The sequence below is a fragment of the Ammodytes marinus genome (genome assembly GCF_949987685.1).
Source record: "Ammodytes marinus genome assembly, chromosome: 4".
Lineage (NCBI taxonomy): Eukaryota > Metazoa > Chordata > Actinopteri > Uranoscopiformes > Ammodytidae > Ammodytes > Ammodytes marinus.
Genome location: NC_137233.1, coordinates 27880886 through 27952974, shown reverse-complemented (window position 1 = coordinate 27952974; position 72089 = coordinate 27880886). Strand labels below are relative to the sequence as shown.

At 41.6% G+C, this 72089-nt stretch overlaps 4 protein-coding genes across 9 annotated transcripts in view; 1 reads left to right on the top strand and 3 right to left on the bottom strand.

The window, feature by feature from the left end:
• Positions 1-19851, bottom strand: part of LOC307249934 (tensin-2-like) — a 33281-nt gene extending 13430 nt beyond the window's left edge. For both annotated transcript variants that reach the window (XM_080026834.1, XM_080026835.1), the window contains exons 1-3: positions 19441-19851; positions 7228-7336; positions 7003-7040 (exon numbers count right to left, since the gene is read on the bottom strand). In XM_080026834.1, coding sequence (XP_079882960.1) covers positions 7003-7040; positions 7228-7336; positions 19441-19572 — 279 coding nt within the window. In that variant the 5' untranslated portion in view covers positions 19573-19851. The remainder of the gene's footprint in view (positions 1-7002; positions 7041-7227; positions 7337-19440) is intronic.
• Positions 19852-23196: 3345 nt separating this feature from the next.
• On the bottom strand, positions 23197-40295 carry eif4ba (eukaryotic translation initiation factor 4Ba). 4 transcript variants are annotated; one of them, XM_080025696.1, is made up of 15 exons: positions 40250-40295; positions 38157-38300; positions 31442-31632; positions 30690-30806; positions 30403-30457; positions 30121-30279; positions 29332-29445; positions 28926-29135; positions 28379-28676; positions 27427-27518; positions 26850-27102; positions 26627-26664; positions 25026-25155; positions 24444-24516; positions 23197-24149 (listed from the first exon to the last, which is right to left on the bottom strand). In XM_080025696.1, exons 1-15 carry the CDS (start codon positions 40260-40262, stop codon positions 24081-24083), a joined length of 1956 nt encoding a protein of 651 aa, XP_079881822.1. In that variant the 5' UTR covers positions 40263-40295; the 3' UTR covers positions 23197-24080. The 4 variants fall into 4 exon arrangements, with proteins under 4 accessions (XP_079881822.1, XP_079881823.1, XP_079881825.1 ...); XM_080025697.1 differs by lacking the exon at positions 25026-25155; XM_080025699.1 differs by lacking the exons at positions 24444-24516; positions 25026-25155.
• A 1564-nt stretch (positions 40296-41859) lies between these two features.
• Positions 41860-45477, bottom strand: LOC307249020 (keratin, type I cytoskeletal 18-like). 2 transcript variants are annotated; one of them, XM_080025615.1, is made up of 7 exons: positions 44919-45477; positions 43596-43678; positions 43248-43404; positions 42965-43129; positions 42764-42889; positions 42292-42559; positions 41860-42145 (listed from the first exon to the last, which is right to left on the bottom strand). In XM_080025615.1, the coding sequence occupies exons 1-6, from the start codon at positions 45393-45395 to the stop codon at positions 42335-42337; spliced, it is 1233 nt and encodes a 410-aa protein (XP_079881741.1). In that variant the 5' UTR covers positions 45396-45477; the 3' UTR covers positions 41860-42145; positions 42292-42334. The 2 variants fall into 2 exon arrangements, with proteins under 2 accessions (XP_079881741.1, XP_079881740.1); XM_080025614.1 differs by having other exon boundaries at positions 42339-42559.
• Positions 45478-51808: 6331 nt separating this feature from the next.
• Positions 51809-57636, top strand: LOC307249808 (keratin, type II cytoskeletal 8-like). The gene is made up of 10 exons (XM_080026659.1): positions 51809-52350; positions 53961-54169; positions 54525-54585; positions 54710-54805; positions 54969-55133; positions 55401-55526; positions 55686-55906; positions 56010-56050; positions 56666-56695; positions 56880-57636. Exons 1-10 carry the CDS (start codon positions 51886-51888, stop codon positions 57206-57208), a joined length of 1743 nt encoding a protein of 580 aa, XP_079882785.1. The 5' UTR covers positions 51809-51885; the 3' UTR covers positions 57209-57636.
• The last annotated feature ends 14453 nt before the right edge of the window (positions 57637-72089 follow it).

The following is a 72089-nucleotide window of genomic DNA, read 5'->3' as shown; positions in this document are numbered from 1 at the left end:
ACGGAGATTCAGCCATAGGGCGAGCGCTCCTCTCTTAATGGGTTTAATAACGGTGGTTAAGTGGATAAAGTGGTCGGCTCCAGGAAGGAACAGTGGGAGACAGACACAACATACACATGTGTACCCGCTTGAAACATACACACGACACACACGCAACATAAGACAAGGGGATTTGAACTTATAGAGACAGAGAGCACTGACACGCAGCATAAAGACAGAGGAGGAAGACACCAGAGTCCACAGGAAACAATTTGCAACAGGATCTTAGCGTTGGTCAACCTGGGTTCACACACACACACACACACACACACACACATATATGCACAGTGTGTACACGTGTCTTTATTGGCTCTGCCAGCCTCAGGGTCTTCATTAATGCATGTGGACACTGGAGCCACTGGGAACGTTGCCATCTGGTTCAGTTCGTCCTGTTCATCAGCTAGCGTTTACTGAGGTGCCAATGACGGCCCTGGAGCCCACCCCCTGGGACTGAATGTCACTGTCTGGTCTGTGTTTACTGGCTGACTTGTTCATCAACTGGCACTTTTAATTCATTCATCAAACAAGAGCGATGGCCAGTTAGCTTAGCATAAATACTGTAAGCACGGGGGACACAGCTAGCCTGGTGTTGACCTTGTCCGTTAAGCGACTTAAAATCATCAATATATTTTGAATGTAACAATTCATTTATTCTTCAGCTGAGTTCACAGCAAGTTTCAGCTCATTGTTTAGCTGTCCGCTCTCATCTTCGTTTTCACACGCAACAGGCAGTCGATTCCAATGAAAAAGCTGTAAAAACCCACTTTAGCCTACTATACCTGCCATTGCACCAAACAAAGGACAGCCACACTTAGTGCAGACAATAGTGGAGCAATTAGCAGCTAAAGAGACAGATATGTTCCTCATGTGTTGGTAAAAACAAAAACAGAGCTAATATAAAAGAGAGAGAAATATTGGACACAAACACAAGTGAATGTTAATATAATAACTGCTGGATGAGTAAATAGGCAACAGTTTCCACTGTGAACGGGGTGATATGTTTCGTTTGTGTTTACAGTTTGTTTCCACTGCCCCCGAATGGCCACAAAATAATTGCAGGTTTGAAGTTCACTAATTAACACAAGATGGTTTGCCTTCTGAAAGTGCTGGGCTAGCTACTTTGGTTTCCCACTGTGTCCAGTCTTTAAGCTAGGCTAACTAAGCTAAGCGTCTGCTGGCTCAGGAGAGTGGTTTAAATTTTCTTATCTTAGTCTCAGCAACGAAAGCAAAGCAGAAGCAAAATGTCAAAGTGTTTTCTTTAAAACATTTGTTTTTACCAACGAACGGTTCAAAACCCTAAAATAAGCAATCCGAGGGTTTCCGAGGGTGAGATAGATGTCAAGCGTTTGCTAGATGCCAGTTGAGTTAGCTTAGACTGGTAACAAGTAAACAACTAGTTTGACATTGTCAAAAGTTAAACAAATCCTCCTGCCAGTACCTCTACTTGTCTGTTTAAAAACAATGTCTCCAGGCTTAACTATTTTGTGAAGACAAAATCATCTTAGTCTTTGGACCATGCACTAATTCCTGACATTTAAAGCTGATCAACTGACAGTTCGACTGGTTAATCAGCCCTAATCTACATTAAATGGTTGATTTTAACAGTAGAACTTCACATACAGGTTTACTGGCTGATAATCCCCTCCACAACAGAGAGATTGTGGCACAAATCTTAAAACGTTGTCAATGCCACATCTCAATTCATCACTCCTATCCTAGCTCGAGGAAATCCAACAGAGAGAGAGAGAGAGAGAGAGAGAGAGAGAGTGGGAGAAAAAATGTGAGAGTTAGAAAATGTAGCCAGGCGTCAAACAAGTTTCATTCTGACAGTCAACTCAGTGCTGACATCACACTCCGGAGAGGGAGAAGTGAGTAAGCCTTTCCCGTTTGACACAGGAAAAGCAAAATAGCCACAGCTTATTCCAAGTTCCATAGAGTCTCACAAAGAGACTCTCAAGCACAAAGTCCAAAGAAGGCTAAATAAAACTCTGACTGAAAGAGTTGTTAACATATCAGCCAGAGGGACACATTTAGGAGTGGCTGGGATTTAGGAGGCTTCACATGAAAGTATGACCGACCCCCTATCTCTTTCTCCTCTCATTATCGCTCTGCCTTTCTTCTGTTTTCTCTCATCTTTGATCCCTCATCTTTCTGTATCCTACTCCCTGCAGTCAAACACACACACACACACACACACACACACACACACACACACACACACACACACACACACACACACACACTACCTCGCACGCCGCCTCTTTTTCTACTGTCAGTGCCCAGGGACAGGATAGCCACAATCATCCCTGCTGTGAGATACACAAGTATGCACTCCCCCTGAATAAACAGATGGCTATGGACACCTCGATAAGCATCACTCCATAGCTGAGGCAAATCGCTGTGTAACCTGCCCCGGAGAAGAAGGGAACAGGAGGAAGCAGGAATGGAGGGCTTGAAGAAAAAAAGAAAGGAGGATGAAAGGCATCAAGAAGAGGAGAAGCAAACGGAAACACAGACAGAAAGTGAGAGCAAGCGGCTGGATGGGAAGAGAGATGTCAACAGCTGAACATGCTGACCACTGACACAGCGCAGAGAGATTTCACACAGCTATTTTGATAGAGCTCCTTATTTTAGACCATACGGCCCTCTGAACAATTAAAGGCTCATCTTGTCTACTTATATCCATTATAGTCATCCTATCACAACCTCAGCAGTGGTGACATTCACGAGAGATCTGTACAACAACATGTCTATGGCAACACACATTTGTATTTGGTCCTTGGCGCTTTGCCTAACTAACACTATTTAACATCCGATTATTGGAATTAACACATACATTTATCACCACCATAATGTCAATACCGAATCAACACATGGCGATCAAAAGTAATATGTAATAAATGTCATGATGCCTTTTAAGCTCAATTGTTATAAAGACATTGTTATGATCATGGCGAAGAAAATAAGAAATGCAAAATTCATGGAAAATGAAATGAGGCTTGCCACGTATCACTTGGCTTAGGCTCTCAGGAAATGAAAAGCAATGGGTAAATATAAACACTGTGCATGCATCAGACCTTGTGTGTGTGTGTGTGTGTGTTTGCATTGTCCCTGTAATAAATTATCGATAAGACAAGTAAAGCAGTAAAATGAAATTAACCATTATAATTATTTGTACACAGTGTGGAGTGATGGCTATATAGCAACAGGAACGTGACATCAATAAGTCACCACCTCAATCAAGGTACACAGATGTTCATCTGACAGGATTTTCTATCCGCGACATCTCTGTCAACTCCCATCCTGCTGAGTTCTCTCTCTCTCTCTCTCTCTCTCTCTCTATATATATATATCGACTTGGCCACTTCTACAATCCAATCGAAGCACAAGGACACATAGAGCTACCTTAGAACAGCCTGTCCAACCCATCTCCCGTGGTGAGACACAAACAACAGGAGAAGGCCAAATCCATGACACTTGTTGTCATGTTGCTCAATACACATGCTGGATGAGAACCCTAAGAAGCTCACAGCATCTGGACTACAGCTAGACCAGCCAAGTTTAGCATATAGCAGATGTGATAGTCATATACAGTACATGTCAGCAGCAAGATTGCATTGCAGAAGTGCAAAAGTTTGATGTATCACCTTTTCATACAGTCACTTTTTATAATGAACTTTTCTTATCCTGTTCCAGCTCCACTGGCGCTAATGAGGACAAATTGAAACCCCTATTATGTACACTTGAACACTTGTTTATTACACAGGGCATATAGTCCATATAGCGTCATAATTGCTATATCAATCCATAAATCAGCATGACACATTAACGGAACAGCTGGTGGGTATGAGCAGAAACCGTATCCATCTGTATTTCACTACACAACATTAGGATCCATCAGATGATGTTAGGACAGCTGACTGGGTCTGGGATACAGCCGTTTGTCTGTCAGGCAATAGATGGTCATAGATGATAATCTATATACACAATACACAACAAAGACATGTATGCACAGTGTTGACGTAGAGAGATGCAGTGGATGGGCACTGTGGGAAATTACACATGCTACTGCTGCAGCACACAAGTTACATAAATGTCAGAATAAGGTTAAGGTAGATTTTCCATAGCCTGGTAATGTGCACACATAGTGACAACTATCTCATTAAAAAGTAAATCTTGTGAATTCCCTCTCTGGTATTAAACATTTAAATCTCTGTATTATTTTTTTTAGTAGGTCACAGCAGGAGTCTCTGCTTGATTTTTCTGCACTTGCTTTAATCATAGTAAATGAAATCCTCTTTCTGGGCTAAAGCAAGTTGCTCCTCGGCCACAGCTTTGATGAAATAATATGCACAATCACATGCTGCATTATCAGAGCAAACACTGCACAGAGGCTTCAGAAGAGTTCACAATTAAAGGAAAAGAAACGCTCAAAAAGTCAAAACTGATATGCCCGAGTATCTACAGCTGGAAGGCTTTCCTCAATACAGCGCAGAGCGTGTTTTTACCTCTCAACAAGCAGCTTCAGTCTTTCCCTCTGCCTCTGAGTAGTCCCGTCTGTGGAGTGGGATACACAGCCTCCCTCTCTCTGTCTCCCATACGAGCTCTCTCTGCTCACTTCCTCTCACCAGCTCTCTCCCTCCCTCCCTCACCATAACACACACACAGTTCCACTGTGCCAGCATGCGCATGCAATAAAGCTCTCCCTCCCTTTGCTATGCCTGTGTCATACGCACATAGACAGTAAAGCACGTCAACTCTGCAAGCACTTTCCCTTGTGTGTGCACTCTCTATTACACGCACGCTTGCATGCATGCACGCACGCACACATGCACGCACGCACACATGCACGCACACACACACACACACACACACACACACACACACACACACACACACACACACACACACACACACACACACACTGACACTGGCCAGCCCTGCAATAGTCACAGGGTGCTGATGTCAACTGACCTCTCCGGTGGCTTGAGGCACAGGCAGACAGAGGTGGCGAGTGGCAGAAAACGTGGCAGCAGGACAAAGAGGCAGAGTTAGATGGACAGTGCCGTTGATAAGACAGATAGACAGACAGGCAGACAGACAAATACAGTAAAAAGAACATGCTCAAAGGATGCAGGAAAAAAGCTTTACTTATGACTGATATGGAGATGGTACCAAGATGACATGACACACTGATGAAAGCATTTAAGACTTGAATAGAAGGAAAAATTGCAGCAGAGAAGGTGTGAGAAGCTTTAGGTGCAACTGATTAGATTAAAGGCAAAAAAGAAAGATGATGACAGCGAGACGCAAGAGGTGAAAGAAGTAGACAAGAAAAGATGCAATGTCTTTATATAAAAGAGGAACGTAGACGAAACATACAGTGAGAGCATGTAGCGTGACATGAAACAGACAGCAAATATGCAGCCTTGACCCAATGTTCACCCTTTATTTATGAATACCCCCAATTGGGAATGCATACACACACTCGCACTCATACACACAGTCTGCCTCCCCAGCTGCCCCTCACTTATTTGTGTCTCCCCGACAGATCCCTCACTGGCAGGCATCTACGGCATTCTTGTTATTTCCTATATTTACCCCCTCAGACTTCTCCTATCCAGATTGATCATCGTCCCGTGTGACGCTGTCCACTCTGGTCCACGGCGCCGGCCTCTCCTGCAGCCGCCAAAAGTATTTTTTTTTGGTGGGGCTATCACCGTGGTGACCAGGGGGACGGGTAAGACTAAAATAATAATCCTCTTTTAATACCTGCTGCCATGGCACAACAGCTGGTAGTACCAATTCGTACACCATTACATTGTGTATGTGTGTGTGTGTGTGTGTGTGTGTGTGTGTGGGGGGGGGCAGGAAAGCAAACGTTTGCCCCCTTTGACAAATCCTAAAGGATTTATGCGGTGATGGGTCAATCTGTATGACAGTGAGTGAGCGCAAATGTGCTTTAGAAAAATTAAATAATAATAATTCTGTTGCGTGTGCAGTTGGACAGTGAGGGCATAACAGCCTAGTTACAGTAAGGTCATGAACTTGTGCTCTGTGATACTGAGCTGCTGTGATGCTTCTCTCTTACACAGCGTAGTCAGCCATGTCTTCAACAAACGAAAGAATCCCCTCCTGGTCCTAAAAACAACAACAATTAGGCCCCTCACTCAAAACACAATCTTTTGCATTGCGGTCCGATCTGTTCGGGTTACTTTAAGTGGGCATAATGAATTTGGCGCTGTATGATTGTTTAATGGCACCGCAAAGAACGCACGGACGACAAGAAGCAATTCCAGTGTGATACTGTGTAGCCTACAAACAAAAACACCTTATCCCTGCAATTGCAGGATAACAGCGTAATTTGACAGAAATGTGAACTAAAAATAAAGAGCCACGTAGAGAGAAAAAGCCCATGCCTACAGTAACACATCTCAAAACAAACTTCTGTTCAGGTGCCTCTCAAGGTGCCATCTTCCTGAGATGTGCTGCTCTTTGTGCTTTATCCTCCTCTGACCCCCACCAATACACCTCAGGGCACACTGCTGATCAGCCTATTAGAGCACTTCTCAGAGACAACGCTAATGAGTGTCATAGTAATGTGCACAATATAATTTTTTAATAAGCAGCCAATGCTCCATACCAAGCCGTATTACAGAACCACAGTGAGCAACCACTGAGACTCCCCGGGTGCTTGAGGACATTAAGGAGCTCCTGCTATGCCACGACGTTACCACATGACTGGATTACTCATAGCAACCTGGCTGTTTTGCGGTTAATGGGGGGGAGGCCTCCTTCAACCACACATCTAGGTCAGTGCACATGGCTTACTCCACACCGTATTAAAAAAGCCAGAAACCCCCCCGACACAGGAGCACAATTCATACTCAGGAGGACAGGAGGAAGGTAAAGGGGTGTAATCTAAATCTGTGATGAATTTAGTGAGAAAAATGTCCGGCTTACCTTGGCTTCACATGTCTTGTGAACTGCAACCCTGCAATCTGTAAAACAAGTGAGGAGAGAAGAGAGGTAAGGGAGATGATTAACTCTGACAGTCCATCCTCTTGAGAGAGACGGAGAAAGGACAGTTAGAGTGAGCTCATCTATGCCAGGTCTATAGGTGTGTGTATGCATCCACGCTGGTTAGGTTGTGTCTCTGACCGAGTGACTGAGGACTAGTGCACTCACCCTTGCAGACAGCCCCGGGGTTGTCGATGTTCTCCCTGCACACATGGCACACCCTCTTCCTCTTGAAGCTCCTCTCCGTGAAGGCGTGGCTCCCTTTGGCTTTGGCCAGCTGAAGACAAGAAACACAGGGGGGGTGTCAAATCATTTTTCATTTCACAACAAATACATAGACATAATGGAGAGGTGAAAACAATACATTTCTCGCTTCATCATGCAACAATGGGTTAGTTTGACATGACTGAAGCCAATATGAATGCCCTTGTGATAATATGCACTTTCTACTGAGTATGCGGTTATGTGACATGTTCAGTTCATGCAGGTTTTCCTAGTGTCTCAAGGTTTCTCATCTCAGCATGGTTCTATGTGAAGCATTGGACAGTCACGGTCTCCTGTGTGGCTGCTGTCACTACAGATATGCGCTTGTTCAGTGACACGCCAGCATTGGAGCGCTGCTGTATCTTCAGCGACCTCCACAAACAACAAACAAAACAAAAACACAATCATATCACGCTGCATTTAGGGCATCCTGTTGGCTCGTCTTTTAACTCCGTCCCAATTCTGTCTCAGTAAGCGGGCAGACATGAAGACGAAAAAGGCAGCTTTTTGTGCATGTCGGCATCCTCTAATGTGCTGCACAATCACAGTTAAGGTAATGGTGAGTGATGAGATAGACTGAGTGTTCATTGACTTAGTGATGCTATTAGTTTTCCTTAAAGTCCCTTGGTGTGTCAGGTTGTACCTTTGTTGTCTTATAGTCTCTGTCCACACTGGAATGTGTCATTACTCATTCGCCATATTATTGGCTTGAATGGCTTTATAGGTGTCCGTCCATCTGTTGGTCTGTCCACAACTTTGGTCCAGACTAAAATAGCTCAACAACTATAGAAAGACTTGCATGTCCAACAGTGGATGAATAACACTTTGACATCAGGTCAAAATTGGAACGTTTTCTAATACTTTGTGTTAAAGTGACAATGAGGAATATGTCTGGTTAGATTCTAGTTCCCCTTTGGACAAAAGCTGTAGTGTTTTCTTTTACAACATCAGTGCCTGCTGTCATTAAGATCTTTGCTAGTGCGTGTGAAAAAGAGACCGCAGAATGCATCGCAATGAGGTAATGTATTTGTGACTAAAAGATAGATAATGGTAATAATGTTAATATGACGATGCTGAAGCAAAGTAAACTTTGTTTTAGTACCATTCGGGAAACACAGAATGCCTGCTTTGAGTAATTTCATCAAGTTTCAGGGATCTGAGCAAAGGCATTTTTATTAACTACATAATAGTCCCTTAGATATTTAGCAAATGCTAGCATACTAACACAGTAGCACTGCTGAACCTTTTTAAAGTCTACAAGTAGCACATAGCTGTGTTCTCTTGGTCTTGTTAAATTGTGCAGTTTCATTTTTCCTCCACCTTACCATTCAGATTCAGATACTTTAATAGCCATTCGGAAGAACTTTCCACATGGCAATACAATAAATATAGGAAATAGTAAAAAAAGTGATTCATATTACAATTAAGTATGGTCCGTCAATATGGAAATAATATATATAAAAAATAATTAGTCAGCCAACAGCTGATAATATTTTACCATATACTCAGAGGAACTGAACAGTGAAGCAATAATATCATCAAAGATATTGGCCAGATTATGTAAATGTCAGTTGGTGTCATTCTAGTCTCTCAAAGTATGGATGACGTAGTTCTCTTTAAACGACAGGCTTACTACAAGTTTCCTTTCAACGCTGCAAGGTGGTACCACACTGAATCATAAAGGCAGCTGTGTAAACACGAGACATCTGTGGGCAAAGCAAAGAGAAAGACGTAGGTACATCTGGCACTGAACTGGCCCAAATCTCTGCTGATGCTATATAATTGGCTGAAATGCTTGTACTACCTTCAATGAACTCAAGGATAATCAATAATAGTTGTTTGCATGGAATGACAAAGGAGATACAAAAACAAAGCATTAACTTTGAGGAAAAGCCCTAAACATGCCTCTGTTAACATAGGCACACAGCCCCAGTGAGGGTTTGTCCCCTTCAAATAATAAATTATGCCCTGAGTCATAATTCCTGGATTTCTTCTTTTCATAAAGCAACACTCAAGTGTCCCAGTGAAAAGAAATAGGAACATTATTATATAAAGTTATGGTAATGCCCTTTCAAAGCATTGCCTTCTGACAGCATGAAGCACATTAATCCATTAAATCTGTCCTTGAGTAGAGCAGGAGGAGGAGGGGCCTGGAAACATCAGGAGGGCTGTTTGTGTTTGTGTGCATGAGGCAATGGGGGAGATGGAGGGCCACAAACAACGTGGTGTTTCTTTACTTGTTAAATGGCTTGATGCATTTCTCAGGTCTTAAAAAAAACATTTCTAAGCTCTGCCATTTTTTTTTCGTTTACTTTTTTCCGACGCCTGGATTTTTCCAGACAGGAGGGGCATTGAATTTAACTGTGGAAAGTGAAGGTGCACGCACGCAGGTTTGGACTCACTCTCACAAACGCTTACTTATTGACTATACGACGCCAGAGTCTCTCACTTCTTCCACCACCAGCAACCGAGAGTGAAAGGAAACTGTATACAGAATTCTTTAAATTCTTTATGACTAAAAATACATAATTCATGTTTTTATGCAGCCCTACCTTGAGCGTTGTGTGGTTGCATAATGTGAACATAAATGCAAGCCAATTTGCTTCAACTACACTTAAAAGACACCCAACATGAATTGTTTTTATTAACATGCAAAGCACTACTAAATTCAAGAATTTGGTATTTATTTGCAGGTGGTAGGCTACTGGAAGGTTTATCAAGCAAAAACATTTCATTCTTGAAATATATATAGGTATATATAATTTGAAGTACCTCAATAGAAGCCTAATACATGCTTACCACAACTTCATTAACTATACAGTCAGCAAGTAAGCGCTTTAAAGGGAAAGTTTGACATTTTGGGAAACCGATTTCCTGGTCAATTTAAATAAGGTTGACTAACATGAACCCAGAAAAAAGGATGTAAAATGGGCTTTAACCTGCAATAAAATTAATTTTTACTCGAGCACTTGAGGACAGTGGGGAAAAGTGTAACACATAATTGACATATCATCACCTTTTGATATGAAGTTGATATGTCGAACCCGTTAGCAAACAGTTTCTAATTTAGTCATCCAGCAGTTGTGGAGAAACTTTATCATTATTTCAGAGTCAAGTTTGATGTCACAAGATACATTTAAGTCCAGTACTCGTTCAGTTCTGGCTCTATTTTGGTGTGTAACAACTCCTTAGGGAAATATCTGGCACTTCATCTGCTAAATGCTCCGCTATATTCACCAGCTAGTTGCTAACTCCGTCTGACTGCCCTTTGGTGCTGGGCACATGGTGTGCACCGGTTGTTTTGGAGGTTTTTTTTGTTGCTGAAAACAGCTGAGAGTGAACCAAAACTTTTAAATTGCAGGCCAGACATCTAAATGATAGGCTGAAACTGACAAGCTGAGGCAAGGTAAAGATTCAGGTGATAATACCAACAATTTCCTGTAATGGTTTACATTGTCATTTGATACATAAACATGTTGATAATATCCTCTTTAAGTTTTAATGAGGCGCTCGTTTTGTCATTCATGAGCCAGGCTAGCTTTTCCCTGCTAGTCTAACCACTAAGCTAAGCTAACATCAACTTCACCCCTGTATAGAGATTTACAACAGGTGTTTATTTGATGAACATTGCTTTGAGAACAATAGTATACTGTAAATGCTGTGATTTTGAAGTTATGCAGACTAAATCGCTTTTTTATTCTAATGACCGTGTGATGTCCCACTGTCGTGTCCCGGGGTCAAACAGGGTTTTAATCATTGTTGGGTTAGGGTTAGCAATACTCTAGCTCAGCTGGAAAAACAGTTTTCACTTGATGGCTGACCCACATTGATCAGAATCTCACATGCATTGACGGGACACACTCCCATAATGCTGTATGTATTGATCTTGCAATTAGAGCAGCAGTGTACCATTGGATTATTGACATTATGTCCCCAGCTGTTATGATGAATGGAAGTTGCGTGATACGATGGCATCTGCTGAATGTGTTGAATCTGAGTCCCTTGTGTGTGTGTGTGTGTGTGTGTGTGTTTGTTTGTGGGTGGATTTTGTCATGGAGACAATGGACCGGTAGACTTGACATAACTTGTAAATGTCATAGCTTTAATTAATTGACTGATGTAATCACTGAGTTTCATAAATCCGGCCCGAGATGGAAGAGTATGTTTTCAGTAATGGCACTGAGAAGGTAGATGGAACAGACTCACTTCAAAGGAAAGCAACAACATAGCATGAAGCATCACTTTCTTTACATATAAAGAAATAATACGCCGTTTGACATTCCACAATAGACTGAATGCAAAACAAGCTGAATTATCTACAAAAGAAAAGTAATTAATATATACTTTATAAATATATTATTCATTTTGATAGCCTATATATTATTATAACATGGCGATATTGTGGGAGTACTCAAGTCACCACCCTAACCAAGACACAGTAGAGGGGCATGTGACTAATAGATATTGATTGATTTTTCCTTTTTCCATTTGCTCTGGGTCATCCAAATTACAAATGTTTTCCCGTGTAAGTAGGCTATATGGGTTTTGTGGCTGCAGACCTGAGACAACTTGTAGATCAGTTGAATAAAAATCACAACAAGTGAAATGTCACTCAAACACAACAGTACATTTTCATAGGTGCATGGTAGTAGGCAGGGCCGCCCATAAGGGGTAGAAAGTGGGAAGGCTTTCTAGGGCCCAGTGTTAACAGAATTTAATTTGCTTTATTGTATAATATTTTAATGCACAATACATGCTTTCTGGCTGTTGAACTTTGTCCCACTAACCAAAGTGTTTTGCTTCAAGTGTTGTTTAGCCTTGAAGAAGCTAATAAGATTTTGGCCCATACAGAGGTATGACGCATTCATGTGCACAGTAGTTTCACTCCCCATATTCTGTTATCAGACATTGTATGAAGGATAACACCAGCTGAGATGAATTTCTGGGAATATCTGCCAATTAAAATGTTTCTGCTTTCGCCAGCAAAAACAAGGGCTGGACACACCAAACTTAGTATGTGTTTGCGCACACACCAACTTCTCTTGCATATAATCTCTGTACACTGTTCATTCGATGTATTCAACCATGTATCAAGCCAGGTACATTGTTGATTCCCTTGTATGCTGTTTGCAAGTAAATTTCACCTGCTTCCAAGAGGGCCTGATTCAGTTTCAGTTTCGAGTTGCCGGATCCAACATCCTCTTCTCTGGACAAGAAGAGCCTGCACGTGAAGACGGGGGAGTCTGGGACTCTCCACAGAAGACCTCCAGCCCGTTGCTACAGGGAGAGGCCGTCAGCAGACTCGACTTGGATAGAGGGGGGGTGACGGACTCCGGAGCCAAAGCTGAGCGAGTCGAGGCTTTCTTGAAATCAGGTGAATATTAACAGCTGATTTTGTTTTGTTTTGTTTAGAATACATCACATAGGGTGTTCTAGTTTTAAATTGGTGAATTTTGTTAATCAATTGGAGGGAATAGGGGTGTTCACCCTGTTAAATTGATTAGATTTTACATTTAAAAAAAAATTAAATTACTTGTAAGCAACTGCCCCTCTTACATATGATCAAATATCTGACTTTACATTTGATCCAAGCCCCCATCGTGAACAGTAAAGAGAAAGGTGGTGGCCAAAGAGATGAATAAGAGAATGTTGTTGAAAGTGTAAGAGGAAAAAGATTGTTTGGAACTGATTGTTTATGGATGTTATAAAGAAAGAAAAAGTATGTAGGGGAAGGGAGATAGAAGGTTTTGTAAGTGTGCATACAATTGTTATGCTGTTATGATGGGTTATAAAATGCTTGTCTCCTAAAGATGACCAGAGTTCTGACTAAATTGCTAAAAGCTTTAAAGTTTAGAGCTGAATATCTTGCCAATCCAAGCCCCATAGTGAACCTTAAAGATTAAAGGTGTAGTCAATCATTTGAAGTTCCAGCATAAACTTACAAAAAAGCGTCCTTTTGTGTTCTTTTTATGAAAATGTTCACTGAAAAGACTTGTTCAATGCTTTTGATTTGAATTACAAGTTAAAGGGGATTTTTATGCTGAAAATATGATCATAATGTGTATTGTTGATATAAATTGATTCAAAAACTGGTTAACTGTAAAGACACCTATACTTAACCTACATGTTAACTTGTGTTATTTGAAGAACAAACTATAACACCATGTCAGATTTGGAGAAGTAGAGAGCTTCTCAGGAATGTGGTGTGTGTGTGATTCAGTCCCATTCAGAAAAGGGAGGGCCTGACTGCCTGTGTGTGCTTGAATGCTGCCCAAACACAGAAAAAAAAATGTGAACTGAAGGATGATATTTTAGAAACAACCCTGGCAGAATGATGAGCATTTCTTTTGAGAACATGTTACTGCTCAAATTCATTCTGTTTCAGATGCAAGGAGAAGACGAAGCTGACCATTCTTCAATAAGGACAATTGGACACTGAGGAACAGTCTGAATCGGTTATGGTAATATCCTACATAACCATTCCCCCAGTGACTGTGATATGAAGGACACTTTGCGTCAAAATGCCACAAAAAGGACTTGTAGACCATCAAGACGACCTAGGTTCCTGTTCCCTGGCTTCTGCAAAAAACTGTCCTCTCTGAAACTGTACATAGACTGTTGCACCAGTACACAAACTTGCATTTTCACAACTGTGATGTTGATGTACTTGATATTATTCTGCTTGACTGAAATTTATTTACTCATATGCTTTACCTTTTTGCTTTGAAGTGTTACCTGAAAGTTGCATTAAATATTATAAAAAGGGTGGAATGTTAACAGAATTTAATTTGCTTTATTGTATAATATTTTAATGCACAATACATGCTTTCTGGCTGTTGAACTTTGTCCCACTAACCAAAGTGTTTTGCTTCAAGTGTTGTTTAGCCTTGAAGAAGCTAATAAGATTTTGGCCCATACAGAGGTATGACGCATTCATGTGCACAGTAGTTTCACTCCCCATATTCTGTTATCAGACATTGTATGAAGGATAACACCAGCTGAGATGAATTTCTGGGAATATCTGCCAATTAAAATGTTTCTGCTTTCGCCAGCAAAAACAAGGGCTGGACACACCAAACTTAGTATGTGTTTGCGCACACACCAACTTCTCTTGCATATAATCTCTGTACACTGTTCATTCGATGTATTCAACCATGTATCAAGCCAGGTACATTGTTGTTTGACCCTTGTATGCTGTTTGCAAGTAAATTCACCTGCTTCCAAGAAGGCCTGACTCAGTTTCAATTATTCAAACACTTGGGTAGTTTGATGAAATAATTCTAGTAACACCCAGCCACTTGGGGGGGGGGGGGGGGCATGGTCTTTGGAAGCCAAGAACCTAACTAAGCTAAACTTTGTTTTTAGATTTTTAGATATTTATGTCAATATCTATTCAAAGTTGGGTGTTTATACAGAGCCGCGGCTCCGCTTACGGCCATTTAAAAAGCAGTAGAAAAGCAGAAATGTTCAAAATGTTTCAGATTGAGCACAGCGGAGTGTAACTGTTTCAAACATAATCCATCCTATAAACCCTTTGTGTGCCAAATGGTGACAAGATTGGGTTTTGATATTAAACAGTTTTGGCTGGATTATATTTCCTGAGTCGTTCCTGCTCACGGAAAACATATGTACCTGCTACTTGTGTCTGGGTGTGGCTGTGAAAAGTATTTGGACCCCATGAAAAAACAGGTTGGGTACCTTTTGTAGTTCTTCCACATTCTTATAAAGAGGACAGGCTAGTTACTCTGTAATTTTCCTGGGTCTACAAACAGGTTTAAATGATCTCTCCCCATAACGTACATTTTTGTGAAAAAGAATTTCCCTTTGGGAACAATAACTTCTAAAGGCTTTGACATAAGTCTTCAGGATGACCAGGCCAGCCAGGTCTGACCAGTTTTTCACAAACCTGGCCAATTGACCAACCAGACGGGTCCTACCACAATGAAGCTGACGAGCAGCATCAGCCTGTTTTAATGTTTGCCTTAACCACCAAGGTCCTGCTTTCTGTATTGTTTCTAAAAACAAAAATAGACCTAAAAAAGTTCTTTATGCAAAGAAAGACACAAGGCACAAAGAAGTTGGAAATAATTGAAGGAACAGATTTGAGTTCAAAGATTAAGAACTGTTTTTGTAATGATTTCAGTGCTTTTGCAGTGATGAGAGCAGAATGAACTAAGCCTAAATGTTGCAACCAAACATAGGCCAACTTTATAGTTTTGAGGAGGTTGGTTTGGTTATTCTTGTAGAGAACCGCCTTTTTTCATTTGTGTGTGAAGAATGTGTTTTTTTAAGTGTTATTTATTTCAACAATACCATCAAAAGATTTCAAATGATTTAATGTCATGTGCAGGAATACAAAAAAGTGCAATATTTGGTGCAGTCAATTAGTGTAAATGTATCTTACCAGAAACTAGTAGCATAGAAAACGTGCAAATTGTGAAAAAACTGTTTGCTTTAGTGAATACTAAAGAAGAACAATGTCTCTGTGTGAACTGATTATTTTGTAGAGATCTGTTGATCTGTTAAACAATTGTGTGAGTGTAAGAGAATCAAAATAAATTGGTAGGTATGCTGGGCTAAGTCAGAAATGTGCTACTATTTTAAAATAATAATGAGCCCTTGCTCTCCCAACTGTCCCTGCAAGTCCCCGGTTGATAAGATAGTTAGTCTCTCTACAAATACATGTATGTGTTTATTGAGGGATGAGCGCACTCACACTCATTGTTGATAGGAGTAATGGGTAAGGGGGGCCCATTGACTGGAGGTTTTCAGGGGCCCAGCCATTTGTGTGGGCAGGCCTGGTAGTAGGAGAGGAATACGATCTACAATAGCTGATTGAGTTCAGGTTATAGTCACTGGAGACTGGAGTACAGTGTCTTCTCAATCTTGGAGGTCTCACAAGACGACTTTAACATGTAATTTAGGATGAACACCATTTTATATTTTCCATGTTGTAACTTCACCACTATAACCCATCTGTTGATGCCAGTAGTGTGACAGTTTGAAGTTCAAACTCAAAACGCAGCATAGGGCATCGCCTGGTGGACAAATAGCAGTAGTGCATTTAAGGACAGACATTTCTACTATAAAGGCTACTAACCTTTGAAAATTCTATATCAGGACTCAGGAGTGGAAAATACAGGGAGAGCAAAGGGGGACAGGCTGGTTAAAACCCTGAGTAATACAACTTAATCATATTTAGTGAATTATTGCACATACAATTAAATGTGTGTTCTATGCAAATTTAACATTAACTCATATTTATGGTTTACAAATGTTGTTAGATGCATAAGAATGGGATGCTGTTTTTCAAGTGCAAACATCAAGTGTGCTAAAAGGTTGGCAGTCAATCTTTTGTTTCTGTGCACAAGTAAACAAAGCTCTTAAAACCATTGAAAGAAACCGCTTGAACTTATCACAGCATTCTAGCAGAGCTGTTAGCAGTAGTGTTTGTGATTGTGTCTTTTCACATCCTGCCTTGCCCGTACACATTAAGTGTTTAATTTTTGTTATTATGTTAAGCAATTAAGCTCCGTTAAAGTATTTGTTAAGAATGGCTAAATATGGACTGCATTAAACGTTGCAGGTGTTTGTGATATTGTGTCTTCCACACTTGACGTACTTTTGATAGCAGGAGAAAGGAGCTTTGGTTGAGTTTACGTTCAGTCCTTGGAGGCTTCCGTGACTATCAGCAGTGTTGCAGTGTAGAATTAAAGAACCCCGCCCCATTAGGGTTTCTGCAGCCAAAGTCTATGTCATTCTACAAGCATGTCGGACTGCTGCAGAGAGCCCTGGAGCACTTCCACTTCTAATATGGAGATGAGGAGAGGGTCAGGCAGCAACAGAAGCATAATGGCTTTCTTTATGACTGCGGTTGCATGAGCATTTTTTTTTTTTTTTTACTGGGATGGCATCAGCAGCACCATTTTAAGGGTTGCATGCATTCCAAAACAACTCATCTAGACTGACATAGGAAATGTAGAAACGTTCTGCAAAGTTGAGCTTACCAATATATAATCACTTCATTGTTTTTCGAAAGAGTGCAGACATTACAGCTACATGAGTCAATGATACAGTACAGATAACTGAATATCAGTGTCATTCCAAAGGGTTTTTCTAACTTCTCTCTCATGCATCGAAATGTTTTTTAAATATTTCCTTTCAGACTGTGCTAATGTAATTCAAATGGTAATCATGTACGGCTGCAACACACACACACACACACACACACACACACACACACACACACACACACACACACACACACACACACATACAGTAAATGAATATAGAGTGCAGTGACACACCCCCTCTGCACTAAATGCCTTGGCCTGCGTGAGTGTTTCTTTACAGTGACACCTCACTTGCGATGACACTCACACACACACACACACACACACACACACACACACACACACACACACACACACACACACACACACACACACACACACACACACGATCCAACCAGGAAGGGACGGGAGCAGGTGGCAAGGCAGGGGTATGCTCTAGATCTGGTTGGGTATTTATAACCTGCATGAGTAAGGGTGTCACCTCTAAACAGCCATGAAAATGCTGAAAATAGGAGTCGGAATGAGTGTTTGTGTGTGTGAGATAAAGAGAGAGAGAAAGAGAAAAAGCTAGAAACAAAAACAAAGCAACAAAGACTAACACAAAGAACTCCTGGACTTGTTGCCTGTATGACACATTTCATTCCTCTCAATTGCAGAGTCCACCCATTCATTTGGGACCATGTTATCATAATTTGGCATGACTGCTTCACACACACACACACACACTCACACACACACACACACACACACACACACACACACACACACACACACACACACACACACACACACACACACAAACACACACACACACACACACACACACACACACACACACACACACACACACACACACATCTAGACGGACACAATCACACAATCAGGGCTTTCAGGGATTTGAAGCCACATGTGATCTGAGTAATGTTTTTATGTTCCAACATGATCCATTCTCTGTGTGGCCCCTCACAGCACTGTGTGAAACAATACACACAAAGCCAAACTTTTAGGAACATTTTTGCAAAAATAAAGTGACGAAATGACATGATATAAATTGTCTTTGTTCTATTCCTCTGACACACATGATGCTGGAGTGTGATTTACAGTGACATGTGCTGGCGCACACATTCTGGTGTGTGGCCTTGGCGCTTAACCGACAGACACTCTTATATTTTAGCCTCTATCAAAGTCCCCCTGAGGCTTTAGGTGTGTAGCATTGCGGCTTGCTCCTAAACCCATACGTGTTCCTAAATAGAGCCTGCAGACAGGCAGACGGCGGATTTCGGAAACGGGACAGTAACTTATACCACTTCCTCTTGAACCATGACCCCCGGGGGACAAGATTAACAGCAATGAAGTGGATCCTTGGCTATACTGTCAGTGTCTTTTTCCTTCTTCTCCCAACTCCGTTCATGGCCACAGATTCCTTCGCTCGTACTGGGAGCGATACATTTAGAAGGTCATCAAAATCAAATGCTTTTGACCGTTACTCAAATCAACAAATTACTAATGCACGAAAGGCGCACTTCTGGTGCAGGTCTAAATGTGACCTACAATACACGTTTATCCCTCGGTGTGCAAGCATGTGCGGCATGAGATGCTTCTGCATTGCTTGATGTTGATAAAAATACACAGGAGAAATATTTTGTAAGAGAGAGAGAGCGAGAGAGAGAGAGAGAGAGAGAGAGAGAGAGAGAGAGAGAGAGAGAGAAAGAGAGAGAGAGAGAGAGAGAAATGCTTTGGAGTCCGGGCTCTATCTAATTTGGAACCGCAGTGATAAATCTTTGGATGTCTTTTGTCAATGTCAATGTCTTGTGTGTGTGTGTGCGCTTAATATTTTGTATAACAATTAAACAAAGTTCAGCATCTTCTGCTGAGTCTGAAATGAAAAGCAATATCAACAACACACACACATCCAAACATGCCAGTACCATGTTATTGCTACATCAGAAAGGTTGTGCTTTGGACTCAACATGCTGTATGATCACAAACAAGCCATTTGTTTACAGTTTCCCAGGGGGGGGGGGGGGCTTAGTCATTCACCTACCTCAGCAAGTTGAAGGATTTCAGGATGCACCTCGGGCTCTCCCTTTGTGGGGATTCCTCCTCCTGTGTCACTACTAGCAGGTCCAAGTTGCTGCACCCTGCCAGCGGCGCTCGTGCTCTGAATGCACCCCATACTTCCAGCAGACACCTCTTTCTCCTCGTATCTTCAATTTCCACAACTCCTATCCGCGCCTTCCATATACAAGTTATTTTTTGCTCCAGAAGGTCTCTCTTGCTCTCAACGCTTCATGTTTACTGCAGACGGGTCTCCTTATGTTCCTGCCACAGCGAATGTCTTCCACTTGGACATGCTCCTTCTCCTTTCCCTTAGCGACTCTTCACACCTCGGCCCCCTTCTGTCTGACAGCTTGTGCCTGCCTTGAAGTCCACCCCAGATGACTTTTTCCTTTCCCCTCTCCTCTTACAAGCTCTCTCTTTCTCTCCCCTCTCCAAGAAGTGTCGCCAGCAGGCACAGACCCTCCACTCTTTCACCCTGCCTCTCACCTTACACTCTTCCCCTGTCCCCCTGCTGCACTGCCTACCCTCACTAGGAAAAGCGTGAAAGCATAGCCCAACACTCCTCTCCTGTCCCTTCCCACTTGCCAATACCTCCTTCTCTGCGACTCTACAGACCCCTCAAATGTATTGCACACTTCCCCTTCCCGCTCCACACTCACAGACCTTCCAGTCTTCCTTTCTCTGTCTCTCTCTCTCTATGTCTCTCTCTCTCTTCCATCAGGCTCCTCTTGCTGGCTTGTTGTTGCTGTTTTGGCTTGTTGATGTCAGGCCCTTCCCATTGCCTTTGGCTTCCCTTCAACCTTCTCTCACTCTCTTCTTCCTCATGGGGGGAAGTGATTAGATAGAGCCTTCTTTCACACACGTCATCCCTCTAGACTCTGTAACTTTTGCACGTGAGAGCATACTGTAAGCTTGATCCCACTTCTCGCTCCTCTGTCAGGAAATGAATAGCTTTTATTTTAACGGTCTGCTCGTTCGCCTGCCATGGTTTTGAGTTAGCATGCCTGAGCACAAGCAAGATACTTTGCTTTGTCACTTACTCTGATGCAAATACCCTGCTGATATACTTAAAAAAAATGAAGCCAACTTTTTGCAAGAAATTATTATGTAGACCAAGCTAATCTAGTCTTTGTATGAACTATTTTTGAACGGAAGACATACATTTAGCAAGTGAAACCAACTTAACTTTTCCTTGTAAAATGAAGTAGACTCTACTTGCAAAACGTATCTGTTGCATTCAGTTATGTAGTTGATATGACCAGTGTTGATTGATATACAAAACATGATGCAAAAAATGTACCTTATTCTTTCAAGTAGAACTAGCTCAAAAATATTTTTATCAGAGAAATATCATAGCAATCCAGTTATTACATGTTGTCATATCTTGTGTATAAAGTTGACATTTTGTCAACACAGACTACAAGATATATAAGAAGAAAACTAATATGATAGAAACACATGACGCCAACATTGCTGTCCTCTCTTGATTCCCTCAGTTGCTCTCTCTACTGAAATGAAGTACAATGATAGGCTCTGTGCTTAAATCTCAGATCAGCCTCTCCGCTTGTTAAATTCCTTCATACTACATCTCTCTCTGCAACACACACTTAACTGTATTTCCCAAAACTGGGTTCTCTAGACAGAATACTGCTTCAAGCTGGAGGTTTTAGGGGTTGTGAAGGGAAAATGTCCAACAATAAGCTCTTTCTAAACCCATGTTTTTCAGACCCCGGTTAGACCATACAAAGCAGCCCTTGGTTTTAAAGTGAGACGAATCCGCGGCTGCGTGGCAAAAGTCGGGAAAAAACACCAACAGTGAGGCTTAATAAGTCACAATTTACTGCAACTTCAGATTCCCATGTACTGTATATACCATGTCCCAGTGAAGACATGAGCAGACGCGCAAAATTGACCATGACGGATTATGCGTTAAGTTAACTTGATACATCATCTGGGGACCTGAGTGACACAGAACCCAGTCATGTTGTGGCTTTAAGTAGAGGAAGGACCCTCCTGTGTGGACCAGCTGCTGATTCACATGTCAGCAGGGGTGGGGCCGGTCGGCAGTGGCACACACGTTCAAACTTTAAGTTGTTGGCCTCTTTTTCCACTGACACTCACAGTAGTAGTGGGACGAGTATAGAACTTGACTTAAGTACAAGTAGAAACACCACATTCAGAGCATATACGGTAGACTATCATATCCTATTTTATTATAAGTTTAACTGATACATTAATGTGTCACTACCGATATTGTCATGCTTTAGCTGAAGCTATTAACAATTTTATATACCGTTGGTCAAATCGAATTATAACAATGTATTACATTTTATGAAGAGATCACATTGTGTTTGTAAAGCTCCATTATGTAAAGCAACATATAAACAAAGCAGTCAAATAAATGTTGCGGAGTAAAAGGGATTTTACAACAAAATGAGCTAAAGCCTTTCAGAAAATTGTAACGTGAATTGGTAACATTAAAGGTTGCCCACGCAGGAGGTTGACGCACATTGAGTAATCAGCATTTTGTCAGATACCTTTACACTTAATGCTCGCCTAGTGGCCACTTTAATATAAACAATATATTTTTTAATGAATTTGCTCTGTCAAACACAGGGCCAATTTGTTTTTAACACGGAAAGGCAAATTAAATCTTGTGTGTCATCACCGAGCTTCAATATGCACACAATCCATAATTATTTGATGACACATTCAACAGAGACTTAGCTTGCTACCGGTGACCTTTCCCAGTCAGTCAGTATGCTGATGTCCACTTAAAAGTGAAGCTGGTGCCCTCTGTCTGTGTGTGTGTGTGGGATGCGAAGCTCAGCAGGATCCTAAGCAGCTGCCACCATAAGCCCAGCCCTCAGCAGGGGGCATAGCCTGAAGCAACACGGTGTGTCACAGCAGACCACACCAGCAGAACAGTGAGCACAGGACATTACTTTGTTGCTGCACATACAGGTGATGCGTTTGATCATGTAACCCCTCCATCCTGTGACTGACACGGTCTCATGGTTGATTTAAAAAATGTCACATAGTCACTTAAGTGAATTGGGCCTAGTCTGGTTTACACAGGCAACAAAGTCAATCTTGAAAGTATCAAGAGACGTGTAAAGAATTCTTATTAAAAAAAGAAGGTGGAGTAGTAAGCTATTCTGGATAACGATTGTTGCCAAAATCTGTGACTATCTCCCGATATCCGATACCTGTCCGTACTGTGTATTGAAAAATAATCAGGTGTTAATACACAACCGAGGCTTTGTAAGCCGGTATGTTAACAAAGGGGGCCCACCGTAGCTAGCAACATAACCGTTTACAGAGCCTACGCTGTTTAAACAATGGATTTCTTTTTTAGCGGACACACAGTATGTAAAGGTCGCGGATCGCGAGGAGATATTCACTGGTTTTGACAAAACATTAACTGACAAGCATGTTCCAGAATCGCTGACTCCACCTTTAAATATTGCGTTCACACACGCACCGAGATGTTTTTTTTTGGTTATTTTTCAACCCTTGGCCTGAATCCAACCGGTATTACATAAATATACAATGACCACATACTATTTGAATGTACTTAATGACCCTAATTTAATGGTAAATTGGAAGACAGGTTTATGGAATCTCATGGAAATCCTCACACCCTGCTTAAGGAAACTCAAGACCTTCCCTAAATATTTGTATTCCTCCCTTCAGGAAGAGTGAATGATTTAGACAGCTGTGGAGAATCTTTGAGGCGACTGGAAATGGCAATTAGAAGCCTTTAATTGATGCGATTATTTCATCAGAATGTGCAGAAAGAGAGAGACATCTGTACAATGATTGGGGATGATTGCAATGGCACTTAATTGATTCCCAGAGGGAAAAATCATGTGGAAGCTGTTTTTTTCTTAAAAGTCTTCAAATTCAAGTCACTCCTGCCATACAATCCACGTATTACAGTCCTCTCTGAAAATACTGTATAGATCAGTTTAGAACTCACTTAATGATGTGCTGAATGCCACAGAGACAATTGTTCTTTTTAAATGAGTAACAAGTCTTAACATTCATGACTTAATATTGGAAGACATTGTTTTTTTTTAATTCAACTTTAATTTGAATCAAATTAACACTAATACCAAATATGTCTCATGAATTGTTATGCAATTGATATAGGAATTATGCAAGCCAATAAGTACAAAGTTAATAAAAAAAAAGCAGGCTCCACTTACTAAGCCACATCTCTTGTCCTATAATCTAAACTCACCACACCTGTGATCGACAAATGTACAAATTAATTTTTTCCCCACGTTTTCCATTTATTTATTACAATTAATTCATTGTTATCCATCACTTTTCCATGTGTCAGCAACTCCTTTTTTCCATTTAAAACAAGTCCAGTATGCGACTATTCTTTCAAAACCTGAATAGTCCTGAAGGTGGGGTGGGGGGGAGGGATGGGCGGTTGCTTCCAAAATAAAAAGGACAGATTTGTAGGAGGAAAGGATGGAGGAAGTGATATCCTCCCCAGGAGACTCTTCCCTGTGGAGTTTTCTTTCATAAGCTATGTGAGATTATTGTGTGTCTGCGTCCCGTCCTTTCTCCTGTTCTTGAGCTTCCAGGCCTCGTCTCCTTATTTTCTCTCTATTCTATGTCCTCTGCATCGTCTCCGTCCATTAGCAAAGCGGCGTACTTACTGGCTGAGCTGAACTTCTGCAAAAAAGGCAAAACAAAACAGGACTTGGATCAGTAGAGTAGCTTTGGCTGTTAAACAAATGTAGTGTACACACACACACACACACACACACACACAAGACAAGAATCTCTCAAGGAGAATGAAACAACATTAGGGGTTATTGTTTTATGACTGATAGGCAGAGCAAAAATACGAGGGGGTAGGGTGGGGGCATTGGTAAAACAACTTAACACTTTAGGGGGAAACCTCTAAATGAAGATTAATTTGGGTGAGAGCAAAGTCTGACTGAACCTTGGCAGTGGAGGACTTACGGGGGTTGGGGTTTCTTCAAATTTCTTTGGCTCTGGGGGTGGTCTGGAGTCTCGGTCTCTTCTGTTATCCTTTCTACAATCCGAATGAACACCGAGGTTAAACTCTATCGGCAGAGCTCAGCCGTTAACCCTTGCAGTGAAACCTCAAACACACACACAAACAGCTAAAAAGACAAACTAAATGCAGCACAAAAGATGCTCATGTTCATCATCTTAAAATTAACATCTATGCTGCTTGGCACCAAGTTCACACAGTGCTCAGTCTTCATATTCAGAAGAAAAAAACAAAACAATTCAGAAATGTTCCAAATTTCCAGTTGTAATGCATCTGGTTTGTTAATTATTTAGCATTGCAAATTGATCATTTCCTGTGCCACAATGTAACCATTTGGTGCAGAAAAGATATAGTATTAAATGAGCACACCAGAAATCCTGGTTTCCTTGTGTTCTTAGTGTCCACAACACTAGGAACAATGGATGCATAATCAGCTGTGTAACTGAGCATAGGCCAGTCTTTACAGATGCCCAGTAAATGACCTGTCTCATTCAGAAGTTAGGAGTGGCTAGCTGTGGATGGCTGACCTGTCGGCCTCCTTTCTTCGGTCTCTGTTGGGACCCTCTCCTCTGCCCCGCCCTGCTCCAGGCCCCGCAGGCCCCCCTCGTGCCCGCGGGGGCCCCCGGTCCCGACGCACACCGTCAGCCCTGTTCTCATCTTCAAGGAGAAGCCAGACAGTTGAGTGAAGGGAGGTGGTCGGACTCTATAAAAGTAGACTACACTCACAACACACTGCAGCATAAACAGCCACTGGGTAGGATTCAAAAAGTGTTAATCGCTGGTCCAAGGCCAAATGAGGCGAGCACAAGCTGAACTTGTACAGTGGAACTCATTTCCTTCAAATTTGATATTGGTCACAGTTTTGCCAATGGTTTCCAAAACAATAAAAAATGCCCCATAATGATACAGCACTTAACTACAGTTAATGCAGGTTTTCAAATTTGGCCTGATTGCTCCAGTCTGCACCTGAAATTCACTTTCATCATTTGTATAACAATGTAGACATATTTAAGTGCTCCCCTTGTAATGTATTCACTCGCCACAGGAAGATGAGCTCATGACCTGCTCCCATCAGACACATTCTCACCTTTTGCCAAATGATACAGTTACTGTGAAAAGTATGGATAACAGCTGCTCTTACACTTCATGTAAGTAAGCTAGTCTTTATGGAATACACTGGAATTCTCTCATAAAACTCATGTAATGTCTTTGTACAATAAGGAATTGACTTCCTGTCTCTGTAGTGAAGTTTGAACCTTTATGGTCTTAACAGAGAATTGGAAACTCCAGATCCCCGTTTCATGCAAACCCCAGTCGCCTTTTCTGGAAAATTGAAACCCCTTTCATATCAGCATCTCAGAGTGACTGATTACAACAAAAAAATAATCTGATGGCGCAAATGGCCTTATTTTTAAATTAACTCACTTAAGTTGCCAAGCAAGTCACCCGTTAACAAGGTTAAATAACAAGAACACTGTAGATTGTGGAGCCCAGGCCAAATTGCAATTTCATGGTGTATGTGACATGTTGTGAGATGCCCCACTGATGATGAAACTTTACAGATGGCAGGGCCAGTTAGTCAGTGAATCAAATACTTAAATATCTTAATAAGTATTGGACTGCAATGAAATACTGTGCATGGACCCCAGGAGATGATTCTTGATGATGTGTGCAGAACATCGACCTATTTTGCCAAAATATCACAGGAACCCTAAAACTATTTAATGAATCAAATGCATCTGATGTTTAATACACTGCCATTGCAATGACACTACACTGCATGTTAATTGCATGGTAACATTCAATAGCTGTGGACATGCAGGCTAACATTAGCTTGTAGTTCAAAGAACATAAGAGCAAGCAAAAGCTGATGAAAGCCAAGCCTGGTCTGAAATATCCTTTTCATGAAGATATCATGGCCTTTTTGTTTACTTGTGTGCAATGTAACTTATTGTAACCTTTTACAGCATCACGTTGTTGCTAATGTGGTTGTTGACATTGAGTCTCGTTAATATTCTTGGTCTGTATTTCAGTTCATCGAGTCCTTTCTTAGTTGTGTGCCATAGCAACACTGAAGTTTGGTTTGGTAAAATCCCCATAGTGTTTAGCACTCATCAGTAGGTCTTACCTTTTCCAGATCCTATTTCATCTGCAGAACTTGGGGAGCTGGAGAAAAACAAAAACAAACAAACAAACAGGGAAATGTTCATTTTTAAAACATGCAAGAAAGTTTTACATTTCTCCAAGCTTTTGATAGCCAATTCAATCACTTGTATTTAATGATTTTTTTTCTGCAGTTTGTTCCAGAAAAGGACCCTTAACATACAGAAAAATCTCACTCATGTTCTCACCTGAGCTTGGGAGGAGCTGAACCACTTGGCGAGATGGGAGAGACTGGAGGCCGGCTATCACCATCGCTAGAGCCCGTGCTGACTGCACTTCTCTTGGCCCAGGCATTCTCCTTGGGAGGAGGTGCAGGCATCACCTTCAGAGGCTCCTTGGTGGAGCTGAGAGAGGGGGGCAGCGGGGAGGTTCCAGGAGAAGATGGCTCACTTTCTTTGCCACTGAAAACTTCATTCTCTCCAGAGCGCTCGTTACGGGACCCTGAGTGGTATAAATAAATAAATAAATAAATAAATAAATAATGGACCATGTTTTTTCTTACTGCTTTGCATCACTGTGTGGATTACTTTAACTTTTATTCCCAGTGACGAAGGCAGCAGCAATAAGTCAGGTATTCATAAAGAAAAATATGATTTCTGTTTCATGGTACAGACTAGAGACTCAAGCTTTGATGATTTACAGGTCCTATGACAGAAATTCTGAATCCGCTGAAGGTTTTAGACACAAAAAAGGGTCACATGGTAGACCAGAAGGGAAGATCCTTGAAGGCATGCTCTAATAAAATTAAATTCAACAGTATCTCACCTCTTCCAGAAGAAGTGCTCCCATGCTGTGAAGACTCACTTTTAGTGCGAGTTCGCTCAATTATAGGTTCTTCATTGCGCCAACTTGGGTCCCTGAAAACATCAGGAAAAGCTTATACAGGCCTGCAAACTCCAATGGTATAATAAAGGCTACCGTTCTGAGAATAAGATTGAACTTTGCACTGAAATTTAAGCAGTACGTTTATACTTCATAATTTCGATAATTGTTGCCTTATGATATTAATTAAGGTAATTTTCTAGACCTACATTGCTCAAACAAATAAAGGGAAAACGTAATCGTCACATTATGTGTACCACCAAGTCAGTTAAATTTCAGTGATAATTATCTGTGCATTTAGGAAGCACAAGGGACTGTGAATCAATTCAACTGCTTTGGTGCAAATTAAATCGACAGATGTAATGAAAAGGCAAAACCCAGACAAGCACCAAAAAGGGAATGGTTTTGCATGTGGTGGCCACAGACAAGTGTTTACTCCTTATCCTTCCTGACTGATTCTGGTCTAGTTTTGTGTTCTAATAGTGTGACCCTGGGTTCCTCATGGTGCAGGACAATGCCTGGCTTCATGTTGCCAGTGTGTAGGCAATACCTCTTTTTTTTTTCTTTTAAATCGGTGTGTTTTTGAATTCAGTCCTATTGATTTTGGTTTCAATTGACTGTTGTTACGTCATTTTTTAATCTTAACTCATTATAGAATGTACGTCAGTAAAGATTTTCAACTTAAAAATGTGTTTATCAAGATCCGATGTGTGATTAAAGTGTTCCCTTAATTGTTTTGAGCAGTGGTACATGAATCATGAAGATTTGGGGTTTGCAGCAAAGTTTCTGATAAAATCTTTCTGAAATATATCTATTTAATATATTTTGCATAAACATGAACTGTACTTTGATGATATGAATGTAAATTGAGTGGACAGCCGTGTCACACCCTTACCTGTCTCTCTGCATCTTTCGGTCAGGTCCCCGGCCGTCTTCCAGCTGCCTCTGCAGCCTCTCTTCCTCTTTCTTTAGCCTCTCCTCCACCTCCCTCTCCTTGGCCGCTGTGTCAACTGGCTTGGCCGCTCCAAAGATGGAGGAAGATCTGCTGCCGGAGCTTGGAGGAGCAGCTGGGGGAGCACTAACACTGCTGGCTCCACCACCACCACCACCACCACCACCTCCACTACTAGCTTCCTCCTCCTTGGGCGTACTACGAGGCTTGAGGACCAACCTGGGTCTCTCGGTAGTACCTCCTGGCAGGAGAGAACAGAAAAAGGATAATGCTGATATGAAGTGGAGTGGCTATCTGAAGATGGTGTAAGCGATCAAACTCACACAGAAAAACAAACAAGCTTAATTTAAAAAAAATCTCACCAAATTTACATTATTTTAATTGAATTTCTGGAAATATAGGTGACCAAAATCACTGCTTAATGTAAGTGTACACAGAAACAAAGACTCAAATGAAGGGATTCCTAGCAGTATTAATATATTGAACTCACCTCTCTCCTCACGCTTCTCATCCCGTCTACCATCGCGGTCACCATAACGATCGCGGTCTCGGTCGCCATAACGATCCCGGTCCCGGTCCCCAAAGGCGCCCCCGCCTCCGCCTCCATAGCGATCACTGCTACCTCGATTGTCATCATTATCACGGCGGAAGCCAGTGCCAAAGGCCCGACGACCTCCACTTCCACCACCAGCGTCGAAACCTAGGATTATAGCAGGAGAGGAGATAACAGTTATAAGAGGTAGAAAAAAAGAGCATTGTCAAAGCATTGTAAGCCAATGATTTTATTAGGATGGGTGTCACATGCATCAATGAAAGTCTGGCTAACAATGGGCTTGTTGAATTCAGCTGGGGGATATTATGATTATGATCCCAAACATCAGAGCAGAGAGACCCACCTCCTCGATCAAAGTCTCTGCGGTCCCTGTCGTCGTAGCGATCCCTGAAACGGTCTCTCCCTCCATCATTGTCCCGCCGTGGCCCGCGATCCGACTCATAACGGTCACGTGATCCTACAGGAATTGTTATAGAATTACATAGTTTTAACTGGGTTCTGAGTGTACATCAAATAGAGTCTGGAAGGAATCTCCCAATCAATAAGTAACTAAATAAATAGAAAGATATTGCTTTTCTTTTTAGCATGTTTTACAATTAATAAGCTTAGCATTATAGCAAAACTGAAGCTGTGAACATATCTATTTAGCAAAGCAAGGGAGTTTTGACACAAGCTTGCTTTATATATATTATTTTCCTAGAACATAGTAGAGGTAGATTGAATAATGGGCTGATTAATGGCATTTTGAGATAGCTCAGAAGGCCAATAAAGGCATCTCGTCAGTGTCACTGCTGCAGAGAAATACTTGGCTTGTCTTTTTTTCTTTTTTAATAATCACAGACAGCTGGACAGAAATACAGATGTCCCCTATGGCAACACCAGGGAAGGCAGAGTGCAGCAGAAAATGCTAATATTTAATTTAAGTATTTTTCCGTGTCTTCACTTATTTAATCGATGTTCCTTTAAGTTCAATTTAGTTTCTCATCAGCATTATATTTCTGCCATCGGCCGCCCTGCTCTCGTAATATCGGCATCGGCCTTCTACCAAAAGTGCTAACAGACTTATCCTAGTATGAAAATGTGAAAGAGGTACGAGTGTTGAAAATGATCAATAAAGCCATGGCCGACTCACTCTCTCCAAAGGCATCGTCTCTCTTGGGAGGTCCGTCATCACCGGCATCTGCCGCGGCCCGAGGAGCCCTCCAGTCAATCATGTCTGTCTTGTCAGGACCCATGTCACTCATCCTGTCTCGGCCCATCCTGTCTCGACTCATCATTCCACCGTCTCTCTCTGACGGGTGAAGAAAAAGAGTAAGGAAATGTTAGGTTTAATGATATGGAATAATGACATCATTCCATTTGCTAAATGACTATAGCCAAAGTCCCAGCAAAAATAAATAAAACAACAACGTACCTTTGTCATTAGACTGGTCTGCGATATCCACTCGGATCCTTCGGTTTCCTAAGTTCTGTTGGCATGAACAGATGGGAGGGGACAAATAGTGACTATCCCATACACATTCTAATTAAAGAAAGAAACTAAATTCTGGATATCTTTGTTATTTTGTGCAATAATAATCCAAGATTTTAAAGTGTGAAAGCACTAATGAGAAAGTCACATACTTGTGTTATTTCAGTGCCGTGCGGTGTTAAAATAGAAAAACAAAAACATGAAACCAAGTTCTTTTTACATGATCTTACCTCCTCATTGAGACTAAGTGCCCTCATGAGGGAATCAATATCATCAAATTCAGCGTAGCCGAAGCCCTTCAGCCTCTCTGGGTTGCTGGGCTCTCGAGGCAGACGCACCGCACTGATCTGGAGAGGAAGATAGTCACCAAACGCATGAAACAATGCACTGACCACGCTACCATTCATTGACTTAGGATGTGGCTATTTCAAGTACTTGGTACCACTCTGCCGGAGCTGACCAGGCAGAGGCAGTAATGAGGACGTTATAGAATAATGTTTTACCAAAAAGGTAAGAATGTGTTTCAGAGTAGTTTAAAAGGGATGTTGTTTCATAACACTCAAACTGTTTTGCTGTTACTAAAAAGGGACACTTGACTTTTAATAGCTCTGTTAACACTAAAATATTGTTCAATAGAAACAAAAGGGAAAAAAACAAGGTAGACCTGTGTCGTCCTCTTCTTTATTACAAAACAAATCCAGTGGACCTGCAAAGTGTAAACTTCAGCAATCCCTAAAGCAGCCCGTCAGTTTGGACTATAACTTCAGAAATAAATATTTAAATTACAGTGATTGAAAATAATAACTAGATTGACAACATGTGTGGGTTTATAGCAGCTGTAAAGCACAATAAAGACTGCAACTGAAAGTCACTGGAAAGTGTTTTTCTGCTTTGCAAAACAAAAAGCAGGGTAATAGCTATAAACACTAAGTGCAACTTGTGACATGCCCTACACATATGTGTATTTGCTGGGTACACTTACTGCCAAGCCACGGAAGAAATCTTTGATGGACTCCTCAGAGACGTCATAAGGCAGGTTGCCCAGGAAGGCCGTGTAAGGCGGGCTACGGGGCAGTCGGGACCTGTCCACATCGGGTTCACGAGCTGAGCGAGGCGCTGTGGGCAGGATGGATCGGTCAATCCTCTCCTCCTCCGTGTGCCATGAAGTCGAGACTGGAGAGACGAGAAGAGAGAATTTTAAACGTTTCTGAGTAATAATTTTTTTTTTTCTTCTTCTTTATTAAGACAGATTTCTTTGGAGAGAGAGTTGAAATGGGGCATAGAGGGGAGGACATACAGAGAACCGACCACGGGTCAGATTCGCATCAGGTCTGCTGCGATGAGGACTGTGCCTCTAAGGGACGCTCTACACCACGAGGGCCCCCTTGATACTTTCTTTTGAGTTCTTCTATTCTGACACTTCTAAAAACAAAAATGGTTGCACGGACAGTGTCGGACACGGACACAGTAGTCAGTGTACAGCTTGTATAACTGTACATTTACTGTCCCCTCAAAATAACTCAACACACAGCCATTAATGTCTAAACTACTGGCATCAAAAGTGAGTACACCCCTAAGTGAAAATGTCCAAATTGGGCCCAAAGTGTCAATATTTTGTGTGGCCACCATTATTTTACAGCACTGCCTTAACCCTCTTGGGCATGGAGTTCACCAGAGCTTCACAGGTTGCCACTGGAATCCTCTTCCACTCATTCATGACAACATCACGGAGCTGGTAGATATTAGAGAACTTGCGCTCCTCCACCTTCCGTTTGAGGATGCCCCAAAGATGCTCAATAGGATTTAGGTCTGGAGACATGCTTAGCCAGTCCATCACCTTTACCCTCAGCTTCTTTAGCTAGGCAGTGGTCGTTGGAGGTGTGTTTGGGGTCGTTATCATGTTGCAATACTGCCCTGCGGCCCGGTTTACGAAGGGAAGGGATCATGTTCTGCTTCAGTATGGCACATTACGTGTTGGCATTCAGTGAACTGTAGCTCCCTAGTTCTGGCAGCACTCATGCAGCCCCAGACCATGACACTCCGACCACCATGCTTGACTGTAGGCAAGACACACTTGTCTTTGTACTCACCTGGTTGCCGCCCCACACTCTCAACACCATCTGAACCAAATGGGTTTATCTTGGTCTCATCAGACCACAGGACATGGTTGCAGTAATCCATGTCCGTAGTCTGCTTGTCTTCAGCAAACTGTTTGTGGGCTTTCTTATGCATCATCTTTAGAAGAGGCTTCCTTCTGGGACGACAGCCATGCAGACCAGTATGATGCAGTGTGCAACGTATGGTTTGAGCACTGACAAGCTGACCCCCCACCACATCAAGACCTGCAGCAATGCTGGCAGTATTCATAGGTCTAACTTCCAAAGCCAACCTCCGGGTATGACGCTGAGCATGTGCACTCAACCTTCGTAAACTGGGCCGCAGGGCAGTATTGCAACATGATAACGAGCCTAAACACACCTCCAAACGACTTTTGCCTTGCCAAAGAAGCTGAGGGTAAAGGTGATGGACTGGCCAAGCATGTCTCCAGACCTAAACCCTATTGAGCATCTTTGGGGCATCCTCAAACGGAAGGTGGAGGAGCGCAAGTTCTCTAATATCCACCAGCTCCGTGACGTCAAGAAGAATGAGTGGAAGAGGATTCCAGTGGCAACCTGTGAAGCTCTGGTGAACTCCATGCCCAAGAGGGTTAAGGCAGTGCTGGAAAATAATGGTGGCCACACAAAATATTGACACATTGGGCCTAATTTGGACATTTTCACTTAGGGGTGTACTTACTTTTGTTGTCAGCAGTTAAGACATTAGTAGCTGTGTGTCGAGTTATTTTGAGGGGACAGTGAATTTACACTGTTATACAAGCTGTACACTGACTACTTTATATTGTATCAAAGTGTCATTTCTTCAGTGTTGTCCCATGAAAATATATAATGAAATATTTGAAGAAATGTGAGGGGTGTACTCACTTTTGTGAGATATATTTGAAGAAATGTGAGGGGTGTACTCACTTTTGTGAGATACTGTATACAGTGGAGGAAATAAGTATTTGATCCCTCACCGATTTTGTAAGTTTGCCCACTTACAATGAAATGAGCGGTCTATCATTTTAATGCTAGGTTTATTTTAACAGTGGTAGACAGAATACCAAAAAGAAAATCCAGAAAATAACATTAAAAAAAAAGGTAGAAATTATTTTGCATTTCATTGAGTGAAATAAGTATTTGATCCCCTACCAACCATAAAGAATGCTGGCTCCCACAGATTAATCCTCGTGCTTTCCAAATCTCAACTAGTTTCCTGTATAAAACACACCTGTCTCAACTCGTTACCCGTGTAAAAGACACCTGTCTACAGACTCAATAAATCAAACTCCAACATCTCCATCATGGGCAAGACCAAATAGCCGTCTAAGGACATCAGGGAATAGACTACGAGACCATTGGCGAGAAACTGGGTGAGAAGGAGACAACTGTTGGTGCTAGGGTGACCAGATCCCAATTCACCAGATGTGGGACAAAGACTACGTTTGTGCGGGACAAAGTGCCGTTTTTTTTAGCAAAATAAACCCGTGTCACCACCGGTAATGCCAGAGACACGGCTTTCTATATTAAAAAACACTATCTTTAGATCAGCGCGCAGCAGTTAAGTTAGCTACTGTTAAACAAATAGAGCATTAAGGCTGCGGCTTCACATTAAAAGCATTTCACTGGCTTCACATTAGCATTTCACTTGACAACCGTGAGTTGGCTTTTATTTTGAAGTAACAGGAAGGTAAACACTGAAGCAGGCAGCACCTTCACAGAGCCCACTGAGCCCAGCAGCGCGAAACACACAAACGGAGACACACACACAGAGAGACAAACGGAGAGACGCACACCCACAGAAACTGAGACTGCCGTCTATCCTCACAGCTATCGGATAAATGCCAGATTATAAAACACGCATTTAAAAAGGGGGGCTCACTGTCAATAACAATGCGGGACAACGTCTCAATTAGCGGGACGTGTGAAAAGTAATGGGAATGCGTGACTGTCCCGCACAAAGCGGGACATCTGGTCACCCTAGTTGGTGCGATTATTCGAAAATGAAAGAAACACAAAATGACCATCAATCTCCCTTTGTCTTGGGCTCCATGCAATATCTCACGTTGTGGGGTATCAATGATCATGAGAAAGGTGAGGGATCAGCCCAGTTCTACACGGGAGGAGCTTGTTTATGATCCCAAGGCAGCTGGGACCAGTCACCAAGAAAACCATTGGTAACACACCATGCCGTAATGGATTGAAATCCAGTAGTGCCCGTAAGGTCCCCCTGCTCAAGAAGGGACATGTACAGAACCAGGGTTCAACATAACTTTTTTTTCCTACTGGCCCGCCGGGCCAGTGGATCCGAGTTTTACTGGCCCCTTGTATATTTTCACTGGCCCTGCACACACTTTTTTTTTCTTCATAATTTAGTGTCAATAATTATAATACCTGTATTAGAAAAATAAAGAAAGATAACCAGATCTAAAGGGAATATCTATACTGTAACAGTATAGATATTCCCTTTAGATTTGGTTATTTTTCTTTTAGTTAATTATATGAAATGTTGATATTGCTCATACACATAATATAAAACCAGGCAAACATATTGAATTAGAAGCCTACAACTGAAAGTATGTTGAAAGAGTCGGCCAGTATTTTAAAGTCCAGTAGTTTGAAGGTTGTTTTTATTCTTGAATTTGGGCAGTTTAATGAATAGTTCACCTGCAGAAGTCATGTTCAAACATAAAAAATAAATAAGAGATGAAGGTCTGATCATTCTTTGTGGTGTGGTAGGCTGTTTTTATTACTTTCTCTATATGCATTAGGGATGTGAATGTGTCGACCGAATGACCGGTTTTCCACTTTCGCTCAAGTTGACTTTAAAAATAGAAGAGAAATCCGAAAATCAGTGGGTTATGCCGTTTTTTTAATGGGAGATTTCACCGTGTATGTGAGTTCACGTCTGGTCGTGAGCGCGCTGCAGCAGTGTCACTTCTCCATGAAGTGTCAGCTTCACATATAAGAGTCCGGTGTGGGACCATTTTTTCAAACTATTGATAAAAAACAATGCAGTGCAAAATATGCAGCATAAGTTAAACGCTCGTCTAAGACTATGACGTTAAATCACCTTAGAAACACACAATGCCTTCGTCCGATCACAGCAGCGTTTCACCGTGTGATCTCGCCAGCGAGTGAGCCGCCGCGCAGATGAACTGTGGTTTGTGGCTAAAATAATAACCGGGGATATTCTCCCCGTTAGCGATTTCAATGGGAAAGACTTCCGCGATCTGATTGAATGTCTCGAGCCTGAAAACACAGTGCCAAACTGCGCGACTATAGGAACTGTACAGTGAGCGGAGTCCCTCCGTTCGTTTCTGTCTACAACCGACACAATCACCGGAGACGCATTCACAGCGTTTAAATAAAGCCTCTCATTTGTATTACCATTGGGGCTTGGATGCAAATATTGTAACATTACGGCGGCAGATAAAGGAAAAGCGCAGTTATCATTTTCTGCGCCTCAACCTCTGCTGTGGGAAGAAAGAAAGGGGGCAGAGTAAGTCGATTGATTTGTCGACTCGCAGGCGGACGGTAGGCAGCTCTGCCAACGGTGCCTGTCAAAACGCCCACGCATCGGTTGTCCACTGGCCTTTCATTAAAAAATATATTTTATATTAGGTTTATTATATTGAGTCTTAAATAAACACTGCTTTCATTACGACTCAGAACGCGCATTTCAATGAACCATGATGTAGTCTACAAAAAGATACTGAACTGTGATTGGCCAGTCACTGGCCCGGGCGGGACAGTGACTGGCCAATCAACTTGCCCTGCATATGCTTTTACTGGCCCCGGGCCATCGGGCTATACGTTATGTCGAACCCTGCAGAACCGTCTGAAGTTTGCCAATGAACACCTGAATGACTCAGAGAATGCTTGGGGGAAGGTGATGTGGTCAAATTAGAACAAAATCAAGTTCTTTAGTATCATAGTGACTCGCCATGCTTGGAGGAAGAGGAATTCTGACTATGACCCCAAGAACATCATCCCCACAGTCAAGCATGGAGGTTGAAGCATTATGCTTTGGGGGTGTTTCTCTTCTAAGGGGACAGGTGGACTTCACTGCATCGAGGGAACTACGGATGGGGCCATGTACCATGAAATACTGGGTGACAACCTCTTTCTCTCAGCCAGGTCCGTAAAAATGGGTCGTGGATGGGTCTTCCAGCACGTCAATGACCCTAAAAATACAGCAAAGGCAACAAAGGAGTGGCTCAAGAAGAAGCACATTAAGGTCATGGAGTGGCCTAGCCAGTCTCCGGACCTTAATCCAATAGATCTGTGGAGGGGACTGAAGCTCAAGCGACAGCCTCGAAACCTTAAAGATTAGGAGAGGATCTGCAGAGGAGTGGTCCAAATATCCTCCTGAGATGTGTGCAAACCTGGTCATCAACTACAAGACACGTCTGACCTCTGTACTTGCCAACAAGGGTTTCTCCACCAAGTACTAAGCAATGTTTTGATAGGGGATCAAATACTTATTTCACTCAATGAAATGCAAGATAATTTCTATCTTTTTTTATGTGATTTTCTGGATTTTCTTTTTGATATTCTGTCTATCACTGTTAAAATAAATCTAGCATTAAAATTATAGGCCGCTCATTTCATTGTAAGTGGGCAAACTTACAAAATCAGTGAGGGATCAAATACTTATTTCCTCCACTGTATATATATTATCGTGTTTCAGAATTTGTGTGGTTCAGAAACACATTCTGTACTTAATGTCCTGTCTGTAACAGCCTTGTATGTTTGTTGTATAATGTTGATGTTGTAACAGGTCTCTTGAGAATGAGACGCCATGTCTAAAATTAGATTACCTGTATAAATAAAAAGGTAACATAAAATGTCAAATTAAATTAAACAAACTTACAAAAACATGCGTGCAAATCATGCCACAAAGGAAAACGGGCAAGGAGCATGACCATCTATGTCTAGAGAGCAATAGTTCATAGCTGAACAACCATTAAATTGGTTTGATCAACCTTATACTAGTTGTTGATATGCAGTGTATTATGCTGTTTTGGTTATTGTTTTAACATCTTTGGCCTCAATCCACAGTATCAAACTGCCACTTAATATTTAAAACATCAATACCAATGAATGTCTACAAGTAGATTAGTGGATTCCTTTCTATACGAGTGCAGTGGTAGGTTTACAGTTTACAAATGTGGCCCAGTATAAAAGAAAACTCAACTTTCACATTGCAAAACACAGAGCTGTATAATAAAAAGCTGCAGTAAGGTGGGATTTTCACAGCACAGGAGCCATGCCTCATTATTTTTTCCTTCCAGTTTTTCATTTGTTTAACAACAGATTTTGCGGTGTGCAATCTGCCACACGGGCAAACTATTGTTCATGCGAAAGTTCGATGTTGGCGCTACCCCAGCAGAGAGCCCAGAGGCGCACAGCCGTCAAAGTATAAATAAGGCTGAAAACTGCATTGTTGAAAGCATTTTCCTTTTTCCAGACTCAACCAAAAGAAATCCCAAACAAGATACAGATAATATTAATTTCACTATTTTTAGAAGGAGAAATGCGAGAGATAGAGGGTAGGTCAGTTAACAACATTGTGTGAGCGTTTGGCTGGGTCCTCACCATCACCGTCCAGGTCGTCAGTCTCGTCGGCCCAGCTGGTGGACTTTACCGGGTAGCTGGGGGGCGCGTTGCCGCTGCCTCCTTTGTCCTCTGCTAAGAAGTCAGTCAGAGTCAGGGTCTTCCCCTTCTTATTCTTCTTCTTAGCTACACGGGGGACAAAAACAGACCATAGAAGTCAGCCAGGGATTGTCTGTCAAGGAAGTCTATATAGTATTTATCTACACCAACACCACAATTTTCTGTGAAACGTTAAGTAATTGCATCCATGATATAGTTATACAATGAACCTTACTGTGATACATTAACACATTTGTTAGAAAAACAGATGACTCAAATAACTGAGTCAGGGAACTAAAGCTGATGTTACAGAGGGTGACGCATACAAATGGGATAATTGGGGTCAAAACAATGATTTTCAGCCCGGCGTCACCGTTTTGTATTCAGAATATTTACTTTTTTAGTATTTTGATCTCCTCATTGTGAAATATTGCAAAATGGTCATTAAATTAGTGAAACTCTGCACCACTGCAAGATGCATTCTTTAAAATAAGTCACAGACACAACAACCGTCTTTGACAACAGGTTTACACAAGACATGTATGTGTGTGTGTGTTTATGTGGACAGCTGCATCTGTGGCGCAGACAAACGCTATCTGTATGAGATGTTGTCCAGCCAAGCCAGATAAGGGGCAATGTGGGGATGGGCAATGTGCCAGTGATACCAACAACACTGACTTACTTTCCTATTGAAAGTAAACACACAGGGAGTGGTCTGTCTGTCCAACTGTCACAGTGGAGCTGGCACTGCAGGTTAGAACCAGCTCGCTTCTATTTGATCAGCTCCAGGAGCAATGTTGTTCAAACCACAAGGCCAAAACAGTGACATCACAAACACACACAGCTCATATCATAGAACAGGTCTAGTTTGTTTTGGTCTGAGGCAGAAAAGAGAGGGAGCGACAAAGCTGCCTGTGAGCTTTATTGTGAAAACCCTAGCTGTCAGGACATTCTTTACACACATACAAAACCTGCACAAATACAGAGAGCAACACAGACGGTGTGTACTACTCTCCCCAGTGCATAAAGCGAAGTCATTGTTTACAGTTCACAGGCCCGACTGACTGGCTTCTTTCTTTATCCTCTTATACCAAACTTAAATATATCGTCTGTTAATTAGCTCTCTCGGCGCTCCGCAAAAATGGGATATTAGCAAGCTAGGTGCTGCGCAATGTTAACTTTGGGCAGCCCTGACTTCTTGCTAAAGCTACAACAGCAAAACAGCTACGAGGGCTAACAGTTTTCTGCTGGGCTATACACGCAGGTAGCTGGCTTCCTATCTACGTGGTTCGATTTTATGCCTATGCGGGCTTGCAGCAGAGCAGAGGACTGCTGACGGGGGAAGTATCCCTGCTTAGCTTGCTAGGCTTTAGGGCCTAGCTAGCGTACGTCGTAGCGCCAGGATCCAAGTGCGCCATCATCGGAACAGGACTTGGGCGGACGAATGGGACGGCTAAAAGTTGTTAAGCTGTCAGAGACTTGTTATGGATGCGAGTTTAGCGAGCCCAGCTGGCCCGTTTCATCAGACACCGATACCATGGAGCCCGGCTGCACACGTGGGGAGACTCCTCGGGCTGCCGGGACCTCTCGGCCCAACCCCTCCTCCACGAGACGCGCTTGCGCCCGATGCTTTTCTACTGTGTGAGCGCCACAGCGAGCCCCGCTACGGCCATACAATGTGCCAGCTCGGCAAGCCGTCAGGAACATTTCACAACATGTCACACAGCTTCCAGTACATGTTGCACCGTGTATATTCAAAAGAGGACAGCCCGAAGACCGCAATAGCAATTTCCACAGGGCAAGACCGCATGTAATCTTTTCAGAATGTGCAAGTCGTTCATTCGACTTCCTTCAGCAGTTACGTCTTTACAGGGCCAAAACAATCGACGAAGCTATTTATTCACGCGGGACAACGAAGCCAATCAATCACACGAGGCTTTAACAGTCCGGAAACTTCGCGCGTTATATTAAATCGACGTTAAATCGTCTGAAATCCCCCTTTACCGACCAAGATCTTTCACCCTCATAAACCTCACCTGACGCCGCCATGTTGGAGAGCGAGTTCGTTGTAGTCCCCGGATGAAGGCGTCATAGGTTTATTGTCGGGAGCGCGCTTCGCCGTTCACGAACCTTCCTCCTTCCTTCTTTGCTCACGTTTACTCAGGCTCACCCCCACGTCTGCACCACAGCTAGGCTGCCATGATAACAGTTCCTCTATCCACTGTAAGTTTTATAAATATTATAAATATTTCTCAGTTATCCCACAAATGAACGGTGCAATTGTGAACACTTAGCCTAGTTAATCCCCACAAGAAGAAGTTATAATTCAAGGTAGGCCTACTATCACAATTCAAATAGGCAAGTGTATAATCGCTTGAAAATAAAAGTTGTTATTAGGCTACCTACCTTAACATTAACCTTTTATATCTACATAGGATAGGAGCAATGTATGTTGCACCGCCATGTTTAGAACAGATAGGACAAACTTAACCGTAATAGACCTGTTTGAAAACGAAGAAGAAGTGCTATAGAATAAATAACTAAATAGGCTACATCGATGTTACCTCATCACTTGATATTGTTGCTGGAAAGACTTGAGACAGTTGTGGATGATGCCATCTTAACTATAGTTTCTTGCCCTTGAAGGCCATCGTATATTCGGTAAATTCTCCGAAAATGAGGGAGTGTTGCCATCCATAATCTCCACTAGATGGCTTAATACACACTACTTCTAATTAAAGTGTGTGCAGCATTTTAGTGTTGTAGCAGCTAAAAGTGCTCTATTGTTGTAACTTTATATAGGCATATGTTGCTGTCAATACATCATATTTTATAAGTTCACGTTTCTTCTGCATTTTTCAGATTGATGTAGTGGAATGAAATAATACAAATGTCCCCAATATAAGTAGCCTAGCACAACATGGAAATACACAGGTAGGCTAACTGAAAAGCTTAGCAGTACTTGAGTAGGCGATTTAGTTAATTTCCTCCAATAAATAGCCTAAGTATACAGGCTATGTTTAGGTACTTGTGCATGCTGGATGTTTTTTTTTACATGTCTGAATAAGAATAGGATTAAAAGGAAAACAATACTCTTGTTGAGTTTATGAGACTATTCAGAGACTATCTAGGTTTTCACTGTATTTCAAATGAGCATATTCTTCACATCATAAACCTAGTACAGCAAAGCTAAAAACAAGAGGAGTTGAGTTAAAACCAATCCAGTTCTGAAAGGCCAGTTAGTATTGTACAGTTGTCATTCAACAAGAAACATGGCTCCGTTTGCTACCACGTTAACATAACTAACAGATGTATGAGGTGATAATATTTCTTACAGTTTCCTGGCGTGTTTTAAAGTTCTTCCTCCCCCTAGTGGCCAAACAGGAATTAAGGGTTTAGGTATGAGGTGTACATGGACCACTCTAGAAACAGCTATATTATAGGCCTACAGTATTATTATGTAATTATATAATATATATTTTTTTTAAATTGAGCCAGCTATAAAATCATGTCATTTTTCAACAATTCCTTGTTTTGTTTCTGGTGTTGAGTGCAATTCATATGACAACAACTTATCAAAAAACACAACTAGCATATTTTTACAAAATGTCACAGTAAAAGGTCACAAATGCACATGATCCATGACTGTGGGTCGAAGTGATTTTATTCATTTGTATTTGGTCGTCAGGTCAGGCAATGCTTGCTTTTGAAATAACTGCCTGTTCTACTGACTAGTGGTCAAATGCCTTTTTCAGAATTGACCATAGTATATGGTCTTGTTTTAAAAGTGACTTTAGTTGATTGGACCAGCAAGGACTGTCTTTTCCTTTTTTATGGATAGTTGTGGGATGTTCTTCTTTCATTGTTGGGATGCTCCCAGATTCTTTGTTCCAAATTACATGTCCGCCAGCTCTTCCAGTGCATCCTGGAGCCTGCACAAAACACAAATGAAACAGTTTGACTTTGGAAATATTCATGTTGACTTGGTCATGTGAACTGACTGGAACTCCGGCGTGACTACATGATGCAGTGAAACTTGCCCATGCAAACCATGATAACAATTGATTTTGGTATTCACCTCCACCACCACCATCATGTCACGATCTGCTCCATTTTAACTCTTACTTGAAGTCTTCACCGTCCAGCAGACTCTTATAAGTGTGGATCTCGGCCTCCAGTTTCATCTTCATGTTGAGCAGCACCTCGTACTCTTGGGTCTGTTGCTGGATGTTTGCACGCAAATTGGTCAGCTCCCCCTCCAGACGGACAGTAAGGTCATTGTACTTCTCCATTTCCATGTTGTTTCGTTGCTCTGTGTTGTGTAATGTGTCTTCCAAGGAGCCTTTCTGATAAAGCATTGAAAAGGAGGATTCAAAAGATTGATTTTGGAAAGCCAACCTCGTTTAGGAAACCATTTGATAGCCTACTCAGTGAGTGTCATATAACGGTCATTGTATTTCAAAGAAGACTCGCATGTTAGACAATCTTGAATGAAAGGAATAAGAACCAAAACAGAACATAAAACACATGTTTGTGAAATGCATGCTTACTAAGCTCTGTTGGGACGAAAGTTCAATTTCCAAGGTCTGTATTTGTCTGGACAGGTCACCACTCTCCATTTGGGCACCCTGGAGAGCTTCTGTGTTCTGTGATACCTGCACCTGCACTTCCGAAATCTGAAATGGGGAAGGGTGTTAGCCATCAAACAAGAACAGAGCAATTCTAGTTCCTCCCTGTTAACACTGCATCACCTGATTTTCATGCCATCTCTTCAGGTCATCTGCATTCTTCACGGCAATCTTCTCATAGGCGCTCCTCATTTCCCCCATGACCAGGGCCAGGTCCTGACCTTTGGGAGCGTCTACGTCCACCTGCACACCCCCCTGGGAAATCTGACTCCTCATCTCCATCACCTCCTAATAGTGCCAAAAGAAAAGAGAGACATGTAGCAAAAACATTCAGGCTGCTCCATGATATATAAATATATATATTAAAATAAATGTGATGTATTATCTGGATACACAGTTAACTCACATTCTCATGGTTCTTCTTCAGGAAAGCGAGCTCCTCCTTCACAGATTCAATCTCACTCTCGATGTTCATCCTGGTCATGTTGGTGTCATCTATGACTCTTCTCAGCCCTCCAATGTCGGCCTCCACAGACTGGCGGATTGCCAACTCATTGTCAAACCTGTAGGAAGTGCCAACACACAATCAGTTGAAATCTAATTTGATCAGATATTCTAGATGTTAGACCACACTTCCTGTACCAACTCTGCAAAGTCTTGCAATTTCAACACCAAAGCACGTCAGACTTTGTACAGGATGTGGAAAGTGAGTTTAGATGTGCCTCATTCATTTAAATAAAATCAAATGACATACTTGACTTTGAAGTCGTCAGCAGCAAGGCGGGCGTTGTCGATCTGGAGCACAAAACGAGAGTTCTCCGCAACCTTATCGAAGATCTGGAAAGAAGAATAAAAATAATTCATGACAAAATGGCTTTTATTAGTTAACATGTTTTCCCTCATTGTTTAACCAGAAGCTTTTTTTATTCAATGCATAACATTTTGCTCGGCTCCAACCAGTGTGTGCTTTGAGATAGCAATGTTCTACACAGCTGCATAATTCAACACATGATTTGAATCAACATTTCCCTTATGTAACAATAAAAGCCCCAGAGTCAGATTACACGCTGGAGCCACAACATTTTTGAATCAGTAGTAACATTCTGAGAAACAAGGAACCACAAAACTGAAGAGCAGGAAGAGGGTGGATGTTACCTTGCCAACAGAATCTGTTTTTTTCAGCATTTTTGGGAAAAAAAAGGGTTTCCTGTGTGAGTAAGTCATGCAGGGAATTTTTTTTCTTCCCTCTAGTTTCCACCCAGCTGCATCGCCTCGGCCTCTCATTCTCTTTGTATGTATCATTGTATGAGTTTACGAGTGCAGGCCTTTCCACATCACTTGCATGAGTGTGTTTGTGAGTTTGAACGATCTTTTGTGTCTCGGAGCAAAAGGGGAAATACTTGTCCATTTATGTGTCCAGGGAAACAAAGCGCCACCGCCAGCGTGTCATTATAACAGATTGGAAGATTTGGAGCATGTAGAAGAATGTGACATTTGACTCTTCGGACTGGAGCCGATTGTTATACAACCAGTGCCCTCACACTGGCAATCCAAGATCCTTTGTATGTGTGGGTGTCATTACCACACATCTGTTTCACATTGAGGCCCCCCTACGCCGAAGAATGCTCATAGAACCCCCATGTAAACGCTGGACTTTTTGGGATTGCTTTTGTCTAGTAAAGGTTGCTTGAGAGCCTTTCAGTCTGTCTCTCTCGTGATGATACCCGCATGTTGGTGATTCACCAGAGGAAGTTCTGGTCAGCTTTTTTCACTAACAAATTTTATGGGGGAGGGTTGGAGCTTAGCAACCACACCCTTCATTCTCTTGCCAGTAATTTGATAACCTACAATGCAAATACTGCCTGTCTCTACATTACCATTATCAATTTTCATATTCAAAGTTAGGCATTAGATAAATAGTGAATACACTGACGAAACTTACAGGCACAAGTAGGTCTACATTTGAAACATAATAAGCGCACATGGTGGCACTCAGTCACACCCTAGAGGGTCACAACTTTTCATACTCAACTTCCACCTGTTAATTGAAACGATCAGCATGTATTGTCACACTTGCCTGTTGACGTAGGTCTTCAATGATGGGGTCATACTTGCTGTAGTCTTTGTGGTCGGGCCCCCCCTTCTCCAAAGCCTTCATGATCTTTGTCTCCAACTCCTGGTTGGCCTGTTCCAGATTCCTCACCGTCTCCAGGTAGTTGGCCAGGCGGTCGTTGAGATTCTGCATGGCTCCCTTCTCGTTGCCCATGATCATAGCACCGCCAGCACCACCGCTACTGGCCATGGATGCACCAGCCCCAGCACCACCAAAGCCTGATCCCATTCCACCACCCATTCCACTGCTTACCTTGAAGGCAGAGGAAGAATAGGTGAGGGGGGCACCAGATCGCAAGGAAGATGAGGAGGCAGAGGAAATGCGGTTCCCCCGTCCACTATCACCAGCGTACATGCTGGCAGCACGGTACTGGGGTGTGGAGCGGTTCATGGAGATGTGGGAAGAAGGCGTCTGATGCATTTGGGTTCTTGAGTAGCTCATTTTTGGAGAAGTTCAGGCACGACTAGGTGAGAAAAAGATGAGATGTGGAGACTCACTGCTGGCCGGCTTACAAAGTGACGCCGGCAGCGGGAAGTTGGGAACTTATACTCCAGCTTCTCCCCCTCTATCACAGCTGGTCTCTTTAGACCCTGCCCTCTTTCACATCGCCCCAGTTTTCGTTTCCTGCCCCCCCTCCTCCTCCTGCTCTCTCGTGCTCTCATTCACCCACATGTTTCCTTTTTTTAACCGACAGTGTTTTCTGTCTCCAAGGCAACGAGTGGCCTTTCTCTGTTTTGAGAAAAAACATTCACATTTGACTAACCAGAGCAAATCGGTTTACTTGAATGAATTATAGAGATCACGTAAAACACAGTTCACAACAAAGGAAAGAAAGCAGTAGACATGCATGCTTCAACAGTGAAGCTAGACTAAGTTAAAAACTAAAAGTTCTTGTCTTTTCAAAATGAGGTAAAAGCATGCAGCTAAATTCCTTTGGTTTGCCCATAAAAGGCAATTTGTCTAGCATTGGCTAAAGTTTATAGGGTTGTGGTCAGCCAGCCCAAAAATAAACAGATCTTTCCAGCCTTCTTATCAAGCCAAACCTGAAAGTGAGATATAGCAGCTACAGCACTGATTATTTCAGTTGTAAACTGGGGGTTTACAACTGGGGGGTTGCTGACAGGGGGTTGCTGATTCATACTCATAAAGTGCTAAATTAATGAGAAAAGAAGTATAAGTGAAAACTGAACATATCTACTGACAAACAGACAGAGGCTAACCGGTATTAACAATGAAACCTGCCATACTGTTATTGGAAACCCAAGGACACCCTATAGCTTCAAATACACCCAAAAGGCCTGGAGATAGGTGTATAATGAACAAAAGTAAGCCAATAGCCCATTGTTCAGAATAAAATCACAAGGAAAGAAAATATGACCTTGTTGCCTTATTATAACAATGTTCTGTTGAAGATTTTAAACAGTTATCTTTAAATCCTTACTAAGGGGGTGTGGTATCCTGTCGAGAGAACTTCCTTTAATTGCTTTTTTCTCCCAAAATAAAAGCTCAGCTCTGCACAGTACGTCCCAGGGCATATACTGTAGAATCACATTGCCACTGAGGAGGCAAACAACGTGTATAACCCTTGCTCAAGAACCTTTTTTCATCCATTACTATCAGGGGAGTCGGGAACAACAACCATGTTATTTTTACCTCCAGACTCAACAGCCTTCCAACATGAAGCATATCAAGTGGGAATGCCTCTCAGGGTAACTTCAGTACCATGGCAATGCATTAATGTCCCTACACTTCTACCACACTAGGGTTCTGGCCTGACCTCGGAAAGATTTATAGGTTTAACTGGGGCTAAGGTTGAGTTCACAAAGGATTTTCACACTGGGCCCCAGAGGACTGGATAACAAAAACTAAATGATTCCCCTCCAGGACAAACTGGCAAAGGCACAAACACCCTGAGCTTCATTCAACCTGGTTCTTTTCTTTCCATGGTCTTACATCACCTTTATGGTTGATCGAGTTTCAGTGTGTCTCACACTTTACACCAACCCCTCACTGTGCATTTATTTAGTAATCTCCTTTTATAATACACAATAAGGACAAAAACAGCATAGAGAATAGAAAAACGCAAAGAAGAAGCAAAGTAAAAACAGATGAGTCTGACTTGTAACGAGGGCATGTGCTTTTAAAGAGGAACCATGAACCATTGATTTGATCATCCTGACTCATAGACCTCATGACAGCAGCTCAAATGCCTTGTTTGTTTAAAATTTGTGTTGGTAACATGTTGTGTCGCCTACCAACGCCCAAAAAAGAAAAAAACAAGGAAGTACATTTGAACCATAGTTTGTATATCATTTCGGGTATAGGCTATGGCACATTTTAAGAGCATTATCTAAAAAATTTTTGATACTGGCTTAGAGTTTTTTTTTTGTGAATGATTTTACTTCCCGAACAATCTGGATCGGATTAGCACAACTCTTCTCAAGATAAGACTGGAAAGTAAGAGGAGGAAAAGAGGAGAAGCTGGACTCTGTGAGTCACGAGAACACACTCCAGAAATCTGGAAACTACTACAGGAGTTTTTGTGCTTCACGAATCTTGGACAAGCATCAGATTATTACCGCTCCCAGCCTGTTGTGGCCTTGACTGAAACTCACTTCCCTCCCCTCTTTCTCATTGGTTTCCTTTTGCCCAGCTCCAGTGCAGAATGTGCAGTGTTCTGACAAGCTTATATACAAAGTCCCACACATGTATTTGCATATATGCATATGCATATGACTACGTGCAACCTGACAGTTGCAGGAAAGAATGCAGACACACTGTGACACATTCTAAGAGTATCCCTTCCACTCTTGAAAGCTCCCCCACTGACTCACCCAAGATGCTCATAGGGCACCAAAAGAGGCCATTTGTCGATATTTTTTAATTTACACTCAACAAAAATATAAACGCAACACTTTTGTTTTTGCTCCCATTTTTCATGAGATGGACTTAAAGATCTAAAATTCATTCCAGATACACAATATTACCATTTCTCTCAAATATTCTGATAAACTCTATGCGAAGAAGATGTGTTGCACTGCATGAGGCAAATGGTGGTCACACCAGATACTGACTGGTTCTGAGTCCCCAGACCCCCAATAAAGCAAAAAAAATGCACATTTCAGAGTGGCCTTTTATCGTGGACAGTCTAAGGCACACCTGTGCACTAATCATGATGTCAGATCAGCATCTTGATGTGGCACACCTGTGAGGTGGGATGGATTATCTCAGCAAAGCAGAAGTGCTCACTATCACACATTTAGACAGATTTGTGAACAATGTTTGAGATAAATGGTAATATTGTGTATCTGGAATGAATTTTAGATCTTTAAGTCCATCTCATGAAAAATGGGAGCAAAAACAAAAGTGTTGCGTTTATATTTTTGTTGAGTGTATATCTATATTCTAGCTTCATAGCCAAGGCTGTCGGCTAAGTGTAGGGGTTACACACAGAGTTTAGCGAATTGTGTCGACTAAGAGACAGTTTCTCTGTGGGATGTCATGTCCATTTCTAGCACTAAGACATTTCACAGGAAGACATAAAATAAGCAGGGAGTTGGAAGTGTCAGTGGAGTCACCTATCATAGGTGGGACCATAATGGTCCCACTTCTCATGTGGACACAAATGCTTAGTTTTCATTGTATCTAAAAAGGTTCACTTCTCTCACTGTCTTTTAAATTATATGTAATATGTATTAAGATCAATGGAAATGTCAAATTGATCATTTCAGAAGAGTAAAGTTACTCGACCATGTATGCGTTATATACAAGGAAATAATTGTCTAAGGGCCTTGAATATATGAAATTCTACAGAATTCTACAAAGTTCATTAATGTCACTCAGACCCAAAAGACGAAAAGTCTGAGGGCTGCTCAAGTTGTCAGGGAACCATGAATGTCTCAACTATTGTGTCAGTGCATTTAGTTACTTTGCTTGACATCTAATACATTTTAGTAAATGTCAAGCAGAGTGAAAACCTGCCGGCGGTTCTGTAGAAGAAAAGTCAGAGGATCGAGGATAACATTTGAATTAATTCGCCAAGGAATCATTAGCAAACTTAAGAGTTATCCATCTAACTGTTTTCAATTTCATCCCCCGCAAATCATAAATGTCAGTCTCATGTTGGCTCTAGTGGAACAGTCAGAGGGTCACCAAAGTCGGTAGGTTTCATCCATGGGGGACTGTGAATGTTTGTAGAAATGATTCTGGCAATCCATCAAAAAGTTGCTAGTTCAGAATGTTCAGACTGGAGACTGTTACAGAAGTGGTGGACTGTCGGACTAACATTGCCATCAGGAGCTGTGCTGCTAGTTGGTCTAAGAAAATCAGCAACATCCTCTAGTGTGGCTTAAGTTTCATGAAGTAGACTTGAACAATGATGATACCGTGTGACCAGATCGTGCCACGCCTCCTGTATGATTTGCTGAGCTGACTACATACACTTCTATCTTTCAGTCAGCAGGGGGCACGAGTCTCAAAGCAATCAACATGAGTGAGAGACAAGTGTGGAAGCAGAAATGCACATATTGTACCCTTTCTCCCTGACTTGTTACATTGAGTACATGTGTGCTCCCATTGTTCAACTTCATGCACCGTGCCTCGGAGGCGCTCTGTTTGCACTGGCATAAAGGGGCGAAGCAGGAAGTCAGTTTTTATAACTCATTTGACTGATAGTTTAGAAGGCTTGGCAGGGTCCTCCTCAACAACACTACAAAGTCCAACAGTTCTGCTGAAGCTGAAACCAAAGCCATGGTTATTAGCAGATATTCTTACAGATGGCATCTTAAAGCATTTATGTGTCCTTGTAATGGTTTTTGTGCATTTCTCCATTCTATTGTATTACGTTTTCCTTACTCTCAGACCCCCTCAACATCTCAGTCGCTCTGTCACTTGTTGTGTAATAGATTTGTTTCTTATCTTTGCTAATTGCCTTCTCCCATCCCCTGCTTTTTCACCCCCTCCCTCCCCTTTCCTCTTCTCTGCCTTGTAGCATGTACGTGTGTCTCTCAGCACATTCCTGACTCGGTGTGTAATATAGCAGCTTCATACAAACCAAAACATCACTGGCCCTTTAACAGACCTAGGTCAGTGGGAAAGCTGCTTAAATTACCTCCGTACTTTACTCATGCAGAAAGAATGAGGAATTCTCTTATCTCCAGGAAAGAGAAAGGCAACCTAAATCATGTTCAAGTCATCCAACGAGACATGAATACAGCTCTGTTCAGCAGTGCCTGAATTAGTTGGAGAGGCCGAGTTAATGAAACAACAAAAATAAAAGTGGTTGGTCTGTACATATATGGCTCTCTCCAAGTTTAGCACAGCAGCTCCATTGTGAGGAGTCACGTCACTGTTTGAGACTATAGCCAAAGCAAAACTTGCATGTTTTTGACTGGTACAAAGCCTCAAAGTCCCCTTCAGGTTGTTAAGATGTATTTTCCACACAATGTGCCTCCTTTTGCTTGTTCACATTTAGTTTCCACACAACCCAGCACCTTGGGATATTTGGCTCTTTAAAATAGGTGAAGTATATACACCAAATAAAAACCCGAAAACAAAAGAATAGGGGTGTGGTGAAAATGTTGGTGAGCGAGCAAGGGGTTCATTCTGGTACGCATCTCCGAAAAAGATCATGAGTCATAAATCGGCAGAGAAACTAATGAATCATGATTTCCACAGTTAGCACTGATGGTTGAGGTTCCTGCTTTAAATTAAACTTCCACGTAATGATAAGGACTGCCTATCTATCTATCTATCTATCTATCTATCTATCTATCTATCTATCTATCTATCTATCTATCTATCTATCTATGATGTGCATGTGCATCTATTATGTTTTAATGCATTTATCAGTGTATTAATGAGTAGGAACTGATGTTTACAATAAGACTAAGGTGGGATCCAGAATAAAATAAAAAGAACAACTCTACTTGCTTCTCCCCTGACTGATATGGCAGGAATGTTCATCAAGTGTGTGTATATGTGCATTGTCTGGTTTGGTACATTGATCACAGCTGATAAGGGGGACCACCCAACAAACTACACCTTATACTTAGTTTATACATGGGGATGGTGCATCCATGGCCAGTAGTTTTTCAAACACGGTGTTTAACTTTGACGTTTGACATGATTCAATCTGTAAAAGTATAATTTCGCCTTTTTTGTGTTTATCAATCATTTTGTTAATAAGCGTTTTGTGCATGAATTTGTTTCAACTTACCGGCTCAAAACCACTTCATAGATAGTGGAACATATTCAGTAGGTATGACTGGTTCTCCCACAATTATGAGACTTGCAGTCACTGCCCACGAACGCATAAGGCTCATCACACTGGGCAACAAAAATTTGCTTTGCAATATGTCACGTCTATGAGAACTGTTGTAAAGCAGAAAACGTGGTCATAAAATAATGGGCCTGTTCATTATACCCAAGGTTTGACTTCATATTCTAGTGTTGCATGTGCATATGTGTGCATGTAGACTTTTTGAATTACTGTATAATCTCATGGTTGCAAAAATAGGCTAGGAATCTTGGTCAGGGATGTCAAGCCATGTTTAAAGTATGGAAAATTACATTCTATAAACATGCAATTGGTGGACAAAGACTCAAAAAGTCTTACAGAAGTTTTACAGAAACTTGCCCACCAACTATTATGTAATTCTCTGTGCTATCCAACACACTCTGAGCGCGTTAACATTGTAACACGATACCATTTTCTTCCCTGACGCTCCCTCTTCTCTGCCCCCCTCTCCTTCCCTCCGCCTCACCCTTAACTCTCCTGCTGAGAACACCAGCCAATCGCATCTCGGCAGGGTCCCTCCCCTCCTCTGATAAATAGCACCAGAGACCAGGGAGGGTCTATCTGCCCTGCTCTCCTTTATTCAGCAGTCTCTCCTCTTACACCACCTTAGTGCTTCAGACACCCTCCGTGACCATGTCTACAAGAACCTTGAAGACCACATCCTACTCCAACGTGTCCTCTTCCAGGGGCCCGTCCCAGGGCTTCAGCAGCCGCTCCTTCTCCGGCTATGGGGGCCAGGGTGTGGGCAGTGGCAGGCAGAACTACGCTGTCCGCAGCTCCTATGGGGGTGTGGGTAGCAGTGGTGCTGCAGTGGGAGCTGGTGGGTTCAAAGTGGTCGGTGGGTACGTTGCCGGGGGCTCTGGACAAAGAGGTGGTGGCGTAGAGTTTGGCTATATGGGCTACGGCGGTGGTATGGGGGGTGGAATGGGAGGAGGTATGTGCAATGAAATGATGGCCCCCATCACAGCGGTGACTGTCAACAAGAGCCTGCTGGCACCCCTGAACTTGGAGATTGACCCCACCATCCAGTCTGTCCGCACCCATGAGAAAGACCAGATCAAGGGCCTGAACAACCGCTTCGCTTCCTTCATTGACAAGGTGAGTAAAGTCAGAAAACATTAAGATGACTGATCATCATCATCATCATCATTGTCCCAGCAGGACATTTAGTTTTTTATGACATAAAAGCTGCAGGTGGAAATTGCAACAATAACAAGCAGCAAATGCTGTATGTTAATTTGTTCTGTTGTTTTCTTTAACTGCTGGGATAAAGCTATTAAATCCCACACAGAGTTAGTAAAGTAAGTCAGGAACCTCAGAGGAAATGAGTGTATTGCAAGCTAAAATAACCCAAGGTGAAAGAGGTCCGAATTCACAATGGAAATCATCCTTGAGTCAATCCCTGTATATAACAATATTTAGTCAACTTGAAGCTATGCCCAGTGATTCTGTAGAGGATACAGGCTGTTTTGAGTAATTGCTGGCTCACATGTTTCCACTCTCAGGTGAGATCATACAGCTCAGATAAGAGGTTAAAGAGTGTGTGCTGGGCAGGGAAGAGAAGAGAAGTAAAGAACAAAAACTGATTTTCTCGAATGGGTGCATGACCCAATGTGAGATAAATGCCCTGCAGAAAGAAATGTCTGGGTTGTGACAGTAGACAAAATGGGGTTCTTGCAAAATGGCATGTGTTTCAAACTTTGACCGCATGTATAAAACACTTACAGAGGAAAGGAGGGTGGGCGTGGTCGGGGTTAGGCTTGCATTAGACAAGCTTGTTAAATACTGAGGGGAGTATTATCACCACAGTAAAAATATCAACCCAAGACTATAAACAATGTGAACAATGCCCACTTTATGAAGATGAAAAGAGAGCCATTTTCTCGACAGAACAATAAATCCTTGTTATGCACTCACTTATGTCTATAACCGCTATCTTATCTCTCAGAAGCTTGCACTCCACTCCAACTGAGATCAATAGGATTCTTCAGGTACGGCCCATTGTAACTTGTCTTGTTTAAATAGGCACCCGGGAGTAATATGGGTTAAACTGTAAATCAATCATGCTGAGACATATCCCTCACGTTGTGAAACAAACCAGCCTCACACCCCCTCTACTATACATGGTATATGGCACATATGGACATGCATAGCTGTGCGTCGCTCATCATGTTTGCAGAGTGGCAGCAGCGCCACACCCACAGTCAAGACGCTCAATAGAAAAGTTGCGAAGGAGCAAACAGTGTCACTACTGGGAAACAGTGCCTCTTTGTGTTGAAACTCGGCACTTTGGGTTCAACCTATAAATGAGGAGTAATCTATGTGACATTGAGGGTGTGCTGCTGAGGGGACGGAGACATTCAATTATACATTCCTCTTTCAGTCGAGCTTCATGCCCTTCTTTGTTCATCAGCAAACAGAGCGAATACATTAATGTTGTTTTAGTCACTCCTACGTTCTCTCCACATGCATTCCTTATCTGTGCACACCCCATAAGTATCACCGACCACCCTCTCCATACATTGTACACTTATTTTGTTTTTAATATGAGAAAACAAGGAGCTGGGTATTTGTGCAATCCTGCCATTTTTTTAAATTCAGCAGCACTTTGACATCAATTTATACAAAGTCATACATCCCGTATACATACATTTCTGTTTTCCTTTCCTTTTTCTTAATTTATCATTTGGTTACTTTTCGGTCTGCAGGTACGCTTTCTAGAACAGCAGAACAAGATGCTGGAGACCAAGTGGAAGCTTCTGCAGGAACAGACCACGTCTCACTCCAACGTTGATGCCATGTTCGAAGCGTACATTGCCAACTTGCGCAGGCAGCTTGACAACCTGGGTCATGAGAAAGTCAAGCTCGAGTCCGACCTGCATCAAATGACAGGCCAGGTTGAGGACTTCAAGAACAAGTGAGTGGAGCAGAGAGGATTCACATAAACACACTGGAGCAGCTAAAGAGAAAGAGAAATCCCTCAGAAGTTTGCATACACTATGGCAAAGATAAAAGAAGTGATTATTTGATGAATTTGTGTCACATGGGCAGAAACAGGACTCTGAAAAAATATTAATTTTGCTTGTGTTTTCTTTATAGCTTGTTTCTGCTGCCACCAAGTGACACAAATATATAATTGCAGTGTAGTCCTCCATGTGGAACAGCTGATCTCAAAAAAGACATAAACAATGTTTTGTAGAAGAATAAAACTTGCAAATAATATTCAAAAAGCGTATGTGCATTCACCAACTCTTTTTTTTTCTCCCTTCCAGATATGAGGATGAGATCAACAAGCGCAATGAGTGTGAAAACATCTTTGTCCTCACAAAGAAGGTCCGTTTAGGTTTTCTCACAGATTCTTGATACTTATACTATATATCAGCCTCTGAGCAGAATAACCCCGATGGGCTATACATGCAACAATGAATATTCTTTAGCATTGTCTTTCCCTGTGCAGGACACCGATGCAGCCTACTTGGTCAAAACAGAGCTGGAAGCCAAAGTGGATGGGCTCTCCGATGAGCTTGAGTTCCTGAGGCAGCTATACGATGCAGTAATAACCTCATTTTAATTTTCAGTGGCACAAAGAAATAAGGAATAATTGTTTAAGCAATATGTCAGCTTACATTTTTTTTATTTATTTTTTTATCAAATTTATGCTTTTCAATGTTTCCATTTCCTATGTGCTGCTTATGTTATTGTTTCATGCTGTGTAGGAAATCCAGGAGCTGCAGGGCCAGATCAAGGACACGTCTGTGGTGGTGGAGATGGACAACAGCCGTAACCTTGACATGGACGCCATCGTGGCTGAAGTGCGCGCTCAGTATGAAGACATCGCCAACCGCAGCAGAGCCGAGGCTGAGTCGTGGTACCAGAACAAGGTGAGCCCACTATTGGTATAGGTCAGTCATTTGTAAATAAGGTATATCCTCTTGACCTAGTCTTCCCCTTTTACTTTAACTTTTTTTCCGTGCACGTACAGTATATTGCTGCAGACACTATATAAACAGTGCCTCTGGTGATTGCACACCACTGCTTTATGTAGCAACCCATGCTTGTGTGAAAAAAATCATGTCAGATTCAAGATGTGCATCAAAAAAGGGCTTGCATTGTAATGTGTCGGTCTGACTTGTCCCTGTCTGTGCCAGTATGAAGAGATGCAGCAGTCAGCGGGTAGACACGGAGACGACCTGAAATCTACCAAGGCTGAGATCGCTGACATGAACCGCAGGATCATGAGGCTCCAGTCTGAAATTGACATGGTTAAGGCACAGGTGAGAATGTCTGATCTGAGTTGATTTTTGATTTTGATTGCTTTGGTGTCGATTTGACTTATTTACTGTATTTCTTAACATTCAGCATTCAGTTATTCAGAACAACTGTGCTAGCAGTACCTCGCTGTTTGAACTGATTTTCTTCTTTTACTTTTCTAGAGAAACAGTCTGGAAACTCAAATTGCAGAGGCCGAGGAGCGTGGTGAGATGGCCGTGAAAGACGCTAAACTTCGCATCAGAGACCTGGAGGCAGCCCTGCAGAGAGCCAAGCAGGACATGGCCCTGCAAGTACGCCAATACCAGGAACTGATGAACGTCAAGCTGGCCCTGGACATTGAGATCGCCACCTACAGGAAACTGCTGGAAGGAGAGGAGGACAGGTGAGATGTCACTGTGAGAGCAGCCTGTAGAATGTCTTCTCCGCAGGGAATATTGTTCTGTATATCTAATTCTATTCTGTCCTCGTCCTGCTTTTCTTCACAGGTTATTAACTGGATTCAAGACCACTGTATCCCATCAGACTTGTAAGTTCATGTTCTATCACTATTTAAAATGTTTCATTGCACATTTTTGCCATGCTACAGAATGTACGCACGAAGAAATCTATACAGATCAGGAAATACGAAATGATCTGATCTCTCTGATCTATATATAGTATGTATGGAGTTTAACAGGAGAATTCCTCTTCAAGGTGAAGTAATAACATCCCTTTGACACAGACAACTTTCAAGTGAGGGAAGTTGCTTTTTTCACCTAGGTTTTGAGATTAGGTGACAGAAATACCAAAAGTGTGCTTCCATTTTGCAAAAGAGAAGAAAAAGCATGCTCTAAAAGGCTTTTTGTTCTCAAAACCCTTTCATACTTTATTCAAAATGATGTCTGTGCATCATCCACATCAAACCTACATTATTATTCTCTCTGGTCGAGGCCTACAATAAAATTGTTTATGTGGGAAACCCAAGCGTGGCATGACTCTAGAAACGACATGACGGGTGAAGATGAAAGATTAAGATAAAGATTTGAAAAAAATCTCACGTTCATTGATAAAAAGATTCACTTGATGATGTAGGATGGGCTTGAAGGCTCCAACCACTACACCATGAGGCTATGCATTAACACTTGATTTGTGTTTGTTTCAGCCCACGCACGGTATGGACAGACGGCTGACGGTGAGGAGATATTCACTCATTTTGACAACAAAAATATTTTTTTAACAATAAGCGCTCTCCATAATCACTGACTCCACTGATTCAATCAAACACTGTCATTCATGTCCAAATGTCATTTCCCCCCCCCCTGCTCCCCAGTCCTGTATGTTAATGATGGCCTTTTTATTGTTGTCTGTTTGTGCAGCTCATAACTACAGTGCCTATGGCCTGGAGAGCTCCCGCACCCCGTCCTACAACAGTTGCTCCTTTGGTGGAGCCAGGGTTAGCAGTGGCTCTAGTGCCTTCTCCAGCGCCGCCACCACCATCGCCGCGGCCGCCGCCCCAGAGGTAGCAGCAGTGAAGAGCACCACCGTCACCAAGACAGAAACCGTGGTGATCAAGACAGAGGAGAAGCAAGTGGAGGCAGCAGAGGAGGAGCAGCAGGCAGTGACCGAGGAACCGGCTGCTGTGGAGGAGAAGGAGCAAGAGCAAGAGCAGGAGCAGGCCGAGGCTGAAGCTCTGGCCGAGGAGTGATTCTTTTTACCTGCCTTGTCTGGTCAGATTATAGTGATTTTGGACGTGGAGGTTAAGAAAAAAAGCCCACCGAATCAGCTATGTTATCCATTTCTTTAAAGATTAATTCACTGAGGTGCCTTTAAAAAGAATAATGTGTGGGTTTTCCAGCTGCGAGAAGAGGTGTAAACACAACTTTCTTTCAGGGTTGAGAAAAATATATTAGGGTAAATTAGTTCTTCACTGTCAATGTCCTAGTCCCTGCCTGCACCACACTTGTTTGACAAACAGGTGGCACTAGTGTATCTGTTGTCCGTCCAACACTGCCCCAACTTGTCATGTCAAGTCTTCCTGACTTCTACTATGAAGCACCATTTCCCATGCACTACTGTTGGAAAACACCTGGAGTCCTGTTTGCCCGATAAATAAATCTTTTTCAAACAGTGTGACACGGTGTTCTGTTGTGTTCTGTTTAGACCTAAGCTTCGATGAAAGTTTATGTCGTTTTGAAAAACGTATTACTCTTTTTTAGTATTTAATCTAAAAATGAGCACTGAGACTTTACAAAAAAAAAATGTCAAAAGAAAAAAACTGTGTTGGAAAACATTTGTCATAAGCCTGAAGGGGCTGCTATCTAGTCTGTGTCAACACACATACAGTATTTATGTAACTTTTGGGATATTTACAAAGTTGCAATCATTTCCTGGGGACTTCACCGTCACTTTAACCATAATCAGTACTTCCCTAACCCTCAACCTGACTCCAAACCTAACCACTGATCCAAAAAGCAGCGTTTGGACAATTGGTGACACGGTTTTTGCCACAAATTGCACAGGGCGTCCTCAATCAACTGGTCTTAATTGAAGTGCACACACACTCACACACACATTCACGCAGACACACACACACATACTCACACACACACACACACACACACACACACACACACACACACACACACACACACACAAACACTTCTGTACTTTTCACATCAGTTAGAGCTCAACATTTAAAATCTTTTTTTTTAAACATTCCACACCGGTCAAGACCCAGCCTGCTCATGCTAATTCAGGGAAATCTCTTTTAACAACTGAATTGAAGGTCATGAATTCCTATCAAATGTCAGCTAATGTTAAGTTCCCAACAACCATTACATTTGTGAATTGTCTGAAGGACACGGTATTTGTCTCTTTGTCTTTGATTACTTAAGAGCCTTTGCAGCCCTAGAGGAACAGGTTTGAACATGAGTTAAAGGTGGGGGTGCCGCACCCAGGGCTCTACAACCTCTCATGAAGAAAACTGCACAAAACTAACAATCCCACCCACTGTTCATCCACTGTAAAGTACTCTTAAAAGTACTCTGAACTACACTTTCTCTAAGTTAGATGAGAGGATTGATACAACTGATACATGTACAGTGTGTCAACTATATGGTGGCCCAATTTCAGAAATAATGATTTGCCTCAGAGGGCTTAAGCACCCATGTAAATAGAAAAAAAACATTAGCAAAAGAAGAAAACCACTCCACCAATATGACAACACATGGGCAACATTTAGAACAAAACTTCAACTGCAAATCCAGGAAGCGCAATCACAAAACATTGCTAGTCGCACAGCGAACAACAGAAGAGAAAGTCAAAAAACACTTTAATGTTTTAAGTTTAAAGATTTTTGATTGTGTGATTCAGATGGTTTATACTAGTATTTGAACTGAAAGGCTATGTGCATTTTTTTCTTTTTCGAACACAGCTGAAGGAAGACTTCAAGACAAAGACTTTATGAGCCACAACAAATATGTCAGGGGTGTGTCAGGGTGTGGTCCTTTTAGTGTCCCCTCTTGACATTCATTATTTGCTGTTTTCTGTGTTATGTGCAACTTGCAGTATTCCTGGATTTGGTTGTGTTTTACAGCGTGTTGTCATACTTATGAGGAAGTTTTTGTTCATTGGCTTTGGTTTTTCTAGTTTCATGTTTAGTTTTTTTAGTTGTAGTGGGTTGTGCTCTCAGGGGCCACTGCATTGTGAATTAAGCCAGAGCCAGAAGACAGTCAACTTAGTTTCGAATTAATAGGCCTAATGAAAATTTGTCTGTTTAAAAAAATTGGCTAGCTTAGCTTGGCCCTAGAAGCTGTTGCCAGACAAGACTCTATGAAGTTACTGATCTAATATCAAGACTAGCACATGAAAAACAACATATAATGGGTTAATAGAGAGCTTTAATGGTGCCATTGAGTGGATCTTGTCACATTTGGTAAGAGCCAGGCTAGCTGTTCCCCAGAAAAGAGAACGGGATCTTATCACCCATCTCACTCAACCAGATTAAGATAACCCAACATGTCAACATTTTGCTTTGAGACAACAATGGCAGCAAAGTGCAGGTATCAAAAATAATAATTCGGAACAGTGTCAGTAGGATTTTCATTCTCAAGTGGCTGCTGCTTAGCCCTGTCTCATAATGCTGGTACATTCACACGGCATCACATTCTTGGTTTAAAATGTTAAGCGTGAAGTCCCTGCAGCAAAAAATAAATAAAAAAATGCAGAGGAGCAAACAATTCAAATCCAAACTTGAAATACTCAGGTAAGGTACATTTCCACATTATTCTACAAGTACAGTTGTTGAATGTTGGAGTACCTGGTTGACGGTGCAGAATCCTTCCGTGTTATACTGTCAGCATTACACAATCCCAGACAGCCCTGTGAGATACTCCACACAGACAGCTGATGAACAACTGCAGATACTTTCATTGTAATAACATTTTTGGTCAAAGCCTATAAAAAATGCATGCTTGCAATATTGCCCATGCAGTCAAATTACAATGAATGATAATCACGAGAAGTAAAAACTCATATATCATGCAGCTCTGACTTTAACAAAATGCATTGTATGTATGCATAAGGTGTATGTACCGTTCCCCATTTTAATACAATTCCTTTAATCATGCTCTATTTTTACTTTGTCTTTGCATTTCGCTGACCGAGGGTTGAACTTTTGAATGCTGACCTGTTTGTTTGCCCTGCAGAGGAACATGCTCAGACAGCCTCTGACAGCCTCTGCTACATAGACATATCATTGACACGAAGGTGTACCTGAGTCGCTGCTCCTTAAAGAACATTGGATACTAATATGCAATGTCCTTATTAAAGCAAGCAGAGTCGACCATGGTCTACCATTGATGGTCTCAATATTTGCACTCTTTAACAACATCAAAAACTACGCCTGTGACTAAAACCTTTGTCAGAGTGGCAAGGGCGGATTTGAAAAGTAGCTAAAGCAAATCAACTCGCAAGCGAAATACAACAAAGTATATGGGTATGTTGGTGCGAGGTATGGGGTGAGGCCGCACTGACAGGAGTGGAATGAGTACATTGAAAGAAGCTTGGCAGCGTAACTGTGATTGATTGATGTGCAGCACCCCGCCCCCTCCCATCCCTCCCTGCCTAACCTAGGGCTAGAAGTGTGGAGTGCAGGCGCTAGCTCCAGTTTTACCTTTGTAATGCACGATCCACACAATGTGCCTTCTGTCTACTACAGAATGTTGGAATCTAAACTGTTCACACCTCAATGAAAAAATGAAAGATGAACGCTTCAACTGCCAGTTTGAACTGCCTGCAGGTGAATGTTGTAACATTGCTCCTAAAAAAAGAAATACATGCATAAAGTCCCAGAACACTTTCTGGTCATGTTCATCTTTTGGTGCCAGGCTTGCACGGCAGCTTACGTCACATCTGTGATACAGGACCCAGCCGAAAACACACAAACACACAGTGTTGCAGGAAGAACAAGCCAAACACATACAAATACTATACACAGTGTCTATTTACAGGACGAGCAAAGAGGTGGGTACCTATTGAACACCTGAGATCACAATGAGTCAATCCATGAGATCATCAAAGACAATCTTTTTGTCAATGAGAAATATTTCAATGTGTGAACAAACTTCGCCATGGGAACCAGGGGGTGGTGACAGAGGTGACACCTGTTCTGACATAGTGATTCATTGATTTATAGTACAGCTAAAACAAAACACAACTACTTGTTAAAAAAACTATGTGTGTTGGATGTCTCACCTGGGTTATATGATTTAGTCGTATTTTTATATCAACACGTTTTGGTCATTTTCGTCTGTTGGCGCCAGGCTTGCATGTCAGCTTATGTTACATCCGCGCTGCAGGACCCAGCCAATAACATACAAACAAACAGCGTATGATTACGGGAAGGCCTAACAGGTGAATTCTGAGCACCTGAATTTTGCAATGAGTCAGTCCATGAGCTCATCAAAGACAAGCCTGTGTCTGAATGAGACGTATTGCCAAGTCTGAAACAACTTTGGCACGTCAACCAGAGAGTAGTGCCACATCTGAAATCTGTTTTGATGTAGCAATTAGTTTGCTTATAATGTACTCCATACAAAACCTAATTACTCAGTTGTTAAAAGGCTGTTCACGTTTGATGTCTCACCAAGATTTTATGATTCAGTCATGTAAACTGTCACATCTAATAGTCTCAGTATATCAAAATAACACCGGCGGCAATAACCGCATCAGCTTGCCTGATCATCATTATAATTTGTAAAGGGCTTGATATAACAAGACTGACAAGTGTTGCTTAACCGCAAAAAAAAAAAGTGTTCTATAAGCTTGAGTAACAGGTCTGAATTCCTCTTCAGTCTCAGGGTGGAGTCTGGAGACAGATGGAGGATAAGAATCTCAAGAAAAGAATAGCATTTCATTTTCTGGTTGAGGTGTACTCCTTATCTTGTATCATATGTAAAGCATGCGATGACAATTACAACAAGATCTATTGCTTTCATAAGAAGTTAGACTTGCATAGGGTTAGGCTGCAGGGCAATTGCATTGCATTAGAAATGGAATAACATGAAGCAGGTCTGCAGGACCGACTGTGGTGCAAGAGTGTCTGGTTTTGGCATTGTAATAACAATGCACACTTAGCATTGCTTTGATCAAATCAAATTTACAATACAGTAGCATATTTTCAGAGGTGGATAACAATTAGACAGACTCTCTGAAGTCGCTGTGAAATGAAATCCACCATTCAAAGCATGAGCAATCTGTTAATGCCTACATCATTGTGTCTCAGCTGTTCATGTTTACATGGTTTACAGAATATGGAATCTTATCACAATATACTTCAAAGATAATGCATCTTAACATCTTTCAACCTTCTTTCTTCCTTTTCCTCCAAGTCTTTTCAGCTTGTCAACATTTCAGGTATCCATAAGCTGTTTACAAGAAGTTCTCTTTCTTTCCTTTTTTTTTGACAAGTAACTTTGTGTCCAGCTTATTTGTTTCATGCATTGCTCACACAAAAACGTCCTATCCTGCCATGTCACTCCCGTCAGCATGAAATGAAGTATGTGATATATTCCGTATCATTTTCAACTTTTCTGCATTGTTGCATTGCGTAGTCCACCATTTGTTCCAAATGCCTGCAAGCCCAATTGCGCGACAAAATACACATTTCAACTGTATGTGAGTTTTGCTTACCGTAAAAGCCCACCCTAGCCACCTAATTAGCAATTGAGACAGTACATTTACGCACAATTGACGGACTAAGATTGTTTTAGGATGCATCTTAGAACAAGAACAATAAAACAATACATATAAAACAAATTGTCAAAAAAGAACAAACATTTTCAAAAACACACAAAGTGGAGATACCTGCAGAAGCAGCAGCAGCACTGGCAGGGGTAGAGCATGGCATTTTTAGAACGAACATAAATAGACTGCCATGTTGTAAAGGTGCATTGCATCAGGGTACGTCACTGATGAATGCAGCATTGCAACCTTGACTATCTGTCCGGGCTACATTGCAGGCTCCACTTAATTTGTATACAGTACAATATAATCAGTGCAAACTCACTGACTAACAGAACAACCTGGGCCCATGTATTCCATCATAGGAGGGCTGGTTGGTGTGTGTGCTTTCAATCTGTGTACTGTAGTGTCATTTGAGCCATCTATTTCAATAGAGAGGATAACTTGAAGAATACGTTCAGATAGGAGATGTGGCAATCAGTAATATCCGTAGTGTTAATGTCGATGTGTGTGTAAAAGTATTGTGGAGTAAAAGATGAAACTTAAGACAAGGCAATTCCATGGGGTTTCCATCCCAAAGGCAGGGAAGAGAAAGGAGGCCACACATCACATCTCTATTATATAAAGTATGTCCATAACTTTGTTATTTACAGGATGGAATTAATTCATAAATTTACTCTTTTTAGTGTAGCAGTCCTTTACTAAAGGTGCTTTTTCCACTTCATAGTGTCTCCTCACTCTACATATCTAATAGGCTGTGTTATGTCATAACAATTGCTCACCCTTTTTGGTTTTCCACTATGAAAAAATCCCTGGTACATGGTTTTTTAGGAATCTACTCTGTCGGGGGATCAAGGGACCTGAGTAGAGTATAGTTGGGCCAGTACTATGGAAAAGCACCCTAAGTGTACTTTTCGGAGTATTTTTTTTTAAATCCGTAATTTTACTTTTACTCGCATACTTTTTTACCATCCTACTTCACTACATTTAAAGGGGTTAAAAAGATACCATCAGTCATTTTTCACTGAAACTGATTGACAAGTTAGGTCACTCCTGTCCCTGCAGGGCATCCCTTGTATTCTAGAGTTCCGAGGCATCTGACAGCTTCCATGCATTACAGACAAGGAGCTGAATAGGCAGAAAGGAAGCTGCCTGCCGGTGTGTCTGCGGCTGCAGGACTTCACTGTAACATAGGGTGTGAGAGTGTGCTGGCCTCTTTTCTGGTCCATTCTAGTTAAAGCTTTAGACAGGAATGCTGTTGCATAAGTTTAATTGATCATCATGTGTTCACTCTGGCTGCAAAGTGCCTTCTGAAGAAATATGCATTGATAGTTTAGACACAAGGCCTTTGTGGCATACGCTGGATTGATATTAAAGGTGAAGTAAGCGGTTTATTTATGTTAATATAAGTGTTAAATCGCTCTTTATTCATACAGTGATCACTTACATAATGTGCGCGTTTCATAAAGCCGATCTCTCAGTCAGCTGCTTTGCATTTAATCGGCAAATAAACTTAATGGAGTATCCCGAAATTTTTATCCAATCAGAAGAGAGAACGCTGCAAACCGACACTCGTCTCACTCATATATAGTGTATACACTCCATGGTCTCACTGCCGGTGCACACCAGAGCAACAGATGGGTGAATGTGTGTGCGCATACAATGGCGGAGCAGGTAGAAATCCTTCCCAATGTCTGTTTTGATGGTTTTTATCATGTTTTATCACACTTATGGATCTGAGATGATGCTAGATAACTTGCTGCTTGAAGACCAAAGTGCATTAATGTGGTGACGTAGGGACGAGCGAGGGGACTGCTAACTGCAGTAACTGACAGGAAGTTAGCTAAAAGAACCATTCCGCTAACAGCACCTTTAAATTGAATTTATTTTGTAGCCTTTAAGTTATTCATATACAGTCATATGAAAAAGTTTGGGAACCCCTCTCAGCCGGCATTATAATTGACTCTGCTTTCACAAAAAAAATATAAAAGTGGGATGTCTTTAATTTACCAGGAACAGCTAAGTACTGGGATGTTTTCCAAACAAAGATTTTTTGAAAAGCAGTATTTGGTTGTATGAAATAAAATAAAATGTGAAAAACTGGCTGTGCAAAAATATGGGAACCCTTGTGGTTTTGTTGATTTTAATGCCTGTAACAGCATGTAAAACTGATGACTTTAAACACAAAGTTGGTTGGATTATGTTGTTAAGCCTTGAACCTCATAGAAATGTCTGTTTAATCATGAGAAAATGTATTTTAGGTGCCTAAATGCAAGTTGCACTTCTCTTTGACTCTCTGCTGAAGTGAGACAGAATGGGATCATCAAAACAGCTCCCAAAAGATCTGAAAAACAAAGATTGTTCATTGTCATGGTTTAGGGGAAGGCTACAAGAAGCTTTCCCAAAGATTTCAATTGTCAATTTCGACTGTAGGGAACGTTGTCAGGAAATGGAAGGACACAGGCATAGTGGCAGTTAAACCCAGGCATGGCAGACCAAGAAAAAAACAGGAGCAGCATATGCGGCGGATTGTGAGAATGGTTGCACACAACCCACAGATCACCTCCAAAGACCTGCAAGAACATCTGGCTGCAGATTGTGTATCTGTACATCGTTCAACAATTCAGCGCAATATGCACCAAAACATCTGCTTTTTATAAAGACCAAATAACTTGATTTTTGTCTCATCAGTCCAAAGCATTTTCTTCCAATATGAAGCTGGCTTGTTTAAATGAGCTTTTGCATACTCCATGTAACTGTATCTGTGGCGTGGGCGCAGAAAGGGCTTCCTTCTCATCACCCCGCCATACAGATGTTTTGGTGCAAATTGCACTGAATTGTAGAACCATGTACAGATACACAATCTGCAGCCAGATGTTCTTGCAGGTCTTTGGAGGTGATCTGTGGGTTGTGTGCAACCATTCTCACAATCCGCCGCATATGCCGCTCTTGTACTTTTCTTGGTCTGCTAGACCTGGGTTTAACTGCAACTGTGCCTGTGTCCTTCCATTCCCTGACAACGTTCCTTACAGTAGAAATTGACAATTGAAACCTTTGGGAAAGCTTCTTGTAGCCTTCCCCTAAACCATGACAATGAATAATCTTTGTTTTTAAGATCTTTTGGGAGCTGTTTTGATGATCGCATTCTGTCTCACTTCTGCAGAGAGTCAAAGAGAAGTGGAACTTGCATTTAGGCACCTAAAATACCTTTTATCATGATTAAACAGACCTTTATATGAGGTTCAAGGCTTAACAACATAATTCAACCAATTTTGTGTTTAAAGTCCTCAGTTTTACATGCTGTTACATGCATTAAAATCAGCAAGACCACAAGGGTTCCCATATTTTTGCACAGCCAGTTTTTCACATTTTATTTAATTTCATACAACCAAATACTGCTTTTCAAAAAATCTTTGTTTGGAAAACATCCCAGTACTTAGCTGTTCCTGGTAAATTAAAGACATACCACTTTTATCTTTTTTGTGTGAAAGCAGAGTCAATTATAATGCCGGCTGAGAGGGGTTCCCAAACTTTTTCATATGACTGTAACAGCCACATCGATATTATCGTAAAACCCCTCGATTTGAAAATGTAATGCCGTAACATTTACTCAACAGATATATTTAACTGATTAACTATGTACTTTTATACAAGCACATTTTCCCATGTTGACATATTTAAACCTTTACTTGAGAAAAATGTCTGTAAAGTATCTTTAGTTCAAATGAAGTACTACATTACATAACTCTTTTCAATCATCACAGTAATGCCCCACTTAACAATGACAATGAGAAAGCATTACTGTTTTTAAAGGGGTTAAAAAGATACCATCAGTCATTTTTCACTGAAACTGATTGACAAGGTCACTCCTGTCCCTGCAGGGCATCCCTTGTATACCAGAGTTTCGAGGCATCTGACAGCTTGATGGAGTAAGTTATAACCATAAATACCTTAGTAATAATCTGGTGCAAAGAAGCTGCCCTGCCCTAAACGTGGCAAAATTGCATCGTTTTCTCAGTTTTTTCTTTCTGTTCGTATATTTGATTAAAAAGGAAAAGCTTTTCTTTTCCTAACAACAGTTCATATGTTTTTCCTCCTGAGTACCTCACACATTCCCATAGAAACACAAATTTGTTCTTGTTTTATTTTAGATTTTTTCACTTCATGGTATCTGCTCTACTCGCCCTTTTTGCTTTTCCATTATGAAAACTGATATATACTTTTTTTGGTACTCTGTCGAGGTTCAAGGCACCAGAGTAGAGTAGAGTTGAGCTAGTACTATAGTTCATGTGTTTTTCCTCCTTATTTCCTTACACATCCCAATAGAAACACAAATGTGTTATTTTTGTAATGCTGCAAAAAGTTCTTCTTGGATATTCCGTAATCTATTAATCCTGGATGTAGCATGATGTGTGTCTAATGTTTGCAATGTTAAAAGAAAAAAAAATTAATTCAATTCATGTCCGCCGAAAACAGCTTCTCTGAAATGACGAAAGGAGACACTAACATTGTTTTTCAGTCACAGCTCTATCATCATCATTGGGTTACTCAAAGTTGTTGCATGCTATGGGCTTAACATGCCATGTGAAGGTGTGTGTGTGCGAAACTACTCAGGACTTTGGTTCAATCACTTCATCTGACTGCAAAACACATGGTAGGGATACCTGAGTTTTGGGACTGTCCTGCGAACTTAATCACTGATGTCTAGTTCTGATGATATGCTCATGGGTGTGCCCAGAAACACTCTCTCTCTGCGTTTATCTGTGTCTTTCACACATATCTCTCAAAGAATGCACGGGTGTGTCAAAACTAAGTCCTCCGCCTCCTGCACAAACTTTCGTATAGCTTACCAGATTTTCCACATTATGATGATCTTTTAAGAATTGGCATCTAAATACCCTTTTAATGTTTAAAATAATGTATACAATGTAGTGTGAGTAACTTTTGCGCTACGAATTTGTTTAATTTTAATCTTTAATTAGATAGTCAATGTCTGACCTAATTTCAGTACATTCTTTGGGGAGAACCTTTAGGCCGGTCATTAGTTTCAATTTAACATTGTTCCGATTCTCGTCTATGTTATACAGTATTACGCTAAAATAACATACACAGAAATACAAAGAAAAAGGAGTGTACAAACTCTGCCACCCATATTGAATCTTTGTTCCACTAGACTTTCATTGACTCGCATAGCATTTTATGAATCAAGTGCCATAGTACGCCCGACTTGAGTGCCGGCAGCAAAGATCTTACATCCTGTTGGCTGCCAAGTGTGCTTTTAGAGCTACAAGTAAATCATTTCCTATACTACGAAAAGGTGCTATCTGGAGATATATGGCCAAAAGGGTGGGGTGGTTTGACTGACATGTTCTCACTTTCCTTTCACCTGTTCAAACATGAAAGTATGCAGGTATGTGCAAAGTAGTCTCCCCATTACACTAATAATACTGACATTTTCCTGTCTTTGTAACCTTAACACAGTAATAACTTCTCACTGATTCTCACGCAAATGGCATTTGGTGGCATTTCTACACACAAACACACCAACCACACACACACACACACACACACACACCAAACCACACACACACACACCAAACCACACACACACACACACACACACACACACACACACACACACACACACACACACACACACACACACACACACACACACACACACACACACAAACCACCTATTGGGGCGAGAGATGAGTAAGTCATGACAAGACAGTGGTTGCTAGGCAATGCAGCAACAATAACAGGGGGTGGCTACATATCCGTCATGTTGAACTGAGGGAAGGCAATGGAGAAACACATTCACAGGTTATTTTCTCTTTATATTACTATAATATATACTATCTTAGGTTATTAAAATAGTTTTCCGTTTGACCTGCGTCACCACAATAATGGCTACTTCAATGCAAACATCAACATCAATGCTGTAAGATAATAGTCGAAGGGAGTGGAGGAAGTGTATATGCTCACACATAAAAATGTAAACACTAGATGTCAAGCAGACATGATGAGCCAGCAACTATCTTGCCATGTCCATAAGTCTCTGTGATCTTATGAAGGGGGAGGGTCCAGTTGCAACACCAAACAGGTTTTACACCATATAGGGGCCTTTGACATGTGACTGTGTTGACTGAGAATCCACTGAGTCGACACACCCTTTATAGCTGGATCCGCAGGCTGTTTTTTTTTTTTTTTAGATTTCAGAGTGTGTTAAGAGCATAGTATACACAGTATAAAGTATACATTTAACGTATCATTGCTCAAATCAGGGTTGAATGTGTAAGCTGAGTCAATTGCATGCTTTCCCCCGGATTGCCATGTTGAGTCACTTTGAGGCCATGTATAGTACTGCATCTGTGAATGATTGGGTGGGTGGTGTCCTAGGAATGTGTTCACTGCAGAAACAACAGACCTGCATAGACAAGTTTCTGTGTGTTACAGTCACTTACCAGCACTGCAGCTCATGAACTGTCCAATGCGGGAAGTTGATATCTAACATTCAGGCTATTTCTATGGTTACCTCGAACAATGGAAATCAGAATGACTTAAAATATCCCAGAGAATTCTGTGAACAGAGGGAGTTCCCATGCCCACTTTGTGCCAGACTATGCAGGGAGTTTGAGTGAAAACAGCCCTTAGTTCAAACCGCAGGCTCATGATGTCATTCAAAGTGCTGATGAGACAGTTCAATATGATCCCAGGAGATCCAGTAGGATATTAGAGAAGAAAGACACCCAAAACAAGACCAAATTGTATGAACTCAGAGACAGGATTTTACAAATCTGGAAAGCTATCATGGGGATAAACACAAGATATTTCAGTCCCAACAAAAGTGGTGGACCGACAGACCAAACCCTAAGCATGGCTAAAAACAGTCAAACAAGGACATATGCAGTCTTTCTTTATGTCAACAAAGCTGTTAGCTAGCAGTCTTTAGCTAATCTGTGAAACTGACTGTGATTATGTTTAATCCTCTGTTAGCATAAACTAAATGACGATCAATGAATCACATCGGTTTCAAACACACACACACACACACACACACACACACACACACACACACACACACACACACGCACACACAAAAAAAACAGAGAAACACTGTACAACCACAGATACTGTGTTTGTGACCTCATATTGTCAAATTCTTGCTCACACAAGCAGACATTATGTTGCTAGGTTTTTTTCATTTGGCTAGACAATTTACATGATCTAACATTGTCTGATGGAGAATGATTCATCCAATCAGACTGCAGAGTTCCCACGTCAGACTTCTTCCCACAATTATATAGTGAGGTTGTGCGTTTGTGTGGCCTATAAGCAAGGTGTTAAAGTCCAGAATTGTAAAGTAATATCTCCTGGTTACTTTCTAAGCAAACAGTGTTTGGGAATGCGTTAGCATGCCAACAAACTGTTGACTTTGCAACTGTGTGTAAAATCAATAAATACTGGCAACTCGGCTAAGCCGCTGAGCTTTTCAGTGAGACACTGTCCTAGAGTCTCCCATGACTGTTGCGTTAATTTACTGTAACTACATTCTCTTTTACCTGTTATCAACAGAAAAGTTCCATGCATGACTTGTGGTTACTATGTTGTAAGGGTGTGTACCCTTTGCAGGTGGTGAGACTGTGAGGGCCAGATTAAAATCCAATCCAACAGCACTCCCTCATGATGAACACACCCACAACTTTATGTGGATGCCAAAGCAAGCACTGAAGGGTGTGTCTGTGTGTCCAAAGGCTTCAGATTTTCTCTTTTGTATTGTTCACTATTCTTCACATGGTCAATGCATAGTTTGATTACACCCATTCACATCTGACAGGGCTTTTGATGACTCCCTTCTGGCAACATACACTATGGAAGTGTGCTATAACATAAATAAAATAGAAATGCTTAATATACGCGTGTAACACTAGCCAGGGCTTCAAGTGTGCAAGCTGGTGCATGTATCATCAGCTATACATGCCACCAATGGCACTGAGAAATGATGCCTTCCATCCTCAAATGGAAGAATGGAATAATGTCACTAGAAGAAAAGACAATATAGTACATACTTAGATATGAGTATGAGGCAACATTCATCCAGGCTCTTGTCATTGGCAGGGCACCACAGATACCAAACCAACTATTCGCCCTGAGCTGATGTTTGACATTCCATCAGTTATCAAGTTATCATTTTCTCATAATTAAAGTTCAATTGCAGGAAATATCTCCCAACAATGAAATGCATACTCATATTCCTGCAATACGTTTGTAAGAATAAAAGCATGCATGTATGCTATACAGCACAATAAAGTGTTAGGGTAGCCTGGTAACAGTTCTGTCAATCAACATGACCTTTGCCCTAACGCAACATTCCAAGTTGCGGTATGATTGATCAGATCCGTTACGGATTTTATGTACACCTCTATAAGTGAGTCACAGGCTCATGATGTTGGCCAAGATGAGTGACTTTATGCATTCGCAACCTGCTTATTTTGACAAGAATGTGCTCCACCCAAAGACGATGCACCTCAGATATGAAGGTGACTGTAACAACAACAATCTAAAATGGTACACAATACCCTTGCTCTCAGGAAATCTGAAAATGAAAGACAGAGTACAGGGACGGTATGTACTTGAGCCGAGAAATATGTGGCACTAGAAGTTATGGTGGCAGTCGTGATTTAAATAATAATGGAAATACCTTTGGATAATGATCAGTGGCCACTCATGTGTTACCAAACTGTTACATTAAGCTTGCCAATAATTTGCCACACAAAATGACTTGCTTTGGGCTTTTGTGTTTTTGTTTTGTTGGAGCGTCTGTTTTCTGGTGAGAACAATCTTGCACAGGAATCAGTGAAGTACATTATAAATAAAGTGCTTGTTTTCAGATCCTGAGTTGTTCCATACTCAAAAACTACTGCACTTATTTCCTTCCTCTTCACCTTTGTTGTATAGGTGAGGCCTGCATTCCTTTTCATTCTTTCCCAACTTTTCACATGCACATGTTTAATTTCTACCAGGGTGTGGAACTTTACTCTAAAGGTCAAATCTCTGCTGCCCAACAGCTTAGTTTTGGAAAAACGCTATCCTACTTTTGCTTCTTTCTAACTTGAAACAGAATCACAGAGATCAATGGGAGGGTATAGTATAAACTGAACAGTAACCCCATACAAACACAAACACACACGCAGACACATGTATCTCTCTCTCTTCTTTCTCTTGCTACGCCACATTTTAACACCAATACTCCACGCACATTGCTGAGTTCCACATGATGCCAGTAAATCACAAACATACTATGGCGATGCAGAGGCCCTTGACAGCTTGCCTGAACTGTT

Bases quoted from the DNA above. Each gene is read 5' to 3' on its own strand.
- eif4ba (XM_080025696.1), bottom strand. The intron at 30,280-30,402 runs GTACGTTGTTGT...TTCACCCGTCAG, and splicing joins AGACCAGTCTAATGACAAAG to AGAGAGACGGTGGAATGATG. The intron at 29,136-29,331 runs GTGGGTCTCTCT...CTATAATCCTAG, and splicing joins CAGAGACTTTGATCGAGGAG to GTTTCGACGCTGGTGGTGGA.
- LOC307249808 (XM_080026659.1), top strand. From the start codon at position 51,886: ATGTCTACAAGAACCTTGAAGACCACATCCTACTCCAACGTGTCCTCT. The intron at 55,527-55,685 runs GTGAGAATGTCT...TTACTTTTCTAG, and splicing joins TTGACATGGTTAAGGCACAG to AGAAACAGTCTGGAAACTCA. The intron at 56,696-56,879 runs GTGAGGAGATAT...CTGTTTGTGCAG, and splicing joins GTATGGACAGACGGCTGACG to CTCATAACTACAGTGCCTAT.
- LOC307249020 (XM_080025614.1), bottom strand. From the start codon at position 45,395: ATGAGCTACTCAAGAACCCAAATGCATCAGACGCCTTCTTCCCACATC. The intron at 43,405-43,595 runs GTATGTCATTTG...CACTTCCTACAG, and splicing joins GCTGACGACTTCAAAGTCAA to GTTTGACAATGAGTTGGCAA. The intron at 42,890-42,964 runs GTGATGCAGTGT...TCCCCATTTCAG, and splicing joins AGAGATGGCATGAAAATCAG to ATTTCGGAAGTGCAGGTGCA.